This window comes from Gossypium hirsutum, chromosome D13 (genome assembly GCF_007990345.1).
Source record: "Gossypium hirsutum isolate 1008001.06 chromosome D13, Gossypium_hirsutum_v2.1, whole genome shotgun sequence".
NCBI classification, from domain to species: Eukaryota; Viridiplantae; Streptophyta; class Magnoliopsida; order Malvales; family Malvaceae; genus Gossypium; species Gossypium hirsutum.
The window spans coordinates 56,251,042-56,321,020 of NC_053449.1; the positions used below are offsets into that span (position 1 = coordinate 56,251,042).

At 31.7% G+C, this 69,979-nt stretch overlaps 5 protein-coding genes and 1 non-coding gene across 7 annotated transcripts; 2 read left to right on the forward strand and 4 right to left on the reverse strand.

The window, feature by feature from the left end:
* The first annotated feature begins 5,909 nt into the window (after positions 1-5,909).
* On the forward strand, positions 5,910-14,267 carry LOC107937281 (caffeic acid 3-O-methyltransferase). The gene is made up of 4 exons (XM_016870139.2): positions 5,910-6,387; positions 8,832-9,142; positions 9,654-9,718; positions 13,665-14,267. Exons 1-4 carry the CDS (start codon positions 5,984-5,986, stop codon positions 13,980-13,982), a joined length of 1,098 nt encoding a protein of 365 aa, XP_016725628.1. The 5' UTR covers positions 5,910-5,983; the 3' UTR covers positions 13,983-14,267.
* Positions 14,268-21,724: 7,457 nt separating this feature from the next.
* Positions 21,725-21,831, forward strand: LOC121225887 (small nucleolar RNA R71). Its single transcript, XR_005923791.1, has one exon. It is a non-coding gene; the product is annotated as a small nucleolar RNA R71 (small nucleolar RNA).
* Positions 21,832-49,569: 27,738 nt separating this feature from the next.
* Positions 49,570-51,427, reverse strand: LOC107940098 (16.6 kDa heat shock protein). Its single transcript, XM_016873527.2, has 2 exons — positions 51,292-51,427; positions 49,570-50,516 (listed from the first exon to the last, which is right to left on the reverse strand). Exons 1-2 carry the CDS (start codon positions 51,374-51,376, stop codon positions 50,167-50,169), a joined length of 435 nt encoding a protein of 144 aa, XP_016729016.1. The 5' UTR covers positions 51,377-51,427; the 3' UTR covers positions 49,570-50,166.
* A 2,291-nt stretch (positions 51,428-53,718) lies between these two features.
* LOC121225148 (tubulin alpha chain-like) lies at positions 53,719-54,713 on the reverse strand. Its single transcript, XM_041109190.1, has 2 exons — positions 54,573-54,713; positions 53,719-54,498 (listed from the first exon to the last, which is right to left on the reverse strand). The coding sequence occupies exons 1-2, from the start codon at positions 54,606-54,608 to the stop codon at positions 53,845-53,847; spliced, it is 690 nt and encodes a 229-aa protein (XP_040965124.1). The 5' UTR covers positions 54,609-54,713; the 3' UTR covers positions 53,719-53,844.
* Positions 54,612-55,317, reverse strand: LOC107940091 (plant intracellular Ras-group-related LRR protein 5). Its single transcript, XM_016873516.2, has 2 exons — positions 54,847-55,317; positions 54,612-54,752 (listed from the first exon to the last, which is right to left on the reverse strand). Exons 1-2 carry the CDS (start codon positions 54,988-54,990, stop codon positions 54,612-54,614), a joined length of 285 nt encoding a protein of 94 aa, XP_016729005.2. The 5' UTR covers positions 54,991-55,317.
* Positions 55,318-59,759: 4,442 nt separating this feature from the next.
* Positions 59,760-61,357, reverse strand: LOC107937271 (annexin A3). 2 transcript variants are annotated; one of them, XM_016870125.2, is made up of 4 exons: positions 60,719-61,357; positions 60,420-60,638; positions 60,240-60,329; positions 59,760-60,169 (listed from the first exon to the last, which is right to left on the reverse strand). In XM_016870125.2, the coding sequence occupies exons 1-4, from the start codon at positions 60,923-60,925 to the stop codon at positions 59,963-59,965; spliced, it is 723 nt and encodes a 240-aa protein (XP_016725614.1). In that variant the 5' UTR covers positions 60,926-61,357; the 3' UTR covers positions 59,760-59,962. The 2 variants fall into 2 exon arrangements, with proteins under 2 accessions (XP_016725614.1, XP_040965125.1); XM_041109191.1 differs by having other exon boundaries at positions 60,515-60,638; positions 60,719-61,276.
* Between the last annotated feature and the right edge of the window lie 8,622 nt (positions 61,358-69,979).

Consider the following 69,979-nt stretch of genomic DNA (forward strand, 5'->3'; position numbering starts at 1 on the left):
AATTATAAATCATTTGAGCCTCAGCTACATATATCCAATCGATCCATTCGTTAACTCGTTGAAACCAGAAATGAATTGCATGTTTGATTAGAAATGAACAGAATCAATAGAAAAAGAGAAATGGGAAACATTTAGGAATGATTATGGTTTTCTCCAAAATGGAGAAATGGAATCATTTGGAAATTAATATAGGTTTTCAAAAATGAAATTGGAAATGGAAATTTGCAATCTTATATAGTATTACTTAAAAAATGATGGAAGATTAAGTTTATGTTTTTAGACTGCTTTGAAGTCCAAAAATGAAAATTAACTATTCGGTAATAGTGAATATGTTGAGTTGTGACATATTAAACAAATTTTCTCGAAATTTTACCAGGGGTAAAATAGTCAAAATTTTACTAGAGTAAAATTGGGATGAGAAACTTTTTTAATATGTAAATATTAAATATTATTTTGGTAAATAGAAAAACTAAATCGGGTTGAATCATATTATAGAGTATTAAGTAAAAAAGGCTTAGGAAGCACTCGTAATTGGACCCAATGTGAGAGAGGCTCAAAACCCCTCATATAACATGAAGGGGGCAGTAACCCTAGTAGAAATACAAGGGTGAATTGTTCAGCCCTCCCCTACTAGAAGTACGATGTTGTTTTACTATTTAAAATAAACATCTACAACTCTACAAGGGTTCTACCTTCTCTCCTTATAAATAGATAGCATTGGTAGAGCTGTTAACACAACTTTTGAGAGATTGTTATTCTATCGAAAATAAAAAGAATTTGTTCTAAACTTATAAATATCTTTTTCAAAATAATAATTTATTCTACTGAAAAATTTTTCTAGTTTTGTGTTTTGACAATTGGTTTGATCCCATACTAGAAGTAGTTCGTGGTAAGAGAATAACGGAGAAGATTGTTTGGTAGAAAGCTAGAAAAAATCAAGGATCTGTTTATCCAAAAACACGAGTACGAATTTGATTAAGGTTTATTGCTGTAAATATCACAAACCGGGTCGATTTTCAAAATTTAAAATATCACTCGCAATGTTGATGCAACCTCGGACATAGCAATATAATGTAAGACCAAAGAATAGGAAGTGCTCACGGAGGACGAGTAACTCTGGAAAAGGAAATAGGAATGGAGAAAGGAAGGGAAGATGGAAGTTGAAGAAAGAATATTTAAGGTTCTGAAAGGAACTCAAGCGACAAAGAAATTTGGGGGAAAAGATTGATTTTAAATGAAAGGATTTCTATAAGTCTCGATTTAAATAACCAAACTTTTATAGAAAGATTTGATTAAAAAGATAATAAATTATTTATGTCCCTGAACTTGGTTGTGACACCTTTCGATCTATAGAAGAGTTTTTCTTAAAGCCCTCGATAACCAGAAAAGCGGAAAGATCCGCCCAAGTGAGTCATCCATTAAGTATCCGCCAAAATTAGTGTACGTTTATATAGGTTCGGTCAAGTAACTTTTTCCATGAGAACGATCTGGCATTAGGTATAATCAGTGAATTTGCCAAAAAGGCAATAAGGTTACCTATATGTAGATAACCGCTATGCATGGAAGGTAAGGATCAGCCATTTAAATGGGGTAGTTTGAAGAGATTAGGAAATTAGGAAGTCAAGTTAAACTATTTAGGTTAGTAGACGAGTATGTCTCTGAACTAGGAAGTCTGCTTAGGATGAGTCTCGAGAAGAAATTTTGAGGACGAAATTTTCTTTAAAGGTGGGGGAGTTGTCATACCCAGTTCTCTTAAGGGGCAAAACTCAAAGAAGAGTCGGGGAGCTAATTGTATAAAAATAGAAATTTGTGGGCTCTAATGAGATATTTAGAAACTTAAGTGACTGGTTAGGGATGGTTGGATTTCAATCCTAGTTGAGTTAGATTGGAACAGACTGGTCCCCTAATGGGAGACAGAATGATTAGGATTTAGTGGTTGTTTTGGTATGTGGAGACCGTGCCAATGGAATATATATAAGAGTATGTGGAAACAATTTTTCTCAGTTTTATTTACCATTTTTTCTCTCTCTAAAGTATCGTCTTCTTTAGATGCTCTAAAGAAAAAGAGGATGTAGCTTAAAGAAGCTTTGTATGTCACAACCGTTATATGAATTGAAGTCTGGTAGTAGAGAAATTGAGGAACTGGTAAGCTTTCTTATCTTTTTACTTATGGATTGAAGAAAAAATTAGAATAGGAACTCTTAAAAGCTTTTATATAATTATGGATTCTAGGTTTTTAAGGGTTTAACACATTTAGTTTAACCGATAAATGGTTGTCATGCTTAGTTGTCAGGACAAAGAAGGCTCTGGCTTTTGGACAAGTTAAGCTGTCAAGGATAAAGGAAGCAAGGTGAGTTTCCATGCTCTATTTTTTTGGATGATCTATGGTGTTGTGGTTCTAAACCGAAATATCTCATTGTATGTTACGTATTGTGTTTAGAAACTTGAATGTGAATGAAAAGTGTTGAATGGGTATGCTACAAGTGCATAGACTTATATTAGTATTCGAATGTTGTAAGAATGAATGTTGTTTGTCTAGTGGTTATGTCTCAATGTTTAAATATTTTTTGCACCGTGTGTGGGTATATAGTGTCGTTGTGTGTGTGAAATGCATGAATTGCATGTTTATAATAGCGGAGCGCGGAGAGAAAATTATTGATGGGTTAGATGAAGTTAGGATTTGGGAATTGAAATTTTCGTTTACCGCAATCCAAAATTATGGGGTGCAAATTGTGATGTGCAAAACATCGAGCCTTGAGGAGAGGACACTGTAGTGTTCGAGCATCAATGTTAGAAATGGAGGAATGAGCCGATGGATAGGGAAAATAGAATTTTCGTTAGATTTTGCAATCTGGTGTTGTTGGGTGCAAATCATGAGGTGCGAAACTTTGGGCCTTGCGGAGGGGACACTGCAGTGTTCGAGCATCAGGGTTAAATATGAAGCGGAATGCTTTTGGCTGGCTCACAAGAGAGACATCGTGGCGACGGTTATTAGGTTCCATACGGGCGACACCTCAATAGAGGTATGAGGTGTAATTCCATAGCTTAACTATGGAAATTAATAGAGTTAATTGGGACAGTAAACACAGAGATTATAAGGTGTAAGACCATAGCTCGACTATGGCAACCAATAGAGTCCATCAGGATATAAAACACGGGTTAGTCCACTAGGATATTAAACATGGATCCATATTGAGTAAGTCCATAGCTCAACTAGTGAGTTTTTAATAATCAATTATCATTAAGAACAAGCAACACATGAGAATTCCTTAAATTAAAGAAACTTCTGGTTCTTTAATGAATGTACATATGAATTCTCAATTAATTTTCGCATCATATATGGTCCAAGATAGTCTAATTTGTCACGCCAAGTACCAAATGTATTTGTATCAGTAAACTTCCGGTTTACTTTAACATGCTTTTCAATTTTATTATCATTCCTTTTACTTTGTATCTACATATAAGTAGTATTGTGACATTTACTTTTAAAAATGTCTAAATTAATGTGAAGTCTATAATGTCATTAACTCAATAAAAGAAATATAATTTGAAAATAGTTATATGCAATATTCACTTCAGGGAATATGTCAAAATCTTTAAATTTCCAAATTGACTTTAATGAACAAAAGTGATTATAAAATATTTATTGCAAACATTCACTTCAAGGAATATGCAAAAAATAATTCGAACAATAATGTAAACATATATCGTATTTCTTACCAATAAGATCATATAGATATCATTCGCTTCAATGAATGATTAATTAATATAAATCATTGATCATTCTATTATAAGAATGAACATTTAGCAACATTTCAAATCATCCATCTTCTTATCTATTTGTCAATAATGACAATAGGCTTCATTTTCATAATTGTTATGTATTGCTACATTCACTTTGGGGAATGAAGCAGAACTAGTGGAACGAATAACTCGTTATATTTTGTTTAGCCATAAAAATGCATGAGATAAATTCATAATATTTTAAAATCATTTTCACAAGAGTTTTGCATCATCAATTAATTAGAATGAAATAGTCACGTTATGGATGCAGTTTATTGTAAACCAAATGTATGGATAAAACTGACATCTAAAATATCAAACCTGATATAATGCTAGTGCTAGAAAAAATTTCATGAACCGTTGTGGACTTGCATGAAATTTACTTCAAAATAATACATTTCATGTTCACTAAAACCTTTCCATTTATAATTGATCATATCATTTCTCTAAATAATTAACAAATAGAATAATATAAAGCGTACGAACTACCTTTAATAACTCTACAAAAGTAACATGTTTCTTAGGGTTGTATAGTATAAAAATATAAGTCATTTACACAATTAAACCACACGAGTTTTTTTATGTTCCTTATCAAACATCAATTGGTTAATACAAACGAGGTTCATAGAAATGCCAATGGCCAAATTAATATAATAATTTTTATTTTTAAATTTATGAAAATGTTTCTAACCAAAATAATTCAAGAATTAAAAATGAACACTGAACCCTAAACCTTACAAACACTAAATCAAAATTATACCGATATCAAAATCCAAAAACATATGTTTTATAGAATTTAGAATATATATATTCAAATTGAATGCATCAAATAAACACAAAAAAACAATTAGTTTAATGATGACTAAGAACTGATGCAAAGTCACATACTATGATGAACCTTAGGCCTTAATTAATAAAATTGATCGATAAAATTTATGGATTGTTATTTACAAATCTATCAATTTATAACATTAAAATTAATCTATTACCATTCAAACATAATCACTAAACAATTATCAAATAACATATACAAAGAAAAACATTTTTATATGAAAAACAATTTAAGTACATATAAGCATGTGATGTGATAAATAAATTTACCTAAATTTCTTATCTTCTGCAAAAGTCTCAATAGCACGACAAGCAATCCATAAAATTTGACATAAAATTACTTTTAATTAAAATCTATATCGAGATCAAATCTTTACCATCCTTAAAATATAAAAATAAAATAAATTAAACAAAATCATCATAATTATTGAAGACTTTAAAAAAAATCCAATATGAAAAGTTAAATAAAAATTTCCTGCAAAACTTTTTGCATCTTGTGTCTAAAGCTTCGAATGAAAAATTATGGAGTATAAGTCTAATATTTAATAGATAAAGAATTTTACTGCCGATAACATATTATAAAACTAAGAGATTTATAGTAAGAATAAGAAAGAAAAGTAGACACAAAAGTGAAAGGATAATTCTACTTTTTTTTAGATTCAATTATTTATAGGTTACAAATATATAATAAAGATAATTAAGGTACCCTATAAATTTTTTAAAAGTTACAAGAATTAAAAATAAATTTGGAGATTTTGAGAATTATATAGAAATTCATTTATCAATAAATTTATAACATTTTCCTCTTAAAATCGTTATACTGATTTCTTCGAGAATTTTATTCTTGGAAAACACCATTAATACATAAAAAATTTATAAAAATTGAATTCATTAATAATCAAAACCTAAAACTTCGTAATAAATAACATCTATTAATTGATATACCATATCATAAATTGAAATCTTAATCTAATAATTTCAATAAATAAATAAATAGAAAATTAATTTAATTTTAATGATACGTTCGGTTTTTATATTTTTATTGGAATCATAAAATTTTGAAATACATTTTAATAAATTAAAATTCATCATATCAAATCATTAAAAATATAAATAAATTTTAATTTAGGTTAACATTAAATGATAAATAATAAAAATTGGATCCGTGAATTAAGAAGATGAAAGTATCATTTTAATAAATTAATCCAAATCCTAGCCTTGTGGGCCCCATATAATTCAGAAAAAATATACGTTCACCACTTCTATAAATGTCGTTTCAGAACTGCATGCCTTTCAACTTCCTATTCATAAATTTCTGTGCATTTGATTGAACTTTCTGCAAATTCATATCCAAACCCAGAATTACAGGATGATGAGTTCACAACAAAGCACAACAAAGGAAGAGGAAGATTGCTTACGGGCAATTCAATACGCTACTTCAATAGTGCTTCCTTTTGCTTTGAAAGCCGCCGTTGAGCTTGATTTATTCGAGATTATAGCGAAATCGAATCCAGGCTCCATGGTTTCTGCTGCTGAGATTGTCTCCAGACTTCCAGCTAAGAACCCTAATGCTCCCGAAATCATCGACCGTATACTTCAATTTCTGACGGCCCATTCGGTCTTGGATTGCAAGCTTGCTACCGATGAAGACGGAAACACGACGAGATTATATGGTATTGCTTCAATCGGCAAATACTTTGTTCAAAATGAAGATGGAATTTCCGTACTTCCAATGCTGCATCTGAATACGGATAGACATGTGTTCGAGTCTTGGTTAGTCTTCTTTTTCTTTGATTCTTTGTATCATATTTTTCCTAACATCAGTCATTTAACCAAAAATTTCTGGTAATGACAACTCTTTCGTCTCTTTCAAAAATATTGTAGTAAGTTAATTCCATCCATTTCGAAAATTAGTAATTAAGTATAGTTAATCACAGCAATTAATATTTTTTCATCAATTCTAAATGAATAATGATGATATAGTAATATTAAACTTGTAAATATTGAAGGCTTAATTTGTAAATATTAAGCATACCCAATCTAAACTCAAGTATTCAACCCAACCCAACCCAATCATAAAATTAAATTACAAATAATTTAATAAATAAAAATAAAATTTTAAAACTAAGACTAAAACTAAAGTCTAAAAGTCTAAAAATAATTTAATTATGTAGTGATTCAATTTTGTTAATTTGGTTAATTTGGTTAATTCGGGTAATTCGGGTAATTCGGTTAATTCGGTTAATTTTTAACCAAAAATAAAAAATATATATAATTTTCGGTTAATTCGGTTAACTGACCGAATTAACCGAAGAAATTTCGGTTCGGTTAATTTTTTTGAAAAAAATTTCAGTTCGGTTAACGGTTAAAGATTTTGAAAGGTCGGTTAATTCGATTAATGTTATTTCGGGTCGGTTAACCGGTCAGTTAACCGAATGAACACCCCTAGAAATGACGGTTGGTTTTTATGCTTCTTTTATTTTATTTTTTATTTAATTAGGTTTTTTTTTTTTAAAGTCTGAACATTTTAGTCGGTTGGTTTATGGGTTGTTTTAATTTGCAGACTATGCCTTTGTTTTTAGACCAGCCCAGCAATGTTATGGGCTGTTTTCTTTTATATATTATAATACCCCAGTCAATTATTCAAAAAAAAAATACTGCTCAACCAAAATAAAGACACAAAACAAGGACATGTAAATATTGAGGGTTTAATTTGTTAATACTAGACATGTAAATATTGCTTGACCAAAAAAAAACATGTAAATATTGAGGGCCTGATTTGTTATGAATCAAAATTATATATAATTGGCGAAAAATATTAATTGCTGTGATTAATTTCCTTAGTTACTCACTTTCAGAATTTACAATGATTAAATTATTTTGATTTAGATCAATTTTTTCAATATTGAAATTCAAAGAGACTAGAGAGATTTTTTACCAATAATTTTTTTACTGTTAGATATATATTAATAAAAATACTATATTTATTTAATATGATAAAAATATTAGCCAACTCAAAATTTTATATGCATGTTGAGTATAATTATAGTGATGCGTTTAATTGTTTGATTGTCAAGACACTAATCATACAAGTTTTAAAAGCATATAATATTTAATTTATGTTATTTGTTTTATTTTAAATTTTGATTGCAAATATCTATACAATTAATAAAACTTTTGATTGAGTTGGTGTCACAAGTTAATAGGGTACTAACTCAGTTTGAAAACGACTAATATACCATTTTATTAAATGGCTATTACTATTTTTCAATAGCCTTTTTTTACTTTTCATACTTTTTATATAGTTTTTAAATAATAAAAAAATTGTTACCACTTAAGGTCATTAATTGCTTGAACTGTCAAAGTTGAATGGAAGTCTCATTTGCTCATAATTTTTTATCCTATTGATTGGAGGAGTTTTTTCACATAAATTTGCGTGCCCAATTTTCTTTATTCGTTCTTTCTCGTTGTTTATATGAGTTGATCCCCAACGAGATTTCTAAACAAATTCGTTACTATTACACCAATAACAATTCTTGAGTAAACCTTAAAAATATTAACTTTTAACATAAAATATTTTCTCTCGCCAAATTTGTGTATATAGATAATGTCACCAAATGGGTTGGTATCATAAGTCAATTTGACACTAACTTACAATTGATGACAACATTATGATTATCAATTTTAGTGCATTTAATATTGTTAATATGGTGTATTTGTGTTTAAATTTTGTTTTACTCACAATTTCACTAACTTTTTAATTTTAATATCGTATATATTTTATGTACTGTTATGATTAATTAATTTTAAACTACATGTTTCATTATTTATTATATATTATTCTTAAATACAAATTTGTGTTCTGAATTTTTTATTTTGATATACATGTACGTGTAATACAATTATTGTGATATATTTATCGTGATGTGGCCTTTAACTATTTTGAACATCACTTTCTATATCTTTGAAATTTTATGGAATTTGTTACTCGTCTTTAATAGCTTCACTTTAAAGTTATTTTTAATTAACTTGACTATATATATATATATATATATAATTTAAAGCCGATTAGGGCATGAATCTTATGAATTTACGTCAGGCATTGCATATCTATATTAACTATCAAGATTTTAAAATTACAAATTATAAACAAATTTTTAATCACCGAATTTTTCATTATCTTTTGGGTTTATTAAATCATGTAAAATTTTGTGTAGGAACTTCTTGAAAGAGGCAACATTGGAAGGTGGGTTGTCATTTGTGAGGGGATTTGGGGGAGACTTGTTTGAGGCGGTTACAAAAGATAGAAATTTAGCCAATACTTTCAACCACACAATGTCCAACCACACTGCCATAGTCATGAATAAAGTCTTACAAATCTACAAGGGTTTTGAAGGCTTAACCCAAGTGGTAGATGTGGGAGGAGGATTGGGCACAAGTCTTAAGCTCATTATTTCAAAGTACCCTCGAATTAAGGGCATTAACTTTGATTTGCCCTTTGTTGTTAAAGATGCACCCAGTATTCCAGGTAACCCTACCATTGATTCAATTTTATTTTATTAAAAAAATAGGATGGAATTGAGTCAAATTGTGAAATATTTGGGCTTAATGAAAATTAAGTGTTCAAAGTTTGATTGAAGCTTAATTGAGTTTCACTTTCTAAGTTTGCGCTCAATTCTATACAAAAGAAAATAAATTATTTGAGCCTTAGATGAAACTTACTTACATGATAGAGAATAAGCTTGATTTTTAAAATAGAACTTCCGACTTAATTATTTGTGTTTGAGCTCAAATTTTATTTTGAATGAAATATTTATGAATTTATGGTGTAATCAATGAGACTTGTGAGTCATGGCAAGTCAAGTAATAGACTATATAAATTCAGCTAGCTACAATGATTGAGTAGAATAATTTTTTTCTTTTTTGGTTTTGGTCTTGAATCTCAAGTAGTTTACAAGCATACATTATACAAAACTATGAATAAGTTTTTGTTTAAAGTTTCCTGGATGAACTTTGATAATTTATTTTGTTGATGTTAGGAGTGGAGCATGTTGGAGGAGATATGTTCAACAAAGTTCCTAATGGAGAAGTTATTTTTATGAAGGTTAGTTATCAATTTAACTGAAACTCATTAAAATTAAACTCTTAACTTTTGTATAGTAAAATTTATTTGTTTGTTAAAATTTTAGATTTCATAGAGAGATACTGCTATATATTTATTATAACATTTGATATTCAGAACATATTTCAATTTTTTTAAATATTTTAAATTAAAAAGCTATAATATATTAGTAAAATATTAATTAGTGATTTAACTAATATATTGAAAAAATTTTATAGATATAATTTCATCATTAAAAATTATTTTATTTAGTAAAATATTTTTTAAATAATATCTTAATTAAAATTTATTATTTTATTTCATTTAAGAATAAAACTAATTTTATTAAAATTTGAGATTGTTATAGAGAAATAATTTAGTAAAAAAGAATGTACTCCATATTTTATGGCTGTTGTTGTGATAAAGGATAATGATAAAACATAAAAGAAAATTATTTATATAACAAACTTGATTGTTATAATAAAAAGTGATTGTAGTCAAATTCTATTATGGTTTTATATATTCAAAGTAAAGGTTAAAAAGGAAATAGGTTTATATCAAATTGATAAGATTTTTTTATTTTCAATTCAATTGAATTGATGGATTTATTAAAACAAATTTGAAAAAATTAAAAAATAGTTTTAATTTTAAATTAATATATATTAATTTAAAAATACAGTTGACTTGATATTATGATCTTTAATATAACATTAAAAGATTAAATGTTCAAATCTCGTCAATTACAAGAGGCATATCTCTCTCTCTATATAATTGTATTTTTTTTCTAGTTCAATAAGATTGATGATTAACCAAAAATAAATAAAATAAAATTAGATTTTTATATATCATACTGTAGACTGAGCAATGAGTAAAATAAATATACTTAATCCGAATCTATTTTTCAGCAGTGATTCAAATTAATACTTTCATTTTCTATTTGTTAAAGTATGATTTCTTTATTAGAAAACTAATGTTGTCATTTGAAGTTACTTGTTTGCTAAAATATAAATTTATAAATAAATGTACTTCATTGTAGTGTCATTATGGTTTATCACTTTGAAAATTGTACAAACAAAATAAAGAACACCAAAGGTTTATTTGTGTAATTCAATTTTTTTATGTTTGTGGAGCTTAGTTCAACTAGTAATTTCACTATTTTTAATTAAAAATACAACAACCTTTCAAACTCTATTATTCCCTAATTATAGAGATCTAACATTTGTACTTAAAAGACTAGAACACTCACCACTCTCCTCCAACTCATCCCCTGAGAACTTGAGCAGTAAACACTCAACAATGTTTACAATAACAGTTTGCACTCTCTTACAAAAATAGTTTATTAATTAAAAAATTAGAATAAATTCAATAAGCTCTCATACAAAACCTAGACAAGTCTCAAAGTATATATCAATTTCAACTTGCTAACATAGAATTTAAGTGAATACAAAGTAACTCCTTGAAAATAGTTTTAATGTCATTAACAATCAAAGCACAATCTATCAAAGATATGCTCTTCAAAATTAGCAACACAATCTTGATCTAATCTTCACATTCCAAGGAATTAATAGACTCACCCGAATTTTATCCAATCTTCAAAGCTAAAGATTGGTTTCCATTGATGGATCATAATATCTTCAATATAACAACACATTAATAAGTTTAAAGATTTTCTTCATTAAATTGTTAAACCAAATAAAACAAGAAATAAATTGTTTTAGTGACAACTTGCAATGGGTACTACCGAGAGCCACACAACTCCAATATTCATGTAACACCTTAAATTCGACCTAGTTGTTATGGCCGAATTCGGTAATGTTACAATAAAGGGTTTTGAAAACGGAGTCGTTACAGTAAATCATTCCAGCTTATAACTCATGTTTGCTTATATCTGTTGTCAAAAACGTTATGAATTATTTCTTTTGCCAAAACACAATTTACAGCAGAAGTCTAATAAAACCATTATATTTTGGAAATCCAATTTGTAATTTTCATAAAAGCATTTTCTTTGAGTAAAACCGTCGTTTCCATAAATGTTTTGTTAAACCATGCGAATAAACAAGCAAACAAAACCAAAACCAAAAGTTTAAAAATCGTCCAGTCCAGAGAGTCCCAGAAATTACAAACTCTCAATTAAGTCCGAAATTTAAATAAAAATCATAATTACTAAGTATAATCAGTTCCCGGATGAATGGTCACAGCTGAGTCTCCATTGCACCAATCTGCTTAAGTCTGAGGATTACTTGAACAAAACAGATAAACATATGTGAGTTTTCGTAAACTCACTGTGTAACCCAACAAACATAGACATGCTATACATACAGAAATCACATGCACAGTCAGATTCAGATTCAAATTCGGACTCATGTCCATTTCAGATACAAATAATAGTTACAGATATGCAGATCAGATATACAGAATCTTACCATCATCCTCTACACACCAACTCTGACCATCCCATCACACCATGTAGGGTTAAAAACACCTACCCATCCCTACATAGTATATCGTGCCATTACGACACATCAAATAAAGTGCAGCCAAGCTGCTAGAATATAGGCGAATGTTGCCTTTCAGAACACTTCCTCTATATATACAATCCCACCCAAAAACAGATATAGATACAGATATAACATGCTTATCATGCCTGTGTATAGATATCAAATATACATATAACAAAATAGTCAAACATGCATAAAAGTGTCCTACTCAAAGCATAATATCAAAATATCAGATTACATAATCTAGGGTTTGGTTAGTCCTTATCAACCCTACGGTTGACCCACAACCAATTAGAGCAATCTGTGCGACCTTAGGGAAAATTTCAGAAATATGGGACCACACGCCCAATTTAGCCTAGCCTGTGTGCCCCATACGGCCACACCCACATCACCACACGGTCGTGTCTTGCGCACGGCCATGCCCTCATCAAACACATGACTGTGTCTCGCACACGACCACCCACACGGCCTAACACACGCCCGTATAGCTTCGACAGTAGGCAATTTCGACTTTCGTCGAAGCCTCATTTTTCACGATTTTGGAACACACCTATTACGATTTTGTTGCGAAACCAGCCCCAAGACCACCAACACCTAAAAACAGAATCCCAAAGTACTATTAACATCTAGTTTACAAAAACAACCAAAACTAAATCAAACAACGTTCCACACTTACCACCGTAAAATGACTACACACAAAAGTTAAACCATCGGAGCGCAAACTATAGATTCATCGCCTTCACCTACACAACTCATCGCAGAGTTCAGATTTCCTACAACAACCGTACGCTACTACAACAAAGAGAATTGATAGGCTTATCAAAACCATGCGAAGAACAATAATAGTGAACAAGAAAATTGAAAGGAACGAAGGAACATGGATTACGCCAGAAAGAGGAAGAACAAAAATAAAATTAACAGAAAGGTAGAGAGGGAACAGGAACTGACGTTAATTTTGGAAGAAGGGAGAAACTAATTAAAATTTGAAAAAAAAAGAAAATAAGAAGATATGCCGACATAATCCCTTAATTATCTCCCACTACTCATAACTCCCCCAGAATTTTAACTCCGAAACTCTATTAGATTACCAAGCAAAAATATTAACCACACTTGCGCCAAGATTTAAACACAATACCCCTAACACACGAATTACCTTACCACTCCATTCTGATATAAAATAGCATGCAACCCTATATAAGGCCACTCAACAAGGGTAAGGCTAGAATTAGAAAAATAACAAAATTTGATAAAGGTGAGACTTAAACCCAAGACCTCACACACACACACCCAGAATACTTAACTACTAAAGCAAATATCCATTTGTATTAGATATTTACAGAAACACAAATAAATTAAGCGAGGCGTTACACTTCATGATTCAATGAATTGACTCAGGTCGATTTCTTTTAATCATTATTTAAACTAATAAATATATATTGTGGTTGGTTTAGTGGATACTTCACGATTGGAGAGATGAAGAATGCTTGAAATTGCTAAGAAATTGTTATGAAGCAATATCAGAGTGTGGAAAAGTGATAGTATTGGAATCAATATTGCCAGAACTGCCCATGCCTGACATTGTCACAGCTACAACACTCATTTGTGATGCGATATTGCTTCATTTGCTCCCTGGTGCAAAGGAAAGAACATTCAAAGAGTTTGAGACATTGGTTGTTCAAGCTGGTTTCGCAGCTTTCAAACCTGTTTGTCGTGTTTACAATTATTGGGTCATTGAATTATTGAAAAATATGAACAATTCACCACAATAGTTATTATCATTTCATCTACCAATAACAGAGGTAAGCAGCATATTTCATCCCAAAATCGAAGTTGAACAAGAAGAAGATATGAAGATATGAAAAGGAAAGAAGGTATGTAGCCAATCAAAAAGAAGATAGAACAAGATTCCAATAAATTTAGTTAGCTTTTATGCAACCATCTTAGGTACTTTATGTTATTATTTTGGTTAATGTTGTTATATTTGGATTGTTTACTAATGAATATTATACCTTTTTAAATTTAAATGTTATACATATGAGTTTTATTTTAATCTCAATTCCCAATATTATTGACGGTAAATTATTATTAAAATATTAAAAATCATATTGAAAATGCAAAGAAAATATATCATAGATATTAATTGGTGTTTTTAATAAAGAAGCGTCCATGAATATTAACATTTTCTGCTGTAAAAGATATTATTGTGCTGTTTAGTTGATAAAACCCCGCCAGAAGTCCATATGTTACAGATTTTGTAAATGAATGCCTCTAAATGTCCTAATAAATTCCACTACTTATTATCTTTCTTCTTTTTACGGCATTTCTTTGATGTCACGATGATAGTTCTTGCAAACACTACGAATTTTTTACCATGGATTTTCCCACAGCGATTTTGTGCCTACTTTTATATTATTAGTGGTGCTCATAAACATCACTATAATGGAAAAAAAAGCATCATGAAATATTGGTTCTTTTGTAGTGACCTTTTAATTTAGATTATGTTTCAGATTAATTTTTAGGCTTGTTATACCTCCCACCAATGGGATACATGACAGCACAGAAACACTGTTTGAGGTACATACTGTACTCACTGCAGATTGAGAAATCACTAGAAGGCTCACTTCCTAGCTCAACCACTTTTCTAGGTAGGAGATAGCTATTCAAGGAAGCCAACCACCTTCCCTCTAAAATGTAGCTACCATTCATTCCTCTAGGCATCCAGCTTTTTTTTAAGAATGTGATCCTTTTAATTACCAAACCTCATGTGGGTTCAACTATTTCATACCTCAAATTAGAAGGAATCACAAAATAAGTCTCATCATAGACATTCTCATCCCATCAACGACATCCACCCTACGTGTCCCACAATAATAGCCTAATAACGGGCCTATCATGTTAACGCCACCCAACACAGGACCTCGCCTATAAATAATCCCCAAGACGACAAAAAAAGGATAAACTCTTCAGCACACTTACCTACACTCTACTAATTTTCTCTCAGCTTCTACATCTACCATCTTCATTATTTCTACTCTCCGGCTCTCCGCCTAGACAGGGTGAACCAACCTTCGTCAATGCCACCATTTCCTCCTTCTTGTCTCCTTTTTGATGCTACACATCAACAATTGGTTAGTTGAGCGTAGACAACATGTCCTCTCAATCTCATTAGACCAATACCCCTATCGGTCCAACCAATCCTAACAACCCTACCAACTCTTCCACCCCAGCCAACTCCACCATTCCAGTTAACCGTAGGTCTTCTTCATGTTTGAATAACACTTAGAACCCTCCTTCTTAGTCGACAGGGCAACCTTTGCAGTATGCATCCACCTTTTTATGTATAAGAGAGAATAAATTGCGTATAACAATTTATTATTATGTATAATTTTTTGTTATTAATTATAACAATATTATATTATGGGTTAATATTTATTACACGTAGTGCATAAGTCTCATACACCATCAATTAACTATAATAAGTCACCTCATCATTTAGTAAAATATTTAACTATTAAATAATTTGTAAATAAATAATGAAAATTTTAGTTAACATAATTAAAAATGTTTTAAATACATTAAATGGATGTCTATGACCTTTAAACATTTATGAAAGTAATGAGATAAACCCCCACATTCATTATGAAACATGCTTAATGTACGTGTTAATGAAGCAGTTAAATAAGCTTCATTTATTTGTATTGCATTGAATGTCAATGGTTTATAAATAACACTCTTTTGTAAATGAAAAGAAGATACGAGAAAATTCTTTATTTACTTTAAGTGTTCTTTTATTTGGTTATTTTATAACACGTTATCAGCACGAGCTTCTACAAGTTCATAGTGAAGTTCACGTCATTTCGACTTTATATAATTTGCCCATATAACTCCCGTTAAATTATATACGGTATATGTATTTTTATAATTCTTTTATTTTATTGTCTAGATGAAATATTTTCTTTGGGTAACATTTGCACACTTATCTTTACAACTCAAATCTAATAATGATAATTATATATACATGTTTTTTTACTAAAAGAAATTTCAATTAATGTAATTTGTTTTAAGTTATTATTATAATTATTCCTCTCTATGCCAATATTTGACATACATATTATTATTTAGCAATTTTGATATATATAATTGAATTATTTTACTATTGAGAATGCTTATTATTTTACTAATATTTTTTTTATATTTTGATTCAAGTGATTATAATGTCAAATCTTACCAAACTTAAATTTGTGGCCTTAGACATCTCAGGCAAGAATTATTTGTCATGGGTGTTAGATGCTGAAATTCACCTAGATGCTAAAGGTTTAGGAAATATTATATTAGTAGATAAAGAAACATCTAATCAAGACAAGGCAAAATCAATGATTTTCATCCGTCATCATCTACATAAAGGATTAAAAGTGGAATATCTCACTGTGAAAGACCCTATTGAGTTGTAGAAAAATATGAAAGAATGATTTGACCATCAGAAAATGGTGATACCCCCTAAAGCTCGTTATAATTGGATGCACTTAAGGTTGCAAGATTTTAAAACTGTAAGTGAATACAATTTAGAACTTTTCAAAATTAGTTCTCAACTAAAATTATGTGGAGAAAACAATAACTGATGAGGACTTGTTAGAGAAAACATTTTCAACTTTTCATGCTGCTAATGTGCTCCTGCAGCAGAAATATCGTGAAAAAGACTTTAAAAGGTATTTTGAATTGATTTCATGCCTTTTGGTGGCTAAACAAAATAATGAGCTGTTGATGAAAAATTATGGAATTCGTCCCACTGGTTCCGCATCACTCCCTGAAGTGAACGTAACAGTACACAATAATTATGAAAATGGAAAATATAGAGGTCGCGGCCGTAGTCACGGACGTAGTGGGAGATGTGATCGAGGACGTACTGATGGTCACTAAACTAACTATAAATACGACTAATGCAAACGCACCTATCGAACAATAGTATAGTTATGGTGAGTAGGGAATAGCGTATCCACGAGGACTAAAAGTGCTAGTAATTATCGTTTTTCTGTTATTTAGCCGACAAATTGGAGTGATTATTTTTAAACTAAAATTACAAAATTAATTTAACTAAGAATGCAATAAATAATGAAATAGGAAAATAATCGAAGATAGCCAAAGAGATAGACAATACTTAGGAAAGAATCCACCTAGACTTCACCTATTATTATGAATTTGAATTAAACGATTTATTCACTTGTTACTTGATCCGTAGAAATCCCTAAATTATGGTAATATCTCTTTCGAGAGTAAGAACAATTGACTCTAGGTTGATTAATTAAAATCTCTTTCTAATTAAAACCCCTATCGTCGCATTAACTCGATCTATGGATTCCCTTATTAGATTTTACTCTAATCTGATAGATTTATATCGTCCTATTTCTAGGATTGCATGAAACTCCACTCAATTATGCTAGATCTACTCTTAAACAAGGCCTTTTGCTCCACTGAATTAAGCACATTAAACATGAATTATTATCACTAAAAATATTAAAACAAGAAATAAGCATACATAATTGAAAACAAGAATCAAGTATTTATCGTGCAAATCAGAAATCAAATAATAAGATTCATCATAGGTTTCATCTTCCCTAGGTATCTAGGGAATTTAGCTCATAATCCTGAATATAAACATCTCAAAATCAGGATAACCACAAGACATAAAAAAAATCAATAAAACTTTAAAAGAAATTAAACAGAGATCTTCGATCTTGAGGGAGATCCGCTTTTGAGTTGATTCTGACGGCGTTCTTCGAATGTTTTCTTCGATCTTCTCTGATTGCCCCTTTAGGTCTTCTTCTAATTAGTATTTATAGACTTTTGAATGCTCAGAAAGCCTAAGATTGGGTTTTTCTGTGTATTTGGGAAGCAGTGTGTGAAATTGACACGGGCTGGCACATGGGCGTGTAGCCAGCCTGTGTGGCTCACACGGGCGTATGGCCAGCCCGTGTAGAATTGCCCAAGCCGTGTAGATCATGAAAACATTTCTATTTGTCCAATTTTGGCTCATTTTTCGCTCCTTTCGCTCCCAAATGCTCTCTTAAGTATTGAAACAGGAATATAAGGATTAAAAGCATCAACTTCACTAATTTTCATAATTAATCATCCAAAAACGCATTAAGAATGAGATTAAAATATGTTACTTTTATAGCTTATCAAATATCCCCACACTTAAGCGTTTGCTTGTCCTCAAGCAAAATTCAAAACTCACATTAAAATTAATATTTCTCAACTTGTAATTCTTATCTATAATGTCTCAAAATAATTCACAAATAATCATGCATTGACAATTCAACCAAAAGAGCACTAAAGTCTCAAACAATCCAAGCTAACATTTTTAAACATGAAAACATAGGTGTCTCCCCTTATTTAAGTAGTTATCTTTATTTCAAAATCTACAAGAATCAACATCCTCACTAAAGATTCACTCATCACTCAAGGTGTTTAAGGTTCATGAATAAGCATTCAATAGTCAAACAAGAAAGTTTATTACCATAGGCTTGCATGAAAATCAAATATCTGCCACTATAAAATGATATGATACACAAATCAAAAGGTCTTTAAGAGGTTGTAATGGGGCTTAGGTTAAGGGTGTGGAGAAATGCCAGAAATTTTGGTTATAATCGAAATTTAATTGATAAATTACCAAACTAGAAAAAAATACACAAATGCTGAATTAAAACAATTACATTAATTGAGAACCATTCAAGAATAAAAACTAGTTTCTTCTCAAAATATGAATTTAACTGTTCAAGCTCAATCAACATATAACTAAATAATAATCAATATTTTTTTTCTTTTTTTATTTAAACAATCAAAAATAGTTCAGCAAATCAAGCAGAAGAGCATAGCCAGACAATTAACCAAATCAAATCTCGACAAAAAAAGAGTCAATAAAGCGGGAAAAAGTTTCAACGAAAAGATGAGTTATGGTTAACATTAATGTGTAAATCAAGAAACGGTGTGTTAGGTTCAACAGGGTTTACTAAGGGTTAATCATGTAGGTAGGCTTTTTATGGGATAAGTGGGTTAAAACCTAAGTTTCTTTAGCATATTAGTATATCAAATCAAAGGTGTAGTCTTGACATGTATAATCGAAGCAAGTTCTAGAATAACAAATCAAATTGACACTCACAACAAATCAAAGGTGTCGCACGGCCGTGTCTCTATCAAATTTTTTTGAAAATTAAAGTCCCAGGATCCACACGGCCAAAGACACGCCCATGTGTCCATGCCGTGTGGATCACATGGCCACATCGCCAGGCCGTCTAACTCACTGTTGAACCTCTTATAGTGCACACAGCCTGGCACACGCCTATGTGTCTAGGCCGTGTGGGTCAAAAACATTTTTTTATTTTAAAAATTAATTAGTTTAAAAATAATATGAAATAGAATTAAGAGAATTAACAATGTTAACACTCAGGTTGCCTCCTGAGAAGCGCTTATTTAAAGTTTAAGCTTGAGTTACCTCATATTCGCACGGTCACGGTGGTTTACGGAGTTGAAATTTCTCTTTCTCGTTATCAATTCTATTATCAAAATAAGGTTTAAGTCGAGTACTATTTGCCTTAAATGTGCCAAATTCAGAATGAGTTACCTCGACTATACCGTATGGGAAGACATTCAGTACCGTAAAGGGATTTGATCCGTTTGCATCAAGCTCCAAAGTGGCAATTCGAGGATCTTTTTTTTATCTAGCAGTACCTTGTCTCCAACCTTAAATTGGTTCGTTCCATCCACATGCTCATCATGGCGTCGCTTTGACTCTTTATCTTGCTTTTTCGGTTTCTCCTTGACATGTGTCCGTCATTCATCCAGTTCATTGATTTGTAACATTCGTTCTTCATGAGTCGTTATGTTTCTTTCGCATGGACTTAAACATGGCTCCATTACATTTTTCTGAGAGGTTTCCTGCAAAGAAGGTTGAGCCACATGGTTACTCATATTAACAGAACTTGTAAAATCATCTCGATCACTAGATATCTTAACAGAATCACGAGCTTGGAGAGAAATCGTTTCGTCACCTACATAAAGTACTAATTCACCCATACCAACATCAATTATAGTTCTAGTAGTTGCTAAAAAAGGCCGACCTAGGATCAAAGGTACGTCACTATCCTCATCCATGTCTAAAACAACAAAATCAATTGGGAATATGAATTTATCAATTTTTACAAAAACATCTTCAATAATACCCTTAGAAAATCTAATGGTTCATTCTGCTAATTGAGTACTCATCCTAGTTTGTTTGGCTTTCCCAAGACCTAATTGCTTAAACATTTTATAGGGCATGGCATTAATACTAGCTCCTAAATTTGCCAAAGTATTATTAATATTCAAACTATCAATTAAACACGGAATAGTAAAACTCCTTGGATCTTTTAATTTATTAGGTAGCTTATTTTGTAGTATGGCTGAGCAAACTACATTTAGCTCCACAGTCGATGAATCATCTAACTTCCTTTTGTTTTCCAAAAGTTCCTTTAAAAATTTAACTGAATTGGGCATCTGCAAAAGAGCTTTAACAAATGGTAAGTTAATATGTAATTTTTTTAGGATTTTAAGAAATTTACCAAATTGCTTATTCGTGTGGTCTCTTTTTGTCGCATTAGGATATGAAACTCGAGGTTTATATTCCTTACCAACTGACTTTTGCTCATTCTAGCTTACCTCAACCTTAATGTTACTTACCTCACTTTCTTGCATTGGTTTTGGTTCAGATTCAACAAACCCTTTTTCATCTTGAACAATAATTGTATGAAGTTGCTCCATTAAGTTAGTTTTGGTATTGTTAGGCAAACTACCTTGTGGTCATTTTGAAAATAACTTAGCAAGTTGGTCGATTTGGTTATCGACCCCTTGAATCGATGCTTGTTGATTTTTAAGTACTGCTTCAGTGTTTTGAAAGCGGGTTTCTGACATCGGGATAAACTTCGTCAACATCTCCTCAAGGTCCAACTTCTTCTCTTGCTGGTAAGGTTGTTGTTAGAAGCTTGGAGGGGGTTGTGCCCTTTGATTTCCTTGATCACCCCAAGAAAAATTGGGATGGTTCCTCCAACCTACATTATATGTATTACTATAAGGGTTATTTTGACGCCTAGAATTATTACCTATATAATTGATTTGTTCATTTTCCGTGCTGGGACCATAGGGTAAACATTTTAGATTGTTCATTCTTCATTCATTTGTATCGCATTGTATCACCAGATGTGCCTGCGTAGAAATATATAAACCATCAATTTTCTTATTTAATTGTTCTACCTGATTTGATAACATGGTGACTGCATCTAAGTTGAAAACTCTGGTTGCTTTCATTAGCTTCGTCTTCATGACTTGCCACTGATAATTATTCAGTGTCATCTCTTCTATAAACTCATAAGCTGCTTCGGGTGTTTTATTGTTAAGTGTACCACCGGCTGCTGCATTGATTAACTGTCTAGTTGAGAGATTTAAACAGTTTTAAAAAGTTTGAACTTGTAACCATAAAGGTAACCCATGGTGAGGGCACCTTCTCAATAAGTCATTATACCTCTCCTATGCATCATATAGGGTCTCTAAATAAATCTGAATAAAGGAAGAGATATCATTCCTCAACTTAGTTGTCTTAGCCAGTGGGAAGTACTTCAGTAGGAATTTCTTGGTCATTTGATCCCATGTAGTGATGGAACCTCGTGGTAAAGAATTCAACCACTATTTAGCATTGTTCCTCAATGAGAATGGGAATAACCGTAGGCGAATGGTGTCGTTAGAAATGCCATTTATCTTGAAAGTATCACAGACTTCTGGAAAGTTAGCTAAATGAGTAGTTGAATCTTCATCTTGCAAACCATCGAACTGAACAAATTGTTGTATCATCTGAATAGTGTTCAGCTTCAGTTTGAAATTATTTGCAGCAATGGTAGGTCTCACAGTACTCAATTCAGACCCAGTTAGAGTGGGCTTAGCATAATCGTACATAGTACGAGGAACAGGATCTAGATTTGTAGGATTTGTAGCAACTGTAAGAGCTAGTTGATTATTGTGATTACCACCCATCGCCTCAGTAATAATAATGTCTTGTTCGTTTACTATATTCTGTCGACTTTGCCTTGCTTCTCTATGGTTTCTGCGACCTGTACTTTCAATTTTTCTGTCAAATAATAATAGTCCCGACGGGTTTCTTCTAGTCATAAACTAAAGGAACCTTCCAGAAGAAAATAAAATAAAAAAATTAGAATGTAAAAATTAAACTAAAAATAAAAATGCAATAAAATAAAAATGGCTAAATTATTAAAAATAAAGTGTTCCTAATATTTTAGTCCCCGACAACGGCGCCAAAAACTTGATGGTCACTAAACTAACTATAAATACGACTAAGGCAAGCACACCTATCGAAGAATAGTATAGTTATGGTGAGTAGGGAATATTGTATCCACGAGGACTACAAGTACTAGTAATTACTATTTTTTATTATTTATCCGAAAAATTGGAGTGATTGTTTTTAATCTAAAATTACTAAGCTATCAATACTTACTAGTAACCGTTATCATGGTGGTCATAACAATGATACTTCTAACCACCAAAAAAAGAATAACAATGAAGACAAGAAAGAAGTGGTCAAAATAATCCTTCAAAGATTGTTGAGAATATATGCTACCGATGTGGTATGAAGAGGCATTGGTCACGTACTAGTCGTACGTCTGAGCATTTAGTGAAACTTTATCAAGCATCCGTTAAAAAGAAGAGAAAGCATATGGAGACAAATTTTATATCCCAAAATGATGAAATGGAGGCAAATAATGAATATATTCACTATAATACTAAAACTGACCATGCCTACAAGGGTGATAAATTTAATGACCTTAATAATATATTAGAAAAATTGATGTTATTTTGACATTTTTATGTTGTTTTAAGTATGTTTTATTTTCTTACATAAAGAATCATTTATATATTTAATAAATATTTGCAATGTTTCTCATATTATATTTTGTTTGTTTTTATGAAGAAAATGAATATTCAACTAAATTTCGATGGACCCAAAATCAATGGAGACATGTGTCTTGTAGATAGTGCTACAACACATACAATACTCAAAGATAAAAAATATTTTTCTCATGTGACAATAAGTAATGCCCATGTTAATACAATCTCGGGTAGTTCAAAACTTATTTAAGGCTCCGAAAGAGCTATTATATTATTACCTAAAGGTAAAAAATTTGTCATTGATGATGCTTGATATTCCACTAAGTCTCAAAGAAATTTATTGAGTTTTAAAAATATTCGTCTTAATGAATACCATATTGAGACTATGAATGAGAAAAATATTGAATATCTATATATTACAAATGTTGAATGTGGAAAGAAATATGTTTTCAAAAGACTACCTGCTTTTTCATCAGGTTTATATTATACATATATTAGTGCAATTGAGCCACATGTTATACAAACCAGAAGTTTGTAGAACCACATACTGTTACTATTTGGCATGACCGATTACGCCATCCCAGATCTATTACGATACGAAGAATCATTGAGAATTCAATTGGAAACCTATTAAATAACCAAAAGATTCTTGAATTCAAGAATTTAGCTTATGTTGCTTATTCTCAAGGAAAATTGATTATTAGGCCATCACTAGCTAAAGTTGGGATTGAATCTCCCACATTTCTAGAACGTGTTCAAGGTGATATATGTGGGTTCATTCATCCACCATGTGGACCATTCAGATATTTTATGGTATTGATAGATGCATCTAGTAGGTGGTCACATGTGTTTTTATTATCGACTCGCAACCTAGCATTTGCGAGACTACTTGCTCAAATAATTTGATTAAAAGCATAAATTTCCAGATTATGCAATCAAAACTATTCATCTTGATAATGCTAGTGAGTTTACATCCCAAGCTTTTAATGATTATTGTTTGCCAATTGAGATAAAAGTTGAACCTCCTGTAGCTCATGTTCACACACAAAACGGTTTAGCTGAATCATTTATCAAATGCCTCCAACTAATAGCTCGATCATTGCTTATGAGAACAAAACACCCTGTTACAACTTGGGGATATGCTATTTTGCATACAACAGAACTTGTGTGCTTAAGGCCTACAAGTTATAATAAGTACTTCCCATTACAATTGGCTTTTGGTCAGGAGCCAAATATTTCCCATCTTAGAATTTTTGGATGTGTAGTATATGTTCCAATTGCTCCACCACAACGCACAAAGATGGGTCTTCAAAGGAGGTTGGGAATATATGTTGGTTATAAATCTCCTTCTATAATTAAATATGTTGAACCATTAACTGGAAATGTATTTATTGCATGATTTATTGATTGTCATTTTGATGAAACAACATTCCCAACATTAAGGGGAGAGAAAATACAACTAGTAAAAAGAATTACATGGAGTGAATCATCATTATCTCAATTAGATCCTCTCACAAGTCAGTATGAACAGGAAGTTCAAAGGATCATACATTTGCAAAACATCACCAATCAACTGCCAGACTCATTTACTAACCTAAAGAGAATTACAAAATCTCACATACCAGCTGAAAATGCTCCAATACGAATTGATATCCCAATAGGGCAAATTGCTAGTGCAACAGAAAGCAATCCAAGCCTGAAACGTGGAAGGCCAATCGGTTTCAAAGATAAAAATCATTGTAAAAGGAAATGAGCAATTATTCAATATGGTAATATTGTAGAGTTAAGTGCCCAAGAAAAGGCCAAAGATATTGCTAATAAAAAAAACCCAGAAGAGGTTCAGGTACTTGAAAATGGTGATAACAAAGAGATCTCAATAAGTTATCTTATTTCAGGAAAAAAATGAAACCAAAAAAATATAGTTGTTGACAACAATTTTGCTTATAATGTTGCTATTGAAATAGAAAAAAAAAAAAGAGGATCCTGAGCCTAAATTTATTAAGGAATGCAGAAATAGAAAAGATTGGTCAAAATAGAAAGACGCAATTCAAGCAAAATTAAATTCACTTTCTAAACGTAAGGTTTTTGGACCTATAGTCTAAACACCTAAATATGTAAAGCCGGTAGGATATAAATGGATATTTCTGTGAAAACAAAATGAGAAAAATGAAGTCGTAACATATAAAGCACAACTTGTAGCACAAGGATTTTCGTAAAAGCCCAACATTGATTATGAAGAGACATATTCTCTTGTGGTGGATACAATCACGTTTAGATACCTTATTAGTCTGGCAGTATGTGAAAACTTGACATGCATCAAATGGATGTTGTTATAGTCTATTTGTATGGTACACTTGACAGTGAAATCTATATGAAAATCCCAGAACGATTTAAAATCCCTGAAGGATATAGAGTTTCCCGGGAAAATTGCTCAATCAAATTAAAGAAAAGTTTATATGGATTAAAACAATCTGGACGTATGTGGTACAATCGTCTTAGTGAATATTAGTTAAAATAATGTTATAAAAACAATCCAATCTGCACGTGTTTTTATAAAAAGGTCTGGATCAAACTTTGTGATAATTGCTATTTATGTTGATGATCTAAATATTATTGGAACTCCTAAAGAGTTTAAAACTGTAATAAATTATTTAAAGAAAGAATTTGAGATGAAAGATCTTGGAAAAACAAACTTTTGTCTTAGCTTGCAAATCGAGCATTTAAAAGATAGAATTCATGTCCATCAGTCAACTTATACGAAAAAGATCTTAAAGAAATTTTATATGGATAAAGCACATCCATTGAGTACCCTGATGGTTGTACGATCGTTAGCTGTGAATAAAGATCAATATTGTCCTTACGAGAATGATAAAGAGTTTCTTGTTCTTGAATTACCATCTCTATGTGCCATAAGAGCATTGATGTATCTTGCAAACAACACATGTAACAACCCTAACCAATATCTGTCGCCGAAACAGGGTTACGGAGCATTACCAAAATTTACAAATCAAATATAGACAGTTCATAACATTTAACATTCATATCAGAAATCAATCATAATCAATCATATTGTCCCTTATATGAGCCATCGAGACCCAAAATATGCATTATAAACAAGTCAGGACTAAATTGGGTGCTCAAAAAATTTTTCAGAAAACATCAAAAATTTTCCATGGTGCAGGGGACACACGCCCGTGTCTCTTTCCGTGTGGACGAAAAAAATGTCATTTTCCAAACCACATGTCTCACCCATTTTGATTTCAACCTAAACACATCAATTTGCACACTTATAAGCCATAACAAGACTTTCAATCCAAGCCAAAATTAAGCTTAATACATAACATATCATTACAGATGTTCAATAATCCAAACTTACCAAAATAACCATACACACATATATGCATATTTTACTAATTATACTATCTCAAACCACTCAATAATATATCTATGTGATTTCCATCATTCATACATTTCAAACACACATCAAACATGTTAAGGCCTTATATATATACATATCAAAATGTACCAATCACAAGTCATACCAATGGCTAATTTCAACCAAACACATACATGCCATCATTGGCCAAATTTAGCCTATACATGCCATTATAACCAAAACTTAGTTTATTATATATATACCGAAATGAGCTGATGGATAGTGTGAGATATCTCCGCCAAGCTTCAAACCCAACGAGCTTTTGAATTACTATAAAACAGGGAAAATAAAACAAAGTAAGCATTTAATTCTTAGTAAGTTCGTATAACATGGAATTTAACTTACCATTACTTTACATATAAGGTAAGCATACAAAACATATTCCAAACAACTTGGCCAAAAGCCTAAACACATATCCTCAACAATCATGTTAGTCATGTATTTCATATGAATATCAAAAACATGTATGAGCTCACAATAATCAAATTTCTATATTCATACATTTTCCTTATCATGTGTCATTGTAATAAGTACAACCATATCCATGTATTTCAATTATATTTTCTTAATAATTCGTCTCGAATCCAGATTGTCTCATATCAAAACTTTGCCTGTTGAACCATTTAAAATATCATTGGATACACGGGTAGTACACATGAAGTGTACAAATCTGTAATTCGTTAATTCATATACAGGTATGCTCATGCGAGCATATAAATGGGAAGCTCTTTCGAGCCAGGGAATAGAAAGCTCATATGAGCCATGTAACGAGAAGCTCATAAGAGCTATAATCAGAAAGCTCATGTGAGCCATTATCGGGAAGCTTCAGAGAGCCATTAATCATGAAGCTCATGAGAGCCAATTATCGGGAAGCTCTGGAGAGCCAATTATCAAGAAGCTCATACGAGCCATAAACGGGAAGCTCAAGAGACCCAATTATCGAGAAGCTCATGAGAGCCATATAACGAGATGCTCATAAGAGCTAAATAATGGGACGCTCTTATGAGCTGTGGTGTGTCCACAACACATGCAGGACCATAACCAATCGGGAACCCTTAATGACATTGTCATTTGTATCCATCGAATTTCTTAGGTTCAACGGGGCTTAGTACTTATTAGATATATTCAAATATGTGATCCATAAATACACATGGTAATTTATACAAATTTCATACAATAATATTCACTTAAAAACACATAAATATACAATTTAGTTACATAAACTTACCTCGATAAGTGTTTGTGTACGCAAAAGCTGCTAATCTGGCACTTTCTTTTTTCCTCGATCTAACACCGTATCAAGTTTATCCGGATCTACACTAAAAAACTAAGGTAAGATATAGTTGGACCTAATTGTAACAATCTCAAAAATATAAAAATTATAAGAAACGGGTAAGAATTGAACTCACATGAAGCCAAAATATGAAATACCAGCTTACACCCTTTCTTTTATGTTGTTCTTGGCTGAAATTTTATGAAGAAATGTCTAGAAAATCTATTAATTCCAATTTGTTTGTTTTTAACTTCAATTTATTTACTATTTTGCCATTAATGGCTTTATTTTATTATTTTTTTCTTACTTATGCTGCATCATCCATCAATTTAGGCATAACTATTCCTTAATTCCTCCCTCATTTATTAATCAAGCCATTTAATCACTTAATTCTTATAATTAGCAAGTTTTGTACCTTTTTTAATTTAGTCCTTTTTATCAAATTAGACATGTAATCAGTAAAATTTGTCAACGAAATTTTCATATGATAATCCTATCATACTATGTACTATAAAATAATATTAAAATTATTTTTTTCTTTCAGACTCGGATTTGTGGTCCCGAAACCATTGTTCCGATTTCACTGAAAACAGGTTATTACAACACAAGACCTGATATAGTTTTCTTCTCCAACATGTAGACATTGGAATGGAATTAAACATGTATTTAGACATCTCAGAGGGACCATTGATATGGGGTTATTTTATTCAAATGATTCAAAATCCCTATTAGTTGGCTATGTTGATGCTGGATATTTATCGGATCCATATAAAGGTTGATCTCAAATGGGATATTTATTTACATGTGGAGGTATTTCCATATTATGGCATTCAAAAAAGAAGACATTAGTTGTTGCTGTTGGATCGCCGGCACCGCTATGGCGCAGCGAAAAAAATAAAATCCGGCGATCCTAACCAATGATCCATGTGTGAGGAACAAATCGAGGTGATAAAGGTTACGAAATTGCCGAATGTTTATTCTGAGTAGAAAGCAATGTCTCAACAACGTGTAGTCAAATCTATAGTCAAACCAAGCCGCAATCGATTGAGACCCCGACCTCTACGTAATCCACCCAGTTGACTACGAGCGGAAAAAATCAGAAATCCCCAAAACAGTTTTGAGAGTGATTTTTCTTTGATGGCTGCTAGACCCAAAACAAAAAAAATGGGATTCTTATATATCTTTTTATTTTAGGGTTTTTAGAAATTAAATAAATATAATAATATTTTAAACCGAAAATTATAATTACATTAATTATAATATAATTTCGGTAAACCATATATTTATTTGAATTCATATGCTAACCAAATTCATGTCCTCATTATGCGTACAACAACCGTGTACATAATGTGCTGGAAATTTGATTACCGAATTAAATTAATTCTATAATTAATTTAATTCAAGCGACCCCCAAAAACAATACCAACTATGGTTTATTTCGTTCATTTCAACTATAGGGTGTGACCCTGTAGGTTCCTGTAACGTTAGCAGTAATACTAGAATGCTTCCAATGTTACAAACAATGAGTGGCATCTAGCAATGCATCATTGCTACCTAAGTCACAAGAGATCATGAGTCGACATAACCTTTTTATGATTAACCTTTTATGCAATAATCCTTAAGTCCTTTATCTCTAGATTGGACACAGGTCATGGAATAGTCACACTTGCATAGTCCATTCCATGTTCCTTAATATCTTAAGCAGACTACGATATACAAATAAGTATGACATCTCATATCAACTTATTTGAGCATGGTCATGCATTTCTAGTCTCACTTAATCAAGTGGCCTAAGATATTACTCCCATTATGTACGAGGGACTTATTCTATATTTACCAACGATATCCCTTTACATCGATTATGGTATATCCAACATCAGCCTTTATAGAACAACCAGTTACGGTGTACGTTTTGACTGTATCAAAATATACTACTCACAATGTTGGGATTATGATGATCTCAAGTCTGAGAATCATATACATATTAATCACTATGAGTAATGTCGTGACAATTACATAATAATCCAAGAAACATACTCATAATGGGTCAGTCCAATATGTTGTTCTCTAACACACATATTCATGCATCGATTCTGACATTCCATATCAATGACAACTCTTTATCGTCAATCAACTACATGTTAGTCTTAATGCATTATCGTTGTCCTATCCAACAATAATACTTGACTAAGGATCTTTTAAGAATAATCATATTATTCTTAGGACATTATTATAAAACATTTTATTTATACACACAGAAAAGAAACTGAAATAATAATGGTAACGCCTTATATTAATAAACATGATAAATCAAGTATGTTATTACAACCATCTCATGATTGATCTTTGGGCATACTCTAACAGTTGCCTCTTCAAATCATGCTGAAATAATTCAAATGCATGAGGTAAGTTGAGAGTGTGTTTGGCTAAGGTTATTAACCCAACATATCCAAAAGATATGTAATTTGCGTTTATAGGGAAAGATGCCAACTCTCTTATATGAACATAATGCAGCATGTATAGTTCAATTAAAGGGTAGTTATATCAAAGGTGACAGAACGAAACATATTTCACCAAAATTATTTTTCACTCATGATCTTCAGAAGAAAGGTGACATAGAAGTTCAACAAATTCGTTCTAATGATAATTTAGCAGATCTTTTTACTAAGGCATTATCAACTTCAACGTTTGAAAGAATACTACACAAGATTGGAATGCACCAACTGAATGATGTAATGTGATATTACCATTAGAGTGAGTCAAAAACATGTTGCACTCTTTTCCTTTAACCAAGGTTTTGTCCCACTAGGGTTTCCTGGTAAAGGTTTTTAACGAGGCAACTTGTAATAAGAGATTGTGTACTCATTTTCCTTCATTAGGTTTTTACCCCACAGGGTTTTTCCTAATAAATGTTTTAATGAAATACATTTTTATTTAAAAGACATCCAATGGGGAGCGTTGTAAATATATTAAATGGATGTCTATAACCTTTAAATATTTATGAAAGTAATGAGATAAAAACCCCCCATTCATTATGAAATATGCTTAATGCACGTGTTAATGAAGTAGTTAAACAAGCTTCATTTATTTATGTTGCATTGAATGCCAATGGCTTATAAATAGAACTTTTTTGTAAACGAAAAGAAGATACGAGAAAATTCTTTGCTTATTTTAAATGTTCTTTTATTTAATTCTTTTATAACAAAAAATGAATTATACTTATTATTTTTCCATCTTTTTGTATACGGACAACATATTAGATTTTGTTTAATGTAACGAAGGAACCCTAATGCATCTGATATCATCAATCGTATCCTTCGATTTTTTACGATTCATTCATTCTTGGATTACAAGCTTGCTACCAATAAAGACAAGAACATATCGAGATTATATAGAATTGCTTCAATCAACAGATACTTTGTTCAAAATGAAGAAGGAATTTTCGTAGTTCCACTATTGCATTTGACCATGGATGGACGTATAGTCGAGTGTTGGTAAGTCTTCTTTTTCTTTGACGCTTTATTATATGATACTTTTCCTAAGATTAGTGTTTTAACTACTTTTTTATTATTATTAAAACACATTTTCAATCCCTCTCAATTTCGATGAAAAAACTGATCCTTTTTAAAAATTAGAGTAATTTAATCTCTGTCAATTTTGAAATTAATAAAGAATTAATGTTCTTTTTATTTTTGTTTTCTATTCGTAAAAGTTGGTATCTTCATTGAATTGATTTAACCGGTTGATTCAATGTTGTTATTTTTATTTAAAATATTAAATATCGATTGAACCAGTTCAATCTAGATTGATTTTTCTTTTATTATTATTATTATTATTATTATTATTATTATTATTATTCAAACTAATAAATATATATATTGATTGATTTAGTGGGTACTTCACGATTGGGGAGATGAAGAATGCTTGAAATTATTGAGAAATTGTTATGAAGCAATATCAGATACCGGAAAAGTGATATTATTGGAATCAATAATATGCCAGAACTGCCCACGGCTGACGTTGTCGTAGCTACAAAACTCAATCTCGATGTGGGATTGCTTCATGTGCTCCCCGGTACAAAAGGAAGCACATTCAAAGAGTTTAAGACATTGGCCGTTCAAGCTGATTTCGCTGCCTTCAAACCTATTTGTCGTGCTTACAATTATTGGGCCATGGAATTGTTCCAAAACGTCAACAATTCACCACAATAACTATTATCATTTCACATTTTAGTGGACTAATTACGATCCTAATTTCACAAGTTGTTGTATTCGCAATTATGGTTTTGGGCTTGATACCGATGTTGGGCCTTCAATTTAACTACTAGACCTGTTTTAGCTTTAATAGCTCTTGGACCTCTTCTTTTGGCATTGCATGCAAATGGAACATCATGGGTGATTTACTTTGTCTATTTCCATGATGTACTTGCTTTGGGTTTTTGAATATTTTCATTTTAATGAAAGAAATTCCAAATATGAGAAGCTTTGTATTTCGATTTTCAAAGGCATTAGACGTTATCACTTTAACCTTTCAAAGTGGTTGCCTCTTCTATGCTTTGTCAAAGCCTGCTTTGTTAGGTTTGAACCGAGTCATAAACCTAAACCATTGTTAGAGGCGCTCACCCTACTTCAAGTAGCGGTTAGAATCCCTCTTGCGGTATATAGATAAAGAATAGAGGCACATGTTGGAAAAGGGGTAAATATTATCAAAATTAAATTTTAATTGTGTATGATGATATATTTGAAGTGGCTGGAATGTGTCAATGAAAGTATCCATTTTCATTATCACTGCGACAAAATAACTTGCCTTATTTGAAATATTGACAATTTATTGAAACAAAACTTTGGGTTGTACCGATATTATGGAATAAATCAAACCCATTAATGTAAATTAATTCATTTGGAGAAACTTATCTTAAGGATCGGATCAGGTCGTTTATATAAAATCCCTAGGACCAAGGAAGTTCGATCGAACCAAAGCTTGAAGTCTTATATGCCAACAATCTATTTTACTTTGGTTATTATTGTTATGAATATCTTATTAAGTGGATATTTATCATGATCAAAATAAAGTTTTGGTGTACTTTAAATTCTAATAGTTATTAGAATTAAATCTCTACTTCTATTATACTTCTTATGCCTATAAATAGAGATTCTAATGAAGCATTATCATCCCTTTTGATCAATAAAGTACATTCTCTATTGCTTTCATATTTTCTTTGTTCTTTATTCTCTCCATCTCTTTTTATTTTATAACACGTTATCAGTACGATCTTGCTCAAAGTGATAGTTCCTTTTATCGACGATCAAATTTATCCTTCATAATGTTCCATATCTTTGACGGCAAGATGTAAAGTTTTTTTATTACAGGAAGTTTCTTTTATTTAATATTTCATATATGATTATTATTTTTCATTCTTCTTTCATTATACGTTACCATTGTTTTGATTAACTTATTTTACTTTTTGTTCTTCAAAATGGATTATGTCAAGGCGATGGCGATGCTATTAAAGATCTTCAGATATATTTTACTAAATTTTATTTATTATATCATGTTTATTATAATTGGAGTCTAATCATGACAACATTAATAGATAGATTTTGATTTAAAATCCACGCATGTTTGCGATGGTGATTATGAAATAAAGATTCTATTGGGACATTAATAAGTTCGTCCTAGTAAATCTATTGCATTCCCCGAAGTGAACACAAACATAAAGAAAATTAAAGATACAATCATGGACCACTAAAAGTGGGAATATAGTAATAAATAAGAGAACAATGAGAGTTTTTAATATAACTCTTCAAAGGGTAAAGATAACTTATGTTATCAATGTGATATGACAGATTATTGGCCACATATGTGGCATATGCTCAAATATTTTGTTTTTGTTAATATTCTTTGAGGAAGGATATGAGAATGTAGTAATGAGTTCTATCATTATAGATAGAAAATATTTATCTTATTTGGTACTAAAACAAACAAATATTATTTTAATATTTGATAGTACAAAATTAGTTGAAAGCTCCATAAGAGCTAATATATTAATATTTAAAAAGCACAAAATTTGTTATTCCCTAAAGAATATTGCATATAATTATTTGAAAATTATATTTATTGACTTAGTGGCATTATGGACTTCACATTGATTTAGACATTTCCAGAAGTAAATGTCACAATATTGCTTATGTGTGAATACAAAATAAAAAGAATGACAATAAAGTTATTAATTGTCAAAATTTATATGTACATTATTAGTACAACTGAAAACATGATTAAGTAAACCAGAAGTTTATTGATACAAATACATTTACTATTTGGCGTGACTAGTTAGACCATCCTGGATTATATATGATGCGAAAATTAATTGAGAATTCATATAAACATTTATTAAAGAACTAGAGGATTCTTTAATTTAAAGAATTCTCATGTGTTACTTGTTCTCAATGATAATTGAGTATTACAAACTCACTGGTTAAAGTTGAGATTTAATGTGTTGCATTTCTTAAATGAATATGGGCCTATTCATCCACCATGTGGATGATTTTGACATTATATGATTTTGATAGATGCATCTACAAAATAATCACATGCTTTATCAACTCGTAACTTGTCGTTTGCGAGATTGCTTATTTAAATGATCAATTTTAGATTATGCAATTAAAACAATTCATCTTGCTTATGTTGGTGAGTTTAATGTCCCAAGCTTTCAATAATTATTGTATGTCAATTGAGATAAAAGTTGAACATCCTGTAGCTTATGTTCACACACACAATGATTTAGCTGAATTGTTTATTAAAAGCTTCCAACTAATAGCTAAATCATTACTTATGAGAACGAAACTTTCTTTTTTAGCATGAGATTGTATTGATTTACATGTTGTATGCATCAAGCCAATAAATTATAAATACTCCTCATTACAATTGATTTTTGGTCAAGAGCCAAATATTTCCCATCTTTAAATTTTTGTATGTGCGTATATGTTCTAATTGCTTCACCAAAACATACAAAGATGAGTGAATCCTCAAAGAAAGTTGGGAATATATATTAATTACAAGTTTCTTTATATTATTAAATGTTTTGAATGTATTCAAGATTCAATTATGAAATGATTTGTGATTACAATTTTGATTCGATAGTTTTCCCGACAATAGGGGGAGAGAAATAATAATTTATAATGAGCTAGGGGGAGAATAATTTGAACCAGAAGTTTAATAAAGATAACTCATTACAAGTTAACTATTAGATGTATTTACAAACTTAATGAGAATAACCAAGTGTTATATACTATCTAATATTTTAATTTGAATCAAAGTCCTAGTAGGACAATTAGTTGGAATAAATAATAGATTGATTAGTTCCACATATGAAAATTCTTCTAGATGATCATATAGTGGAGGCGGGTGCTCCAAAAGAGGCCCAAGACATAACTAATAAGTAAAACTTCAGAAGAGATTCAGGTACCTGAAACTAAATTTTAAAATAAGGAAAATAAGAGATCTCGATAAATTATGTCAATTCGAGAAAATGTGGAACCGAATAATAAAAGTGGTCGACAATGAATTTGCATGTAAGATTATTATTGAATAATGAAATAACAGGAAGATCTTGAATAAATCTATTGAGAAATATAGATATGGAATAAATTGACCAAAATAGAAAGACACAAATCAAGTACAATTAAATTTGTGGAGTTTTTGAACTAGTAGTCCAAATATCTAAAAGTATAAAGCCATTGAGGATGCAATTGAAGTATGTTGACACCATTTTTTTGTGAAAACGGGGTCGACTTGGATTTTGAGAAAGAAAATGAATACGGGAGTCGCCACCAATCTTTTTTAATGAGGTGTGATCGGGTCACCTCAAAAAGTGGTTGTTTTTAATAAATGATTTGGTTTTACTAAAACAACGATTTTGGTCCACGAAATTCAAAAAAAAGGTTCGGGATTCAGTTACGTACAAGGAAGGATTAGCACCCTCGTAACGCCCAAAATTGGTACCTAGTTGATTATTTAGTGTCTTTAGTGTCGAAGATTGAAAACTTTGAAGAATTTTAAAAATACAATCCTAAAAATTTTCGAACAAAATGGGTTGGAATTTAGGATTCTATTGTTTCGAAAGAACATCACATCCAGCACATTAGGATACGATACTTTAAACTCTCGAAACCAATATCACCTTATGGTTTCCAAAACCCATACTTTGAAACTTTAAAAGGGCATTTGGCTATTTGGCTAAATGAGAAATCGAAACCCAGCACATTAGGACACGCTTTCTCGAATTTCCAAATGTAAAATATTGCCTTTATTATTTTGTAGAAAAAATCCTCATCTCGAGAAAACAACGTGTCATATCCAATGCATTAGGACACGACATATTGAATTCTCGATAATGAGCTTTTATTTATGTTTTTTGATTAAAGAGCATTCTCGATTATTTAGATTCAACGAAGAAATTTGGAACCCAATACGTTAGGGATCAATCCTCTCAAAGATTCCAAATACCGAGTATTGTCTTTGTTTTTAAAATTTCCTCTTTTTTACGAATCTGGGTGAAAATGGATGTAATAGAATAACAATGATGATAATGTAAGTAAAAATAATACGAGCAAAAACAAAAAAATAAATAAGAAGACAAATATATATATAATGTATACACAATAACAAGTAATAAACAAATAAAAACCTAAGCATAAAAAAAATAAAATAATAATGGACATGAAAATAAATAAATAAATGAACATCAAGCGAAGCAATTATAATAACAAAGAATACAGATAAAAAATTATAAAAATATATATGTACATATAGGAAAAATATATATGTATGTGAATTAAAAAATAAAAAAATATAAAATATACATATTTTAAAATATTAAATATATATAAGTATGTATATAAAATTATGAAACATAGAAAATATATAAAAGTATGTGTATACATATATGTTTATAAAAATAAAAAAAACTGTGTACGTATATGTATATATTACAAAATGCATGCATGTATATATATATATTGAAATTTAAAAGGTAGATAGGAGTAAATAATAATAATAATAATAATAATTAATAATAATTAAATTTATTAATTTCAATGAGAAAAAACCAAAATAACAAAGAAAATGACTAAATTGAAATAAAAAAATTAAAATTCGGGGTCGAAACGGAAATAAATTAAAGGGGAGGACTAAACTGAACGTGCGAATAACATAGAGGGACTGGAAGGGCAATTTTCCCTTCTCCTCTAAAATGGCGCCGTTCGAATAGGACTAAATTGAAATCGAAAATAAACTCAAGGGGCAATTTAAAAATATAAAAAAACCTGATTGAGGAAACATTTAAAAGCGGAAGGGCTGAAAGTGCAATTTACCCCTCTGTAAAAAACATGTGGATCCCCTGGGCAAATGGGTCGGGTCTCGCGTCAGGAGCCCAACGACTTCGTTTTGGGGCTACTGAAGCCAACCCTAAACGATGTCGTTTAAAGGGGGTATAAAGGTCAAAGTTTTTTCAAAAAAAATCATTCTCTTCCATTTCTAAAGAAAAAAAGACAGAAATACACTCTCTACCCCCCCTTTTCCTCCAAGTGTCGGTCAAAGGTCTGGTCATTGGCTACCGTGACGGCCATCGGCCGCCGATGACGGTGCCGCAGTCCACGGTGGCCGGGAAACTTAAAAGAACCCCCTTTGTCCTCTTTTTCACTAGGAACCCTGTTTTGGGGTTAAAAATACCAAGATTTCAGCAAAACTAGGCTAAAAATGAGAAAACCCCTCGGTTTTCTCCTCCTTTCGGCAACCAAGGTAAGTACCGAACCTTCTTTTTTTATTTTATGCCTTCTTTTGTATGTATAAGTCTAAATGATTCGCAGAAGAGGAAAAATAAACATAAAAATGACACCTTTGAGATTTCAGACGCTAGTATTTAGAAATTTAATTTTTTTGTATTTCTTTTTTTTTGCTCTTTTTTCTTAAAAAAGAAAAGAAAGAAAGATCCCCCTTTCATACATTTTAAATCAGGCCTTTATAGCCAATTTCACATGATATTTTTTACTTATTTCTACTGTTTTTTGTTGCGTGTTTGCTCTTTTTTGCAAGCGGTGTCAGGCGGAACAGGTGGGTGACGGTGATAGGCGGCAGAAGGCCTAGGTGCGGCGCACCTAGGTTTTTTTTGGCTGAAATGTTTAGTTTTTTGTGGGCTAGGGTTGTTAGTTTTTTTGGCCATATTGGGCCTGCTGGAATTTGGGCTGTAAATGGGTTTGGGTAAGTTTAGGTGTTGCCTGGGCTCGGGCAAAATGGGCTTGTAATAGCAGCCCTTCTTTGCTCTTTGTCGTGTAACGATAACAGAGCAAAGACTAAGAAAGACCAATTTTGCCCGGTTTCACCAAGTCTTGACTTATTTTGATGCTTCTTTTCTCCAAGTAGCTTCATTCCAGTCCACTATGTCTTGTTGCGTCGATCCACTCCAATGCACTTCAGAGAGATACGGCTTGTAGCTTCAATCCACTCTGTTGCAACCTCAGGGGGCGAGATTTGTGGTTTTAGTCTGCTCTACTGCAATGTTAGGGTGATAAGACTTATTACTTCAACCTACTCCACTGTGACTTCAGGGAGATAATGTTTGATATGATAAGATCCACTATCTACAGTCTGCTCCACTACAACTTTAGGGAGATAAGACTTGTTATGATAGATTTAATCTGACCTTCTGCAACTTCAGAGGTATAGGATTCATTGTTTTAATCCACTCCACTGCAAATTTAGGGAGATAAGACTTGTATCTTCAACTTGCCCCACTGCAACTTCAGGGAGATAAGGTTTGTTATCATTAGTTTGCTCCACTGCAACTTCAAGGAGATAAGACTTGTTAGCTACAGTCTACTCCACTGCACCTTCAGGGAGATAAGACTTGTTATGATAGATTTAATCTGACCTATTGCAACTTTAGAGGTATATGATTCGTCGTTTTAATCTGCTCCACTACAAATTCAGGGAGATAGGACTTATATCTTTAACTTGCCCCACTGCAACTTTAGGGAGATAAGGTTTGTTATCTTCAGTCTACTCCACTGTAACTTCAGGGAGATAAGACTTGTTATCTTCAGCCCACTCTACTGCAACCTCAGTGAGATAAGACTTGTAGCCTCAACTTACTTTATTGCATAAAGTCTGATGCAATCTGCTCTACTGCAACTTCAGAGAGATAAGATCCATCATTTTAATCCGCTCCACTGTAACTTCAGGGAGATAGGACTGGTGGCTTAAATCTTCTTCCCTACTACCTTGGGAAGTTAAGATTCGCCGTCTTCGATCTGCTCCAGTACTGCTTAAGGAGACATGATCTGCAATCTTTAACCTACTCCACTGCTGCTCAGGGAGATAAGGCTGGTGCTTTTGATCTGCTTCACTGCCAGTATAGGAAGGCAAAATCTGCTATCTTTAGTCTACTTTGCTGCCAATATAGGAAGACAAGACCTGCTATCTTTAATCAACTTTGCTGCCAATATAGGAAGACAAGATCTGTTATCTTCAGTCTACTTCGCTGCCGATACAGGAAGATAAGACATGCTATCTTCGATCTACTTCGTTGCCAATACAGGAAGACAAGATATGCTATCTTCGATTTACTTTGCTGCCAATACAGGAAGACAAGATCTGCTATCTTTGATATACTTCGCTGCCAATACAGGAAGTCAAGATCTACTGCTTTCAGTCTGTCCCGCTGTAAACTCAGGGAGGCGACGCTGGTGTTTCACCGATCTATTCTCTGGGGAACATGACCCGTAGAATCTATTTCATGGGCCTATTTATGCCTAGTGATTAGGATGTCATGATTAAAATGAATCAAATACTCCTCACTAGATGTGTATGAATGATATTTGCATGAATGCAAAAATGTCATAAGAATGATCCCTCTTTAACGCTTAGGTTATCATTGCTCGTTGTTCAATAAGGCTTTATTACTGTCAGGATAGCGTCCGATTGGTAATACTCGTATCTTACTTAACTGGATTGCCCCCACTGTAAACCTCTAAGCTCAATCCACTGGATGTAAAATTTCTACCATCTTTCTCCTACTATAACCTAAGAGTAGAAAGATCTGGCCTTTTATCAATCCTCTGCTATCACAATTCAAGGATATAAAATGTGAAACTCTTTGGTCCTACATTATTTCCAGGGTATCGTACCAAATGTTTATGCATAATTGTAAAACTTTCTCTTCCGAGAAACCTCTTCTTACTCAGTGATCAATGCATGTTTGTTCATCGAAGCTTTATCACCAACACAACATCTTCTCATTTTGTTCAACCAATGTTTGGACAACAAAATCCAAAAGGATAGCCTAGCCTTAACTTAGACTCCTCCTTCTTAGATATTTCAACCTTTAAACTTGGTGTGCTCTAAACAATAGTCATGTTTCAGGTTCCTATATTATTTAAAAACTTCTAGAGTAATATGCAAAACTTCCCTTATGAAAGTATTACTAGTCCATTAATCATTATTCCAATGCAACATGCTTACAAAAGGATTATACCAATGGATAAAAATAAAATTGATTTGGGAGCATAGCTCGAAATAAACAAATTATCAAGAATAATAAGAATAAAAGAGGAATAGATTGGGAACACGTATCCTAAAAAGAAAAAGTGTTCTAAGAACAACAAATTCAAAAGAAATAGGATGAAGATTAGGTGCCCCAGATATCGCAGCTTGAACTTCTCTATACCAACTTTCTGAAGACCATTCTCAGTTTGACATGTGTTTAAGAGATCTACAATACTTTGTCGATGCCCCAAGACGTCGCCCTCCTTTTCCTGTTGATTCAGGTATAGCAAGATCACCACATACTCCAATTTAATCAAAATTTGAGTTGCTCAGATCACCTTATGTCCCACTCTGATCAAAATTTGAGCAGCCCTTTTCAGGTTTTCAACTCAAATCCCATTTGGTCTCAAAGCGCCCTTTGCGGGTTTTCACATTGGCCTCTCTTTTTTCTTTTCTTCTTCTTCTTCTTCTTCTTCTTCTTCTTTTTTGAAATATATTTTTTATTGAATCTCAACTCATAGGATTAGGCATGTCCTTGTTATCTCTTCCGATCAAAATCAACGTTTTTCCAGATAAGGTTAAAGTCCTTCTCAATTTGCCATCCACTTTCTTACGAAGTTCTTCTCTATATGGGAAGGATCTTCTTATATATTAGGTCCCTCTCATGGAATCTTCTAGACTGAATCTTTATTTTGAGCTCGCATCATTTGTTTTTGGCACATTTGACCATGATGGATAACTTTGAACATTGCTCTTCAATCGAGATTGGATCCAGAACTCAGAGAGAAGAAAATCTCGCCCTCAATGGGTGAAACCATAATAAGCCAAAAAAAAGGCGTTGCCCTGGCAGAGTTCAAATTTAGTGCGTTTTCGGATATGATCCTTTTTGGCATTCCATACCGATATATGAATTTTTCAAGAATTTACTGGCTGTTGACTTTGTGACATTGGTATATGAAGCGGCTTCTACCCACGAAGATAAATCGATGACTGCCAGGATCTTTTGGCGAGATCGACCCAATGACCTTCATGCCCCACATAGGGAGAAATCATGGATTCCAATGATTCTTTGTAGGGTAAGATCTGTTTTCCCATCTTGTTCTACCATCCTTAATAAGTCCAGAGATAGGCTATAATCTATGTCATCTTCAAAGTCATGAAATCACTCTAAACACATGTCTCGCTCTAAAGGAGATTCTGAGCCTATAACAGCGTCACTCATGTCAGTGATATTTAGAGACCTATTATAGGTACAAAAGAATATACAAAGAATATATGAATTTAAGAATAATTATCTGTACAGTATGATTATGAATGAATGATTGATTTGTAAGTAAATCCAAAAGAATAAAAGAATCAAAAAAATAATTATTCACAAAGAATATTGGCTCAAAAATGATCGCAAAGATGCATTTCATAATAACGTTCAGACATGAGCCTATTTCACAAAGGAGTTCTTATTGCTTCCAAGCTAAAAGCAACAAGTGTGTTCTGAACATTACTTTGAGTAAGCTCTAAATACTACAGGGGTCTCTTCTGCAGTCTACCTATTTAGAAAACTCCTAGGTTTATAAGGGCGAATATCTAATAAGGTCCCTTCTTCAGTTGTTTCTTCGTATACGGATGTGAACGTTTCCCAACATTTCTTCATTCATCGCGTTTACCCCAATTATCAATATGATTGGGCAACAGATTTTCTATATCAAATTTGAAAATGCCCAAACTGGTGAGCCTTTCAACCACCTTTTTAAATGTAGTGGAATTTTCTATGGAATGCCCTGTAATTCCCGCATGATAGTCGCATTGCACATTCGTGTCATACCATTTGGGGTACGGAGGTTATAAAGGCTTCAAGTAGAAAGGGGAAACAACATGTGCTTCAAATAAACTCTGATACAGCTCCTGGTACGTCATTGGAATTGGCGTAAATTGGGGCTTCTCGATGTTTTGCTTTGTCTCGAATTCTTGTCTTTGGGGAATCTAATGGCTAGTAGCACCCGTCCTTGGCTGGCTTGCCATAATCGACTTTAAATAACCCTCGTTATTATTTACCTCATTTTTCCTCTTCCTCGTGGCCTTTAAAGTATTAATTTGGGAGTTCCACTATTGCTCTTTCCTTTTGAAACGATCTTCAAAATGTTTTGAGAACTCCACTCTCGCCCTTTGTGGATATGTATTTGGTTGTGCTTGGGTGCTTGTTGGGGTAAAGCCTAAAAAATGAGCAAGGTCTTCATTATCATCCTCAAAGTGGACCACTGGGTTCTTTCCTTTTTCTAACCCTCTAGCCAATAACTGGGTTAATTGGCTCATCAGATTTCTTTGGAATTCTAGCATCTGATCATTCATCTCTGGTTGAAATTTGGTCAATTGCTCTAGCATCAGTATTTGCATCTACTCTAATATCTCCAACCTTCGGTCCATTCCTTTAGTTTTTGCTCGGGTACTGTAAGGGTGTTGGTTTTCCAGATTAGCTAAAATAATTTTTACTCAATTAGGGTCTTTTAATGGTCCCTAATGCATATGATGTCATTTAATGTAAATACATGAAATGAATGCAAAAAAGACATTGACACTGATTCAATTCCATTTAGAAAACTTTACTAAAAAAACAAATTTTTTACATAAAACGGATGCATGTATGGCCTTGCCTTCATACTCCAAGAAACAACATTGATCTTTTTCTTTATCCGGATGTTTAAAATAAATCACGCAAATTTCTAATAGATGCCTCTACTAGCTCCTTCTTGTTTGATCCTGGTTGCGATCCATCGTCTGCCCATTCTTGTAATGCTCATCAGCTTCTTTAAGAAAATCGAAATGTCGGCGACTCTCAAATAATTAGCTTGAATCCTTGGGTCACGAAGTAAAGTCATGTACTCTTCCATCACCCTTCTTTTGTTGTGTTTCTTGGAATATATTCGGGCAGGCATATTATCTTCCATTTTATCAAGAAATTCATTTTCCATGACTAGCTCTCTAATTTAGTAATCAAACTTGAATCAACACATTTTTTTTCTAAGATGAAAATGCCGAGCAATCATAAACAAAACAAAACAAGACGGGTTAGTACAAAGCAAAAGTAAGCAAGAAAAAAACATAAAAAAACACCTATTCGGGTGACCACTAAGGTTTGGCTTGGTTCTACCTAAGGTAGGCTCTTAGGGCTCACTATATACGGTTTGTTTCTAAAGTAAGGGTACCCGAACTTGCAGATTCCTCGATCCTCATCTATTATAGGCTCATATAAACCGAGTTCAGTTTAGGGGAATACATTTCCCTATGTCTGCACTGAGATGAAAATCTCACGAAGACATAGGTACGGATGTATCCCGAAAGCGATCCACTATCCTGCACGGAGGTGAAGACCTCACGAAGGACTAGTTTCTCACTCCCACTTAAAAGGGTATAATCGAGTGGTCATGCAATGCAATGTGCAAAAATATACTTAAACTAACACAGCAATTATAAACCTCAATGATAAAGACCGAAATAAAGACGAATGAAATGCAATGAAAGGATCGTACATTTAAACCAAGTTTTCAATTTTCGACAAAAAGACAAAAAGTAATCAAAACATGGCTTAACTCTCTTTTTAAGTCCCCAGTGGAGTCGCCAAGCTGTTGACACCATTTTTTGTGAAAACGGGGTCGACTTGAAATTTGAAAAATAAAATGAATACGGGAGTCGCCACCAATCTTTTTTAATGAGGTGTGATCGGGTCACCTCAAAAAGTAGTTTTTTTTTCATAAATGATTTGGTTTTATTAAAACAACGATTTTGGTCTACGAAATTCAAAAAAAACAGGTTCGGAAGTTAGTTACGTACGATGAAGGATTCGCACCCTCGTAACGCCCAAAATTGGTACCTAGTTGATTATTTAGTGTCTTTAGTGTCGAAGATTGAAAGCTTTGAAGAATTTTAAAAATACGATCCTAAAAATTTTCGAACAATATGGGTTGGAATTTAGGATTCTCTTGTTCCGAAAGAATATCACATCCAGCACATTAGGATACGATACTTTAAACTCTCAAAACCAATATCACCTTATGGTTTCCAAAACCCATACTTTGAAACTTTAAAAGGGTATTTGGCTATTTGTTTAAATGAGAAATCGAAACCCAGCACATTAGGGCACGCTTTCTCGAATTTCCAAATGCAAAATATTGCCTTTATTATTTTGTAGAAAAAATCCTCATCTCGAGAAAACGTGTCATATCCAATGCGTTAGGACACAACGTATTGAATTCCCGATAATAAGCTTTTATTTATGTTTTTTTATTAAAGAGCATTCTCGATTATTTAGATTCAACGAAGAAAATTGGAACCCAATACGTTAGGGATCAATCCTCTCGAAGATTCCAAATACCGAGTATTGTCTTTGTTTTCAAAATTTCCCTTTTTTACGAATCTGGGTGAAAATGGATGTAATGGAATAACAATGATGATAATGTAAGTAAAAATAATATGAGCAAAAACAAAAAGATAAATAAGAAGACAAATATATATATATAAATGTATACACAATAACAAGTAATAAACAAATAAAACCCAAGCATAAAAAAATAATGGACATGAAAATAAATAAATAAATGTACACCAAGCGAAGCAATTATAATAACAAAGAATACAGATAAAAAAATTATAAAAATATAAAAATATATATGTACATATAGGAAAAATATATATGTATGTGAATAAAAAAAATAAAAAATAAATATATATATAAAATATACGTATTTTAAAATATTAAATATATATATAAGTGTGTATATAAAATTATGAAACATAGAAAATATATAAAAGTATGTGTATACATATATGTTTATAAAAAAATGTGTACGTATATGTATATATTATAAAATGTATGCATGTATATATATAAAAAAAATTAAAATTTAAAAGGTAGATATGAGTAAATAATAATAATAATAATTAATAATAATGATAATGGTATTAAATTGATTAATTTCAATGAGAAAACAACTAAAATAACAAAGAAAATGACTAAATTGAAATAAAAAATTAAAATTCGGGGTCGAAACGGAAATAAATTAAAGGGGAGGACTAAATTGAACACGCAAATAACATAGACAGACTGGAAGGGAAATTTTCCTTTCTCCTTTAAAACGGCGTCTTTCGAATATGAATAAATTGAAATCGAAAATAAACTCAAGGGGCAAATTTAAAAATATAAAAAAAACCTGATTGAGGAAACATTAAAAAGTGGAGGATTGCAATTTACCCCTCCGTAAAAAAACATGCGGATCCCTTGGGCAAATGTTTCGGGTCTCGCGCCAAGAGCCCAAAACGATGTCGTTTTGGGGCTACTGAAGCCAACCCTAAACGACGCCGTTTAAAGGTGGTATAAAGGCCAAAGTTTTTTCACAAAAATCATTCTCTTCCATTTCTAAAGAAAAAAAGACAGAAATACACTCTCAACCCACCCCTTTTCCTCTAAGCACCGGTTAAGGGTCCAACCATCGGCCACCGTGACGGCCACCAACCGCCGACAACGGCGCCGCCGTCCACGGTGGTCGAGAAACTTAAAAGAACCCCATTTGTCCTCTTTTTCACGAGGAACCCTATTTTGGGGTTAAAAATACCAAGATTTTGGCAAAACCAGGCTAAAAATGAGAAAACCCCTCGGTTTTCTCCTCTTTTCGGCAATCTAAGTAAGTACCGAACCCTCTTTCTTTGTTTTATGCCTTCTTTTGTATGTATAAGTCTAAATGATTCGCAGAAGAGGAAAAATAAACATAAAAATGACACATTTGAGATTTCAAATGCTAGTATTTAGAAATTTGATTTTTTTATATTTCTTTAAAAAAGAAGAAGAAAGATCCCCCTCTTTCATACATTTTAAATCCGGCCTTTATAGCCAATTTCACATAATATTTTTTACTTATTTCTACTATTTTTTGTTGCGTGTTTGCTCTTCTTTGCAGGAGGTGTCAGGCGGAGCAGGTGGCCGACGGTGACAGGCGGCGGCAGAAGGCCTAGGTGCGGCACACTTAGGTTTTTCTTGGCTGAAATGTTTAGTTTTTTGTGGGCTAGGGTTGTTAGTTTTTTTGGGCCATATTGGGCCTACTGGAATTTGGGCTGTAAATGGGTTTGGGTAGGTTTAGGTGTTGCCCAGGCCAGGCAAAATGGGCTTGTAACAAAGTAGTTTTGCAAAAGCGGAATAAAAATATGAAGTTTTTCGCTAAGTCTTGGTATTAATTATGAAAAGATATAATATTCTTTTGTGATGGATGCAATAACCTTTAAATATGTTATTAAATTGACAATTCATAAAAGATTTAACTTGCGTCTAATGGTTATTATTACAACCTTTTATGAATCACTATATAGTGTAAAGTTTATATTAAAATCCTTAAAGGATTTAAAATGCTAGAAGCATATTGAAATTTTTAGGAAATTGTTCATTTATATGAATTGAAATAATTTAAATATATGTGGTAAATTTGACTTAGTGAATAGTAGTTGAAGGAGGATTATAAAATGATCCAAAATACCTATTTTTGTTTTTATAAAAGAATCATGATTGAAGTTTGTTATGATTATTGTTGAATCTCCTGAAGAGATCAAAATATATTTTCCCAAATTTTCCTCACTCATGACTTTTAAAAGAATGGTAATATAAATGCTTAGCAAATACATTCAAATAGTCATTTGTAAAACTAGTATTCAAGATTGAATACGTAGAATACGAGAAAATATGTGATGTTTTCATTAGAGGGAGTAAATATGCGTTGCACTCTTTTTTCCTTAACCGAGGTTTTGTCCCATTGGGTTTTCCTGGTAAGGCTTTTAATAAGGCAGCATATTATGCATATCATAGATTGTGTACTCTTTTTCCTTCATTAGGTTTTTATCCCACAGGGTTTTTCCTATTAAGGTTTTAACGAAGCTCATTGTCTATCAATGGACATCCAAGGGGGAGTGTTATGAATATCTTATTAAGTGGTGTCCATCATGATCAAGATAAATTTTTGGTATACTTTAAATTCTAATACTCATTAGAGTTAGATCTCTACTTCTTTTATACTTCTTATGCCTATAAATAGATATTCTGATGAAGCATTGTAATCATCCATTTTGATCAATAAAGTACATTCTCTATTGCTGCCATATTTTCTTTGCTCTTTATTCTCTCTATCTCTTTTTATTTTATAACAATTATTATATTGTATTTAACTATTTTAACTGCTTTTTGGAAGAGATTGTGGTTGACCTTTAATATGTCAACAAGTCTCGAAATTATTTATATATTTAAGAGACTATAGGTAGATATATTGATTTTTTTAGATCACCAATTTGTTCAATAAGGAACATTATTTGTGAGAGTTCATTTTGACTGCAAAGCCTCTTAATGATTGGTTTTACAAGCGAAGTTCTTAAAGGGAGAATTTAGTATTGAAAGGTCTAGTCTTTGAAGTACAAAAGTGAAGATTCTTATTAGGGGTGTGTTAGAACTAGGATCATTTGTTGTATTTATTTCAAAGTTAGTGGGTTCACCTTACTAAGCTAAGCGCCACAGACGTAGGGAAATCAAACTGCATAAACAATTTTGCTGTCCACTGTTTTATTGTGGTTGTCGCAGTTTGATCAAAAGTGCACACTTTTGTTGTCATTTTTGCTAATACTCAGTTTCTTGCAATTTTGCAACCAGTTCAAGTCAATGATTGGTATTAGAGTTGCTCACTAAACATAGCTAGTGGAGATTCTTGGTGTTGCTATTTTCAAGTTATGGAATGATCATCAATCACCCGTCTTCCGATGTTGGATTGTGAAAATTATGCCCACTAGAAGGCACCTGTGAAGGCATATATCAAGTCTATTGATGAAAAGACTTGGTGCTCTATTCTTATAGGAAGGTACGTAAGAACACCTTGCCAATGTTAACTCCAAAGCATTGTATGTGATTTTTTTGTGGAGTTGATTAACAAGAATTCAATAGGATCTCAAAGTGCACCATTGTTAAAGTAGCTTGCACATTCTACAAATTACTCGTGAGGGAACCAACATTGTTAAATAGTTCAAAATGCAAATGCTAACAACTAGATTCATTCAACAGTCTAAAGATGCAAGATTTAGAAACCATAGGTGAATTATACGCTAAACTATGTGACCTATCAAATCAAGCATTTGTCTTGGAGAAGAATATTCTAACACCACGTTAGTCAAAAAAGTGCTAAGATCTCCACTTGGGAGAAGAATATTCCAACACCAAAATGAAAGCGACCTAAAAGTTGAATGACCAAAATAAAATTGTAAATATGACATGACATGAACAGTCAATCATCATTAAAGATTTAACGGATGGATGATTAAAATAAAAGTGTCCTAAAAATTAAGTGATCAGCTAGGTAGTTTACCCTATAAAAAAAACTCTTTGTTAAATTATTTATTGGTCATATATTTATATATCATGATCGTTACATGGTTATCTGAATCAAACTAGATTAGCTAGTTGAATCGATTGGATTTGGAATCGATTGAGGTATTAGTTCAAAGAAAAACTTTAAGGGTCTGTTTGATAGCCAGTAAAATGTTTTCCGTAAAATGATTTCTGGAAAATGTTTTACTTTTCTGTAAAATGATTTACTGGAAAATATTTTCTGGTGTTTGATTGAATCTGTGTAAAATATTTTCTGCTGTTTGGCAGATTCCCTGAAAATATTTTCTGAAAAAGTTGTTTTTACATATATTAATATATATTAATAAATTTTTATATTTTAAATTATTTTTACATATATTGCAATGATTTATTTATAATAATACTCAATTATTAAGCTACAATATTAATCGTTATAAATTGAAAAAAACTAATATCAAATAAATTATTTGTAATTGTGTTAAAAAAACAAGTATTGAATAATTAAAAAAACAAGTTACTGGAAAATCGATAAATAGAAGCAATTTTCTACCGGAAATGAAGGAAGGAATGAAGGAGGCGATAAAGAGGAGAGCATGGAAAATGTCTTACGGAAATTAAAAGGGTAAGACATTTTCCCTAAAATGTAACTCATTTTCCCTTGTTTTGGAGTTCATTTTCCAAATGGAAAATGTTTTCCGCCAATCAAACGCTGGAAAAGTTAGAAATGATTTTTCGGAAAATCAATTCCGTCAATCAAACAGACCCTAAATCAGTTAAGCTGCAAACCAGTATAAATTAATTGAATCGAACTAAAAAAATCAATTAAATTAACTATTAAATTATTTTTAATGTTTTTTCTAAATTTATAAAATAAATTAATAATTTATTTAATTAAATTATCTAAATGATCGGACCCACGAATCGATGCAACGATGGATTTGACCATCAGTCCCGCTTCTAAGATGTTGGTCAATTGTATGCTAGTGAAGCGCTGATACTCAGCCCTTCCAATTGGGCTTCTTCGTCGGTTTGGTTAGGTGATTGTGATTTTGTTTTTAATATCTTCGTTTTCCAAGTAGGGCTCGGAGCCTGGGCTTTTTTTTTTGGGGGCCTGAAAAATATCAAATGTTATATAGTATATCCAGGTGAATTCGGTTCAAATTTGTAAATATATTTCAAAACACAGTTCATATGAGCAAAACGACTCTTTGAAAAGTCTTCCTACAAATCACGAAAACATATGTTAAAACTTTCTTTTACCTTAATATAAATATAAATGCAAATATATATTTCCAATATTAAATATCATAATCTAATATGCGTTACATAAATATGCTACGTCCTGGATTGCATGGGAAAATATCGCTTAACAATCTTTACTTGTAGAAATTAAATTACTTAGCTCCCAAGATGAGAACATTGGCAATATTTGGTTACATAAACTCCCACAGCCACTGCCGACGAAACTGCTACGATGATTTCCATGGCCAACCTTTTATTCCAATTCATTGTTGAAGCTTTAACATCCACACCTGCAGCTGCAGCTGTGCTTCGCTTTGGCATTATCACGTAAAGAATGCCACTGCAGAACTGTGCTCGTATTTGGTTTGCTTCTATTTCGTTTGAAACTTTAAATTCTCTCCGGAATCGGTTTCCTTTTTTTCCGTCAGAGTCCGATTCACGTTCTCCACTGATCACTAGGTTCCCAGAACTGCTCAGTTGAACTCGCAATTGCTGCCTTTTAAATTCTGCAATTTCCAATCTCTTCTTTAAAATCTGTTTATCATCTGAATGTGTCTTTTTCGTATTCTTCTTTAATTTTGATAGCAGTAGCGGTGGAATATTGAAATCTTTTACATCTATTTTTAATATAAAAATATAAAATTAAACAATTTGATACATTGGTAGGAAAGAATTTTAACTTCGCAAACGGAGTTAATATCTTACTAGGTCTCGTCTATTTATTTATTTATTTTTAAATATAATTTAGGATACATCAATTTCACCTATATAATTAAAACTTTTCACCACTTATATATTATATAATAAGTTTTAAAATATTTAAATATCAAATATTCATCTTGAAATGGTAAATTTAATATTGACTACGAAATGACCATATTCAGATATTTGATTTGTTCTTGTTCATTCTCTATGCCCAGATGAGCAGAAATCAATTATAACTTACTTAATTGATTAAATCAGTTATTATCTCAATTAAATTGATTAGTTATCAATTATTAAAATTCATAATTGATCTACTTAGTGGATTAATTAGTTATAATCTCAATTATATCACATTGTTGTTGATTATTAATACATATAATTTAAATATATACATAAAAATGGTGGTCCATTAACTTAAACAATCGAATTGACCTACATTAAGTTAGTTCAAAACTTGATCAGACGATTCAATTAATATTGAAGTTTATCGATTAAGGTAATTAAATTTTAAAAACATAAACAAATGAGACAGGCAAATGGTTGATTTAAATATATATATATACACACACACCTTACCCGGAAGATGTATCTCAAGGGTATCACTATTTGGCTCTCTTTTCCATTTGCAGAAAGGCTCAAATTCTTCGTAAGTGATTTCCATGAGAGGCTGCAACCTTTTAAACTCTCTTTTATGCTTATTTAGATGGTAATAAGGTTGAAATACTGTATATATAGTTTTTCTATTACAATGGATGAGCTAAGAATCCTTTGAGTTTGGAAGATTTGGGTTTCCTTTTGTTTTCAACTAGGGTTTTCCATTTGATTCTATGGATGGAAATTAAATCTTTTCTATTCTTTACTTTTCCTTTAGGATCAAATATTCTTTTTCATTTAATATAAAGGCTGTACCTTAGATCTTGAGGTTACCAATCTTATTGGATATTATATTTAAGAGTAGTTGAATGAATTAATTGAGTTTAATTTGGATTCAACAATTTTAAAAACTAAATAAATTTAGAGATACGCGTGAACAAACAAAATTATCAATTCGATTCAGCTTCTAATTTTGATTTCTCAATCATATCATTTTCCTTCAATCTATTTGATCCATTTGGAATGTTTTGAAAAATGTTATTTAGGTATAAGTGCGTTTAGATATTGATACATGGTTTTGATTTGGTGCAATTATACATTTGTAACTTTGATTGTTGTCCAAATGTATACATTAAACTTTAATTTTGATTTAATTCTGCACATTTAAATAAATAAATATATCAATATATTTTTATATTAGATATATATAATTATTTGTATTGCAATATGTATACTTAAAATGGTATTATATCGATAATTGTGTTAGTAATTTATAAAAAATGAATTAAATTAGTATTTCATGTATAAAATTGCATAAAATCAAAGTTCATATATAACATTACACATTGAACCAAAGTTCATGTGTAGTTTTGAGATTTATCCCAAAAATATATAATTTTACTTACTTTGATTAAATGAGGAGTTATTGGTTTAGTTGCAGTTAAAAAAATTTGTTGCTACCTAAAGTTGTTGTTCATTGAAAAACACAACAGTTAACGGAAGTGCTGGACTGGAGTAGCCATTACGGCCTGGCATTGTGATAAATTGTGCAAACAAAAACATAAAGAACACCGATGTTTATTTGTGCAGTTCAATATTCCTACGTCTACGGAGCCTAATTGAGTGAGTAATTCTATTATCTTTAATTCATACAGGTGAATCACACTACCACTTCCCAAGTATAGAGATCTCACTTTTATACTTCAAACAAAAAACATTTACCTCTAAATCTTACTCGGAATTTAGGCAGTAAACACTAAGGGTGCGTTTGGTTCGCTGTATTGGATTAGAGGTGTATTGGATTAGAGGTGTATTGGGATTAGAGGTGTATTGGATTAGAGGTGTAATAGCAAATCAACTGTTTGGTTGAATGTAATGGAATAGAGGCGTAATAGTAATCTTGTGTTTGGTTGAATGGAATAGAGGTGTAATAGCATAATGGAAAAAACTAAAATGACTAGAATACCCTTAGCATAAATTTGTTTTGGTAAATGATTATTGTTATTGTTATTTAAATTTTAATAAGATTATTATTATCAATAATAAATAATTTAATCATATTTAAACATAATTTTATTAAATATATTTTAATTAAAATATATAATTTAATAAAATTCTTAATAATTAGCAGAAATTTGTTTTGGTAAATTATTATTAACAATAAATAATTTAAAAGATAATTTAACATAATTATTATTAAATATAATTTAATAAAAATATATAATTTAATAAAATTCTTAATATTAAATATTCTTATATGAATTTAATAAAATTATAATATATAATACTATAAAATATAATTTAAAATAATTATTATTAAATATAATTTAATAGAAATATATAATTTAATAAAATTCTTAATATTTAAATATTCTTAAATGAATTTACTAAAATCATAATATATAATACTATAAAATATAATTTAAAATAATTATTATTAAATATAATTTAACAAAAATATATAATTTAATAAAATTCTTAATATTAAATATTCTTAAATGAATTTACTAAAATCATAATATATAATACTATAAAATATAATTTAAAATAATTATTATTAAAAATATAATTTAGTAAAAATATATAATTTAATAAAATTCTTTAATATTAAATATTCTTAGAATTTACTAAAATCATAATATATAATACTATAAAATATAATTTAAATTAATTATTTTTAAATATAATTTAATAATAATATATAATTTAATCAAATCATTATATTCCAATATAAATATCTTAGTCAAAATATGACTAATTTTCCGAAGCATGGGAAGAGGATTTATCTAGTAATTTTAAAATTTATCTCAAAAATGCTTAAATTAATAAATTGCAAAAAGAAATTACTGTAAGTTAGAGCATATGAAATTACTTTTTGAAGCATATGAAATTACTGTAAGTTAGAGCATATGAAATTAAGCAAAGATCCATTAAAATATGTTTTGAAGTTTGATACAATAGAGAAGGCAAACAAAATAACCCATTTTTATTAGCTGACCAATAAGTCCATTGGCAGATTTTACTCTATATTCTAGCCTAGTACTCATCCCCTTCATCTTCATCTCCTTCACCAGATTCCAAGCCCACTTCTTCATAATCTTTCTCAAGAGCAGCCAAGTCTTCTCTAGCTTCAGAAAACTCACCTTCCTCCATACCTTTACCGACATACCAATGCACAAATGTACGCTTTGCATACATCAGATCAAACTTATGATCAATCCTTGAGAACACTTTAGCAACACTAGTAGAATTTGAAATCATGCAAACTGCCCTTTGAACCTTGGCCAAATCCCCACCAGGTACCACAGTTGGAGGCTGGTAGTTGATGCCACACTTGAACCCTGTGGGACACCAATCAACAAACTGGATGGTCATTTTGGTCTTGATTGTTGCCAGTGCAGCATTCACATCTTTAGGCACCACATCTCCTCTGTACATCAAGCAACAAGCCATGTATTTCCCATGGCGTGGATCACATTTGGCCATCATTGAAGCTGGTTCAAATGCACTGCTTGTGATTTCTGCTACTGATAGTTGCTCATGGTAAGCCTTTTCCGCGGAAATCACTGGTGCATATGAAGACAACATGAAATGGATTCTAGGGTATGGGACTAAATTGGTCTGAAACTCATTCACATCCACATTCAAAGCACCATCAAATCTCAAAGATGCAGTCAAGGAAGAAATAACCTGTAAACGATCCAAACATCATAAGTATACACATACAATGCAAACAATCAAATTAAAGCCATCATTTATTGTACCTGAGAGACCAGCCTGTTGAGATTAGTGTAATTCATTGGTTACATGTTGTCGTCTGTATTTGTGGTCTGGAACGTCCAACAAATCGAACAAATCCTGAACCAAAAACCTTTCTCCTTCTTTGGTGCTGCTGCCTTGGTATCCCTCTTGGTAATGAGATCAGCCATGAACTCAACAACAGCCTAATGTAGAAAGAAGTTGAATGAGTTAGTAGCTCATAAGAAATCAAACAGGAAAGGTCCCAGCTAGTTAAATTTGTAGCTAGATTAGCATTACCTGAGCACCCAATTTGATTACTTCTCTTGGTGGAACTTCCAGGGGAGTCTCATCAGCTCGGAAAACTCTCAATTTCGACAATAATCTGAAATACTCGGGTAAAACTCTGATCTGGTTGTCACTTATGTCCAACTCTTCAAGCATCTCAAAGTTTTTAAATCTGAAAAAGTTTTTCCCCACATTCAATTGATCTCAAGAACCAAAATAGATATTGAAGTAGGACAATACGATGAGACAAAATAATTTGTTTGTTTTTCCTCTTAATGTCATCACAGTACTCTCTTGCAAGCACATTAACCTTCCTTTGATCCATGCCTAACTGGCAAATGTCCGCCTGTCCACATAAAGCAATTACAGCAGCTTTAGATAAATAAAAGTTTGAATTAACATTATAACCTACAAGAAAACATAGAATGTACACAAGCAAGGGTACAGCTTGTAAAAAATAGTCCAGAATAAACTGCAGAAAAATGGAAGGAGATCAATAGCAACAATGCTGGAGATCTTTAACAGTTGTTCTCTACTTAAACTGTCAAACTTAAACTGTCAAACTTAAAAATAAATTTAAAAGGCCCAGCCCGTTCACCACACGAAATAATAAGGAAGTAAACTGCTCAACAGAGCTTGACATGATGATGGAGTTAAAATCTCAATCAATTAACAGTTATAGCAGGAATCTAAGCTACTTTCTGCAAATCATAGCATGCAACAGAGAATTTAACTAACAAAGTAGCTAGCTGCCCCCAACCACACGAAGCAATACAAGAAGACACAATAATTTTAAAAACTTCACCATCAGGCAAGCCATTTGTTTCAACAATTTGTTTAGCCATGTCAGCCATATGGGAGCATTCAACCTAGGAAAGGGAAAAATATGAACAGCATTTGACAAATAAGAGATAGACGCCAGGAGTGTAAGAATTTAGAACAAACAGAATCCGGCAAACATTTCACTCGGAACTGATTGATGATATAATTGAATTATTGAATCCAATCACAGAGAACTATTTACCTAATGAACTAATCCTACTACAGCTGCTAGCTTAACTACTCTTGAACAATAAACACCAAACAGGTCCAAACCCCAGCATTAACAAGCACAAAAAAAATATTATAGAGGGAACAAATGCCCATGGAAAGGGTAAAGAAACCTCATAAAGCCATCAAGCAAACAACTCGCAACAAGAACCATTAATAAATGGTACAAATTAACTACCAAAATTGAACAACATTTTCCCAGATATTTACTCAAGGCCACATTTATTTAGACCAAACAATATAACTTTATATAGGACGCAATAGAGATGGAGAGAACCTGAAGGTTATGGGATTTGATATAGCTCCAGATATGCTTAACAGCATCGGAACGGGAAGCCTCTGGGGCTCCAAGGAATCGAGCCAAAGTAGGAGAAACAGGGGTAAGTTTAAAAATCCCAGAGGGTCGAGTGGTAGTTCGAGGAGTAGCTGGTTTTTCAGTCTTGGGTTTTGAAGCAATTTACATTGCTAATTAAAACAGAGAAAACGAGACAATTTACATTGCAATCGAGTTCCAATTTCCACCAGCAACAAAAACCTTTAAGAAATAGAAATCTACTCGGAACTTAAGCTAATTAAAATACAGGAATCCATATAAATTTGAGAGCAAAAGAGAGTTAGAAATATGAATTTACCTTTCCAGTTGCAGTAAACTCCGAAAATAAAAGGTTGAGAAGGCCAAGCGTCGATTCTATTGTAATCTTCAGCAAAAGAAAGACAGAAGGAAGAAACAGAAGACGGAAAGGGGAAGCAGGAGGGTAAAACAGGGTCTAAAACTCAAGCAGCACCTAATCTGAGAAAGAGGAACGTAATAGAAATCGGTGGATTTTGGGGATTAGGGGTGTAATGTAATAGACGGGTATTAGCCAATACCCTGAACCAAACAGAGGATTGAAGTGGGATTAAATGGGGCCCACCGATTAGGGGTGTATTGGCATAGCCAATACACCCAACCAAACATGGTGTAAAGATTTACAATTCAGTTTGCACTCTTACACAAAACACAGTTCCTCAATAACAAATTCAAGTGCTTTCAATATTCTCTCTCCTACTAAACCGAGACAAACCTCGTAACATATATAATTTTCGTCTTGCTAACATAGAAACTAAATGTGTATAAAACAACTCCTTGGATATAGCAATTATAATACAATCAATAACAACATAACCTAATGACGATATGGCTTTCCAAAATTAACATCACAATCTCAACCAATTCTCCTCAAAACAAGGGTTGTCTTGATTCATTCAAATTCAATCTAATCTTCAACAATCATGGACTAGTTCTCATAGATGGACCATCATATCTTCAAAATATCAGCACAATAGCTAATTCTAAATATGATAAGTAACTCCATTGTCTCAATGATGGGCTACAGTAAGCACTGCCGAATGCCACTCAACTCATCGCAACACACCTTCTCTTAACAAAATTCACAAATCAATGGAATAAACAAATCAAATATACTTGCACGTTAAAATATAGGTTATTTAAGTGAATAATTCTAACCAAGTAAACAACTAGTTTATTTAATAAATTGATGTTTTACTCGTTGTTCTTTCACTCGATCAAATTCAACTTTTTTTTATAATCACAAGTGTCTTTATTCATTTTATACTATGAATTTAATCATGTTTGAACTAGAGTGATACTCAAATAAAACTCTTCCAATAATGCTGACTTCAAAATTAAAAACTGGGTCCAAGACTATATTACTATAGTAAAGTGTTAGGTATCATTTACATTATTCAATTTTTTTTATAATCGCAAATGTCTTTATTCATTTAACACTCTGAATTTAATCTTGTTCGAACTGGAGCAATATTCAAATAAAATCGTTCCAATAATTCCAACTCCAAAATTAAGATTTTGTTCAAAAACTAAATTACTATGGTATTATTTACATTTTAAAATATTTATATATTCGTATTATATTTATATTATTTTTTCAATATGTTAAAAATAATCAATAAAAATAGAAAATGCAGTAAAAGTATTGGAGCAATACCTAAATTAATTCATTTTCCTTCCAATTTTGTTGTTTAGTTTTTGACATATTTTATCTTCTTGAGCTTTTTAGTTTAATAATTGTTATACATGAAGAAGTAGGTGGTCGAGATGAGTGGATTCACCTATTTAAGATAAGATAAAGAGTCGTTAGATAGAATGAACGAAGTAAAAGACAGGAAGGAAAAGGAATTTTTGGAGTGAGATAGTCGAAAAGGATATATATGTTACTTGCCTTTGACTCAGGGTCTTGAGCCTTATATATGTAATATCTCTTGTCCCAATGTGCCACATGTTGGATTATTATTGGTCCATTAGGGGCGAGTGGTTAAGTGGTATGGTGCAATAGGCCTAAGTAGAACGATGCTATGATGTGCCTCGGGCCACCTCGGATGAGACATGGTAGTTGGGCTTTGATATGTCGAGGGGATCTAACAAAGAGTTCCTCTAGGGAGTTTGCATGTACTGTTCGTGGACCCAACCGCTCGAGCCATCCTGATGAGGTGTAACAATAACAAATTTGACCATCTTGGTATTTGACCATTTATATATTTAGTATGAGGCCAATTTTCAGTTTGTTAAGGTTCTTTTGGATGGGTAATAAGATTGACTTAGGTGAAATTTAAAATAATATTAGTAGTGAGATTAGTTACAATAACGGCGAGATTAAAATCAATAGTAAAATATGTATTTTGATTCAAATGTAACTCTATGAGTAAGATGAGAATAAAAAATAACCATTAAAAACATTAAATTATGTATGCAAAATAAATACTTAAAAATCATATTTCATATTAAATAATAAAATATATTAAATTTTATTAACTAAATTTGGATTTATTTTTCATTATTCATATATCTATTTATTTATGATTTTTTTGAAAATATTTATTTATGATTAATTCATATAAACTTCGTAATAAGAAAATTTATATATTTATTAAATTACTTTGAAACTCAAAATTATATATTTATATAACAACAGTAATAAATTAAAAACCTTAGCTTATATTTAGAAAAAAAACTCGCACTAAATTAAACCCATAAAAGTCAAATGAATCTGACGTTTGGTCAACTGGAGCTTTGCCCTCTTGTTAAAATAAGGGGTCATGATGTTTTTATTGTTTACCAAATAACCTTTTCATACCAGTAAAAAAGAAAAGATGAAAATCTACCTCTTATAGTCCATGTCACCTCCAAAACCACCCTAACAGAAACTCACATGCTACGTCAGTCCGATTCTTTTTTCCTTATAATATTTGTAATCCATTTCTATTTTTTATTTTCAGAATAACTATTATTATACTAAAAATTTCATAAATACGTCATCATACATTAATATTTGATTATTATTATTAAAATTATATAAAGTATAACCTTATGGCTTGGGGGTAAATTATATGAAATACAATTTGGCCAAGGAGACGAATGATATACAATATGGACACTAAATCTAAAATACATGATAATTTATATATAAAAATTCAAAATTTTGAAAATTACAAGGGGGCCATCCCGAGTGAAATGATAATTGTTGGGTGCTTAAGGACAAAATGGAAAGAAAATGAATATGTTGGGCCCTTCAATTGATAAAAGTAAAATCTAAGCAATTAGCCATTAAAAGTTTTACTTTTGAAGGAACCTTGTCATGGTAATGGTGCTTTGGGTCTGAAAAGTATGGTACAAATTTCACTCTACAGCCATAATTACTATAAAATATCGGAGTTACTTTAAGCCATTTGGATTAGAAGTGGAAAATGGAACTACATGCTTTTCCACACATTTCATCACTTTTAGCTTTCACTTTTTCAACTTTACGTGCAGTAAAGTTCAGCATAAAGATGCATAGAAAAAGGTTTTAAAGTAGATGTCTGACAAACATGCTTTAGCTTTTTTCCTCACTTTTAATTGTTAGGAATTGCTTTTTAAACAAATGTTCGCTGATTCAAACTCATTAATTACATGACACCAAAGGCTACAACCCTGTGTAGAATCTACTAATTATTCTTACTCCATAAAGTGTCAGCTACGAGTTTGTATTCGATACAAGTATGTGTACATTTTTTCGTAGGACTAAACTGTTTTATTAGCTAAAGCAAGAAGGAAGTCTCTGTAATCCCCAGAGGGAATGCTGTTACATATGGTTTCTCTCAATTCAATTCCATATTTTTCCTTGAAAACCCTTTGGATTTCATCCATTTCCGTCTCCGATCTGCTCACCATCACTCGTGTTATGGCTCCTCTATCTGCTGTCATTCCTTTAATGCTTGCAAACAAAATCTGCAACCAGTCGAGCAGGAATTAGTATGTTACTCGGGTTGATTCGCATTCTCAAATGTTTTTACATTACCTTTACATAATAGTTAGGTGGGTTGCAAATACATTTAACAACCTTCTTTAATGCATCTTCAAACTCCCCAGAATTGACATCAGTGATTGACTGAAAGGAATCGATAAGTTTTGTTCACTATAGAAAACAGATTTAAGAAGATTGTAATTGGCAAGCAGGCAAAAAAAGGAATAAATTTACCTTGGTGTAATCATGTCCATAGATGTGTTTATAGCAAGAAAATGTCAGCTTAAGATGTGGAATGCTTCTTTTAGTGAAAATCTCAAGCACAGTACCTTCATCAATGGCGCCTGGACTTCCTTCCCCTGTCTCATAAAGCCTCCTCGCATCACATTTCGCTGTATGTTGGTTGACATCTGCCTGGTGTGCCTTGTGTGATGTGGATAATGCAACCAGAATCTGTCAATAACAACAAAGATGATGTCCTATTATCGTATGCATATTCTGATATGTGTTGGACACGAAAAGAGAAAACTTACCTTCTGGTAAGGATGGGGAGGCTCGATATTGATGATATCCTGATCCAGCTGCGTTTTATATTTCGATAGATAGGCTTGTTTAATGAGCGCAATATGACTTGATTTTCTTCCCACAAAGATTTCCACCAGAGCCTGATGATTAGTATCATTATCTTGCAGAAGAGCTTCACGAGCAACAATGGCGTCACGTTCATGAGGATGAAGCATCCAAAGGGACAAAGCTGCGCAAGTTTTGGGGGAAACACCAGGCTGATTTCGAAGGCTAGATTTTTGCCAGAGTTATCAAATCTTCCCCATACATGTCCTTGTAAGTCTCTCTGATTCGCCTGCATTCGAGCTGAGTTCGAGTGACCAAAGCTTGAATCAAGTGGTTCCATCTTCCCCGTGATTCGTGAATTTCCTTGCATTCGTTCTCGAAACTATGACTTGAAGATGCTAGGATTTTGGTAGCCATGAAAGTGGTGCTTCTCAAATGCAGGTTTTCTCAGCTGCATAGACTTATAAAAAGTAAGAAGATACAAGACTTATAGTACAAGCAAGGGATCTTTTGATTCCTTTACTTTTCTAGGGGATGATATATTTGAATTTATATAATTATTTTTTTTACACTTTTTTTTATAATTATAGATTTTGTTATTTGTTTTATCATTGGATCATAATCTTGTTAAGGTCGACGGTGATAGTCAAATTTAAATAAATTTGATAACTTTTTTTTAAATAAAACTTTTTGTTATATTGTTACCACAATTTGGACCTAGATAGACCATCGCCTATTATGGATTCAGTTGGGCCCTCACTCCTCCTATAAATACCCTAAGATACCATTTAGTAGGGGAACTCCTCTCCACTCAAAGTCTTAAATACACTAAACATTCATCTTGAGTCCCTCTGCATTTCCAACTCTCAACCTTAGAATGGGTAAATTAGCCTTCCTCGACACCACCACATCTCCTCTTTCTCCATTTTCGTTGATACCGTGTATCAAACTTTTTAAAAGGTAGAAATGATAATAGAATAGAATACATTGAAAAAGTAAAATGAATTTGAATAATGAATATACAAAGTTAAATACTTGCATTCCTTCTAAAATAAAATTTGGATGTTTAAAAGTAGGCATGTGTAACATCCCACCCGATGTAGTCCTAGTATTCGAATATTGTTTGTCAGAGTATAGTGTTTAGAGTAAGCTGAGTAAGCTTTAAGTGAGTAAGATATTAGTTGTGACTAAGTAGGTAGGTCTATGAATGTGCCTTTGGACGAAGTCTATGGTTGGCAAGCTTGGTAGTTTGACGGACTCCTTTATAGAGTATATGTTGCCCCAGTTATTAAACGAATATGTTAAATCCTTAGTTTGAAAGAACCATTTACTATATTATTATTTTATTATTCTGGTCAAACAATTTAGTAGGAAAAATGAGAATTATTTAGAATAAAACTAAGTTAATGCACTCAATAAGACTCATATTTATGATGAGAGAGAAAGTGCATAGTCACAGGAATCAAGGGGGGTTTAGTGAGATGATCAGACTTATCCACTAAACCTAGCTTTCGTTTATAGTTGTATAAAGTTAGTATTGGCTTCTTGAGCAAGTTTTACGTCTTCCTTTGCATCCATACTTTCTTTTCAAAATTTTCTTTGGACTTTTCTTTCGAAAAACCTAATACTAGAGACCCACTTGAATATTTGGGTTCACTGTACTCAACCAACTATTTCGTCATTTAGCACTTGCTCAAAACACCCCTGAAGGTTCTTGTGATAAGGGCAAGGATCCTGTAGTTTAATCTTGTTAAGTTTTTTGGTGAGTTCTTTCTTACTTCATATGTACGTAATGTCTTTGTTTATGTTTGGTTTAAGGTAAGTTTACATAGTCTATGAAGATGAAATATTTGTGCAAGGGTGATGGATGCTTGTTGTTATTAGTTTGATTTGGTCTATCCGTGTTAAAGATGTAAGAACCTTTCTTCGTGCTTAAGTCACTACCCTTGTTTCTGAAATGAACAATATGAACTGCAACATGAAAATGAATTCAAAGCGTTACCTTCAATTAAATGAGCATTGAACTGGTAGGTTGCGATACATGAAAATGGACGTGTAGCCTATCATAGGGCAAGTCAAACCAGATTGACAAATCATGACAAAGGAAAATGAATGAACGAATGATATGGCTCTGAATATGTATAAGGGTTTGTGGCTAACACGAAGAAGGTGATATGTATGATTGCATGGGCATAGTGTATACGCCAAAGGAATAATGTATGGTGTATAGTCTATTTGTGTTTGGTATTCTCCAACTGGCGAACTATGTGACTGTGCTGAGTTAGAAAGGTTTATACGAAATATATGTGTCTATTACAATGTTTTCCTCCGGAACTCATTAAGTTCTTTAAACTTATTTAGTTACCTTTTCCTTCTCAGGCTTGTTAATGAACTAAAGGAATTTTGAAGATTACACCAGAGGATAATCGTGGCCGTGAGACTTCTAATATTTTATATTATGCATGACATGAGAGTGGTGTCAAAATGTCCACAATCGAAAAACAAATTTTGTATTTAAATTTGTTCTCATGGAACTATGATTTCAAATGAAATTTTAGTAAAGTATTTATGGTTTTTGAAGTGTATTATCTTATTTATCTTGAATGAAGAATAGTTTATATTTCATACTAACTTAAATTGTAGTTTAAACTGGTTTATGCTAGATATGGTTTTAAAGATGATGGTTTTAAGGTAGTGACGTGCCATCCCTGGATCCTCCTTATGGATTGAGTTTGGAATGTTACAACATGAATTCGAATAATGAATATACAAGGTTAAATACTTGTATTGTAACGTCCCTATCCCGTAACCGTCGCCGGAATAGGTAAGGGGCATTACAGGACCTTTAATTCAGTTCGAAACAGTAAAACATTGAACATTTACTAAATACCATCTCAAACATACCAAATTCAATGTCAACTTCATATATCAATTTCATATCCAAACATAAGTTCACATCTCATTTCAATACATTATAAAACATACCAAAACCTTGTTATACCAAATCAAAATCTTACTGAATTCACAAGTATACACATACCAAAATGACATTTCATTTGGTCACACATATGTCTCATTTATGCCAAAATATCATTTATCAAAATCACCGCAAAATGAGCATAACACATAATGCTTCCATACCAAACCAAACATTTCCAATTCAAGCCATATCACATAACTTGATCAAACCCTAAAATTCATACCACATTCACCAACATAAGAGACCATATAATTCAACTCATAAACTAACTTATACATGCCATATTTACATTATTTACATAAGGTCCAAAAGTACCAAATATCGTCTGGATAGTGTAATAGCAAATCTCCGACCTCGTCCGAAATCGGGCTAGATTCCGAAATCTATAGGACATAAGAAAAAGAACTAAATAAGTATTAAGCTTAGTAAGCACATATAATATAGAATTAAACTTACCAATTTAACATTAAGAATTAAAGCAATTAAAATAAACTCATTTGTCCACAAAGCCTATTCACATCACCATTCGCAAGTTAGTCATTATCTATATATTCATCCATTCATAAAGATGAAACCAAACATATAACATTCTTTTAACATCAAAATTCATTCCTCAATTCTTATAAATCATATATCATAAAAATCAATCCAAGTCATATAGCTAAATATATCATGTCATCCCTATAATTCATATATTCATAAAACAAATAATCCATATAAATCAGGTATTTCATATAACTTATTAATCATGTAAATCATATAACATTTATATGAATTCGTTCCTATTCGTATAACTTGTAATTCATCAGTAGTAACAAAAATTTATCCGTATCAACAGTAACCTATACATATCAACAATAATTCATCCATATAATTACATAGCTTATTCATATGATCAGTAACAGTAATTATGCCCGTTGAACTTCGTAGAATATTGATAGATACTCGGGTGATACACACTAAGTGTATTTATCGGTAATCTATCAATTCATTATCCTTTTTGCTCTTTCGAGCCATGATCGATAAACTCCTCCTGAGCTGATAAACAGTGGGCTATATTGAGCTGAAACGGTAAGCTCTAATGCGCTAGATAGTAAGCTCATACGAGCTGAAACAGTAAGCTCTAACGAGCTGAAAACAATAGGCTCTTACGAGCTAAAATATTGGTAAGCTCATACGAGCTATGGTGAGTCCGCAACAAATGCAGGAGCTCGACCAAATCGGTAACCCTAGTGACATGTCACTCGTATCTAACAACTTCCTACGGTCCAAACGGGACTCGGTAACTATTCAAATTTATCCTTTAAGCATTCAATGATCAATAATTCAATTTCTCAAATCACTTATATATAATCTATTCATTTAAATACATACATTTAAATACTCAATTCGCATACCTTCTCAAATTTAATTGAATACATACATTGAAATACTCAATTCGCATACTTTCTCAAATCACATATATATATATAATCGATTTAATTAAATACATACATTTAATTACTATTGCAATTGTTTAATAGTTCAATTCTAGCTCTACGGACTTACCTTGTATTTGCTCGAATACTTTCGTCTACCCGTCTAACTTTTGTTTCCCCCGATCAAGTTTCGGTATTTTGTTTATCTTGATCTATATAAATTCAAATTTAACTCATTTCTTCACCAAATCATTCAATTCAATCCATATACATATATTTTGGCCTTTTTACAAAATAGTCCTTATATTTTCACATTTTGACACTTTAGTCCCTAATTCACAAATACACAAATATACGAAATTTCTTTATACATATACTTAGCCGAATACTATATAGCTTCTAATTGGCCCATATTTTCATTTATTTCACATTTCTAACCACAATATATCTATTTTTTATCCCTAATTCTCATTTTTGTCAAAATTCACTTTATAAAACTTGTATATATATCAATATCCATCAATAATCTAGCATAATACTTCAGAATATACTAGTATTCAACAATGGCACATTTCAAAATCATCAAAATTTTCAGAAATTAAGGTACGGGCTAGCTATAATACAAAGCAACGATCTCAAAAACGTAAAAATTATCAGAAACCGAGCACAGAACATACCTTAATCAAGCCACACAAGTGCCGAATGGTTTAAGCATTCAAAACCCTACTCTTTTCTTTAGTTTCGATTCAAAAAGATGAGAAAATAATGAACCATTTTGTTATGTTTTATTATAATTAACTTAAATATATAATTACCACTTTAACCTTAATGAAATAAATGCATAATTCACAAATTTTAAGGTCATTTATGACCAGCACCACTATCATTGGTCCAATAACATAATAAGGACCTCACATTAAACTTATCTAGCAAATAAATACTCTTAACTTATAGCATGCTACTTTTGCATTTTATGCGATTAAGTCTTTTTTTATCAAATTAAACATTTAAACGGTAAAATTTCTTAACGAAATATTTATACTATCATTCTATCATGCTGTAAAACTTATTAAAATAGTAAAATAAATATTTTGATTCGGTTAAGTGGTCCCGAAACCTCTGTTCTGAACAGGCTTAGAAACTGGTTGTTACACGTATTCCTTCTCGAATAAAATTTTGACATTTAAAAGTAGGCATGAACTCGGATAATGAATATACGAGGTTAAATATTTGCATTCCTTCTAAAATAAAATGGAATAATATTTGGTACATTATTAATGGAGTTTTTAGCAAGATAGTCAATACCGTATCGGTGAATGTACAATTTTTTATTGACACTGGTACATATTGATACCAGTATGTTTTGGTGTACTGTTTTGAATCGATCGATATTTTTATTTACTTTTGAAATATTATATATAAAATATATTAATAAATCTTAATTAAATTAAATACTTATTAGTTAATGATATAAAAATAATCGTAAATTAAGTTAATTTGGCCAAAATATATATGGCTAATCAATCCCAATTTGTTTTCAATTTCTTTTCAACATACACGTTAATTTTTTAAAAATATATAGAGTTGTATTCATTAATAGAAACAATTTTGGTTATTTCTAGAAAATTAAACGTCTCTTTTACCTATGCTTAATAAAAAGGGTAAAATTACTGTTTGGGGCTTAAATTTGGTAATTTTTCTCACATTGGGGTTTAAACTTTTTTTTTGTCTAAGTTAGATCCTAAACTTGGCAATTGTTCCCACATTGAGACTTGGACACATAAGTCTATATGTAGATAACATGTTAATTTTTAGTTCTAATATAGAAGTCATTAATAACACCAAGAATTTCTTATGTACCAAATTCGAAATGACTGATTTGGGAGAGGTAGATGTAATATTAGGAGTTAAGATTACAAAATTAGAAAAGAAATTTTCATTAAACCAATCTCGCTATATAGAGAAAGTGTTAAAAATGTTTAATAGTTTTGATGTAATCCTTGTGAGAACTCATTATGATTCTAGCATACAATTGTTAAAGAATAGAGGAAATAATGTTTCTCAATTAGAGTATGCTAAGATTATTGGAAGTATTATGTTCTTGATGAACTACACTTGACCAAACATTGCTTATAGGGTTAGTAGATTACGTAGATTTACTCATAATCCAAGCAATAAGCATTGGAATGCTTTAAAGCATTTGCTTAAATACCTTAAAGGTATTATAACTTGGGAGTTAGAATTTTTCGAGTACTTTACAATCTTTGAAGGCTATTGTGATACAAACTAGGTAATTGATAATGATGAGGTAAGCTCTACAAGTGGTTATGTCTTTACTTTGGGTGGAGTAGCCATTTTGTGGAAATATACTAAACAGACTGTATTGCTCGCTCCACAATGAAGTCAGAATTTATAGCTCTTAACTTAGTTAGGGAAGAGGCCGAGTGGCTTAGGAATCTACTTGCAGAGATCCCTTTATGGGAAAAACCAGTACCTCCTATATCTTTATTATGTGACTCGCAAGTCGCAATTTGTGTTGCTAAAAGTGAAGCTTACAATGCTTAGAAAAGACATTTGAATAATACATGAATCTATGAGATATTTAATAAAGAATGGAGTACTCGTTTTGGAGTACGTAACGTCTGAAAGGAACCTAGCTGATCCACTAACCAAAGGGTTAAGTAGGAAAATGGTTCTTGATTCGTCGAGGGGGGATGGGTCTTAAGCCCAGTGATTAAGGAATCCATGATGGATACCCAACTTAGTTTTTAAGTTCAATGTGGTCAAATGAAACCATAGAAAAACTCATAGTGTACATTTTACCTATCCCTATGGTGAATGATGTACATGTCGAAGGATGAGTTTTTACTCTTAATGAATTCATAGCCATAATTTGGGCGGTCATATTGAAACGGACTTGATGAATTCACCAAGATGAGAGGTTGAGTTTATTACTCTTAATGACTTCATATCCCGGAGTTTGGGTGGTCTTATTGAGATGGACTTGATGAATTCACCAAAATTAAATTTAAGAGGATAAGCTTAATGAAAGCTCTTAATGATTCCAGAGTCTTGATTCAAGTGGTCTATATTGAAATAGACTTGATGAAATCACCTACGTAACTGTGAAGGACTAGCCACCTTCTATGAAAAACATTTTGGGCAGTTTTTTTTAGAGTACTTACCAGCATCCTGAGGTACATTGGCTAAAACTTGTTGAGTTATCGCGGAACATCAATTGGATCTGATATTAGTTGTGTGTTATGAGTTAACTCCTATCTTAACAAGTTCAAAATTCGTTTACTTGTTAAGAGAAGAATCACTTATTTCACTATGTACTAGTTCAAATCCACAAGATACTAGTGCTTAAGCAACTAATTTCACTATTTCTCTTCTCGCATTTTAACTGAAAAAACTATACTTTTTCTCGTGTTTACAAAATCTCCTAATTGCTTTGCATTAATGGGGATTGTTGGTAATGCAAAGGGTTGTTGTTAGTGGGGATATCCCACATAGGTTAAATACAAGCTATCAAGAGAGTTTTTATATAGCTTTACTTCTTGCTCTCATTGAGTAATTGGGCCATAGGCCTATTACACACACGCGCCATTGTTACCCGCTCGTTCTAGTCCCTGTCCGTGTTAACACATGTATATCATTTTGGATAAAAGTTTTATTATTTTTCTAGAAAATAATATCTTTAAACAACTTTATTTTTTTCTAGTTTTATTGTTCCAAAAAATTTAGAACTGATATGTTTTTTTGTTGTTGGGCGCAGAAATAGTGGGACAATTTCAAAACTGTTCCTGCAATTTTTACTCTTTTACCCCTACCTATTTACCATTTTGCCCTTCCGTTTCTAGTATAAGTATAGGATTGATTTCCTTATTTTTCAAACAGAATAGAAAACACAGCGCTCTCTGAAAAACACTTTTCTCATCTTCTTTTCTTTTCGATTTCCTTATAAATTCTATCGGTTTACCCCTAAATCACTTTAGAGAAAATTTTGTCTAGGAGTTTGAGTTTTAAGCGGAACCAATTGTGACCCTCCAAACTTTCTTGGGAATTGATCCTACTGTGATTTCCCTGAGAAAGCAACACCAATCAAGTTCCATCTTCTTTATTTAGGTGTACAAATATCAAAGCACTGTGTTAACCTTAGGGGACGATGTCCACTACACTGTTACACCGATCAGGGTGAATTCATTTTTAAGACAGTGGGTTTACCACAACGCAATAAATTTTTGATTTATTAATTCGTTATTTATTTTTCAGGCAGTGCTAACATATTTGTTTTGTAGTAGCTTATTATTAGTGTTGGTGGAGCATTTTGGTAAAGGCCATCATGGTGACGGGTGAAGCCTAATAGTTCAAGGAAAAGGAGATTTCGTTGAAACAAAGCATCCTGATCGGTAAGACGAAACATATTGAAATACAACGGTACAAACCAAAATCACTGGAATTTACTTGGAAACAAAACTTAGACTTTGTGGTTTCGTTTTATGGACGAAGTGGGATGAATAGGCTGCTACACTCGACACCGGTATCAAAGACTCCACAAGCAAGTATAATATATGTTTGTAGTAAAAATTTAAAAAATATATACATGAAAATTGTTTAAAGTTGTTTGTGGAATAAAAAATATATATTATCAGTGTACCAAATAAAATATGAACATAATACTTCCTCAACCCTTAAATAAAAGAATAAATAAATTTTAGCACGCTCGAATTCAAGTCTTCTTATACAGGTAAAAATACCAATATGAATTAAACTAAAACTCAACCGATATGATAATTATTTTATGATTTTGATTATGATAATGA

Bases quoted from the DNA above. Each gene is read 5' to 3' on its own strand.
- LOC107940098 (XM_016873527.2), bottom strand. From the start codon at position 51,376: ATGGAAATCACTTACGAAGAATTTGAGCCTTTCTGCAAATGGAAAAGA. The intron at 50,517-51,291 runs GTAAGGTGTGTG...TGGAAATTGCAG, and splicing joins CCTTGAGATACATCTTCCGG to AATTTAAAAGGCAGCAATTG.
- LOC107937271 (XM_041109191.1), bottom strand. From the start codon at position 61,125: ATGCAAGGAAATTCACGAATCACGGGGAAGATGGAACCACTTGATTCA. The intron at 60,639-60,718 runs GTAAGTTTTCTC...TGTTATTGACAG, and splicing joins CTCCCCATCCTTACCAGAAG to ATTCTGGTTGCATTATCCAC. The intron at 60,170-60,239 runs GTAATGTAAAAA...GACTGGTTGCAG, and splicing joins CACCTAACTATTATGTAAAG to ATTTTGTTTGCAAGCATTAA.
- LOC107940091 (XM_016873516.2), bottom strand. From the start codon at position 54,990: ATGCTTGAAGAGTTGGACATAAGTGACAACCAGATCAGAGTTTTACCC. The intron at 54,753-54,846 runs GTAATGCTAATC...TTTCTACATTAG, and splicing joins TAATCAAATTGGGTGCTCAG to GCTGTTGTTGAGTTCATGGC.
- LOC107937281 (XM_016870139.2), top strand. From the start codon at position 5,984: ATGATGAGTTCACAACAAAGCACAACAAAGGAAGAGGAAGATTGCTTA. The intron at 9,143-9,653 runs GTAACCCTACCA...TGTTGATGTTAG, and splicing joins AGATGCACCCAGTATTCCAG to GAGTGGAGCATGTTGGAGGA. The intron at 9,719-13,664 runs GTTAGTTATCAA...TGGTTGGTTTAG, and splicing joins GAGAAGTTATTTTTATGAAG to TGGATACTTCACGATTGGAG.
- LOC121225148 (XM_041109190.1), bottom strand. From the start codon at position 54,608: ATGAATTACACTAATCTCAACAGGCTGGTCTCTCAG. The intron at 54,499-54,572 runs GTACAATAAATG...GATCGTTTACAG, and splicing joins TCAACAGGCTGGTCTCTCAG to GTTATTTCTTCCTTGACTGC.